The 72,089-nt window shown below is 40.1% G+C and overlaps 1 protein-coding gene across 13 annotated transcripts; it reads right to left on the bottom strand.

Annotated features, from left to right (window-relative positions):
* Nucleotides 1–45,529: 45,529 nt before the first annotated feature.
* On the bottom strand, nt 45,530–51,441 carry LOC145796737 (2-oxoglutarate-dependent dioxygenase ecdK-like). 13 transcript variants are annotated; one of them, XM_082881896.1, is made up of 8 exons: nt 51,236–51,441; nt 51,055–51,112; nt 49,827–50,019; nt 47,305–47,385; nt 47,069–47,120; nt 46,376–46,639; nt 45,899–45,965; nt 45,530–45,588 (listed from the first exon to the last, which is right to left on the bottom strand). In XM_082881896.1, the coding sequence occupies exons 3-6, from the start codon at nt 49,903–49,905 to the stop codon at nt 46,606–46,608; spliced, it is 246 nt and encodes an 81-aa protein (XP_082738022.1). In that variant the 5' UTR covers nt 49,906–50,019; nt 51,055–51,112; nt 51,236–51,441; the 3' UTR covers nt 45,530–45,588; nt 45,899–45,965; nt 46,376–46,605. The 13 variants fall into 13 exon arrangements, 1 of the variants encoding a protein (XP_082738022.1); XR_014337233.1 differs by having other exon boundaries at nt 46,376–47,130; XR_014337243.1 differs by lacking the exon at nt 47,069–47,120.
* Between the last annotated feature and the right edge of the window lie 20,648 nt (nt 51,442–72,089).

Here is a 72,089-nt window from a genome sequence, read left to right as displayed (position 1 = left end):
AATGAGAGAATAAAGAATAGAGAGGTGTAAGTTGAGAGAAAAAGCGAGCCCGAAGGTTTTGAGAGAAAAACCGAGCTTGAGTGCCAGAGTGATGTGAGAATCACAAATCAGAAAGGGTCGGAAACAGTACCCAGAGAAACTGGCTCCTCAGGATCTGAGGTCCCCCATCGTCGTTTAACGCGCCTGTGTGTCGTGTCTTTTGTTATTTACCTCAACCTTTGTTTTAGGTCTCTTCCGAGCGTGTCTCGTTGTGTTTAGGTCGTGTACCCTTTCGTTTGAGTCCTCCCTGCTGTGTTTAGTTGTAGGCTCGATACCCCGGTTTGAAAAACCCTTATTTAATTTCAAAAATTGTTTATGCTCAGAATGTTGTGCCATTCTCTATATTCGATTGTGTTTCAACCCTAGCCGGTTTCACCTTTGAAGGCCGTCTTGTCAGATTGAGCTGTTTTGTTTGAAGTTTGCCGTGTGCAGAATGAAACGAATGCTGTGTTACGGGCTGTATGCAGATTAATCCCCAACAGAGTATGCGCTGTGTGTCCAGAATCAGGCGGTGGGTTGCTTGGGTTATTTTGCTATTGGCTATTCAGTTATCTGATTATTACAGTGCAAATGTTCAATTTTCAGACAACCAATCAATTCCATTTACATTGCGGTGTAATATGGTGTGATGCGATGCAAAGTTTGAAATGTAAAGACATATGTAAATGTAAACCCTTTTTCAGATAAAAAGTCTGTTTCATTTCATTATCTTTTCAAATGTACAAGTTTTGGAAACAAAAATCTGCCTGCGGCAGTACAAGGTAATCTAACTACCTACCAAAAGGAAAAGTACAAGAAAGAGAAAAATAAGCAAAAATCTGCATCCATGTCGAGCACTCCGAGAGGGGGGCCATCAGTCCGTCCTAGTCCTCTTCCTGGACGAGGGTCCAGGAGCATCATCAGCGTCGTCGCCAGAGCCCGAGCTAGTGCCGCCTCCGGTCTCCTCCTCTGATGACTCTGACTCCACCTCTGCCTCCGCCTCTGACTCCTCGTCATCATCATCATCATCCGGGACTGGAGCTCGCGAGCTGCTCCCGACATGAGCGTGCCCCGCCTTGGAGCGGGGGAATACTCAGCCCTCCTCATCTCTCCCTCGAGCCGGGACAGAAGGTCCGGCTGGAGCGCCGTCTGCCATGGGGATCTGGAAAGGAGGCTGAAAAAGTACACAAAAGGGAAATGCATCAGTATGCCGTGAACAGTTTAATAGTGCAGAATCCAGTGTCTGAGTACAGTGTAAGATTGCCGTGAGCAGTTTATCAGTGCAGAATGCAGTGTATGAGTACAGTGAGAGAATGCCATGAGTAGTTTATCAGTGCAGAATGCAGTGTATGAGTACAGTGTGTAAATGCCGTGAGCAGTTTACCAGTGTGGAGTACAGTGCAGAATGCAGTGTATGCAGTGTATCAGATGCTGTGAGATCAGTGTATCAAGTGTTGTGCCGTGCATCAGATTACGTGAATCAGTGTATGAATGGTTTGAGGCCAGTATCAGAAGAACGTACCGGGATGCTGTAGAGGGCCAGGAGGTCAAGTGTCCGCTGAAGCATCCCCATCATCGAGGCATTCATCGCCAACGACTGACGGGTGTACTCAGAAGAGGCCTGCAAAAGTATTAGACGCATCAATATTCTGTGGAATATCAAATAAACTGAAAGAAAATGACTGTACAAAATGCAGTAATACATACCGGAGGTAAATCGGGGACGTCGATGAACTCGTGACCAGCTGGTGGAGGGGCGAAGGGGATCTGGTAGGTCGACCCACTCTGCCCTTGGAAAGTCAATGCAGCGGGCAGGGCGGGCCAGCCAGCTCCCCGTCCTCCCTGCACTCCGTCCCTGCCACGGACCCGGGCCCTCCTCGCAGCTCCTGCTCCAACTCCTGCTCCTACTCCAGCCGCTGGCGCCACCGACCTGGATCCCTCTGCTCGACGGCCGCCGCTCAGAGGTCGCATCAGGTATGCCTGCACATACTCCCGGTAGTCGCCGACGCCTCTGAAGCCGGCCTCCTCCCAGCCAACGGTGTAATCGTCCATCTGCTCGATGGTGAGCCTCTCGGTCTCCCTCATATCCGCCAGAGGGTGAGCCGGGACTATCTACTCAGGTAACCCTAGGGTTTGGCGTAGGAAACGCTCGCCCAGGTACCAAGCCCGACAGACCGGGCCCTCCAGCAAGATCCGGAAACGCGAGGTCTCCTCCGCACCAGCAAACTGATCCCCGTCACCGCCGGTAAGGGAGCCCACGGCCGCCATGTGATCTGAAAGTAACAGACAGTTCGTTATCTACTATTGTTGAAATATGCTGTGGAAAAGCGAAGCTTAAATGAACTGCAAGTAAAACATACCTCGGCGGGGGTAATGGTGTCGAAATATCGGCGGAAGAAGCCGAATGTCTCTCGTGGCCGCCGGGTGCATCTCCCGTCAAAGCGGCGCGAGAATGGCACGACCAGAGGAGTCTCTGCGACAGGCACGGGAGCAAGCCTAGGAAAGTAGGTGTAAACCCACAACTGCAAGATAAATACCAGTGCATTTATCAGGTAAAGCAGAATACAGAATAAAGCAGAAATGGCAGAGCCGTGTGTTGTGCAGTGTATTGTGTGCTGTGTACAGTGTGAGTAGTGTGCAGTCAGTGTAAAGCAGAATGTATGTGTGTGCCGTGTGTACAGTATACAGCGAGTATGAAGCAGACTACAGTGTGTGCAGTGTACAGAATACAGAAAATATAGAGCAGAAATGTAAAAAGCGGAGAAGAAGTGTACCTCCCAAGCCCACCAGTAGCCTCCGAGTAGCTGGCCGCTGCCGCGAGAAGCCGAGCTCATGTACCCATAGAGGGTGGCCAGAGAGGCGCCACCCCAATCATAGTGCAGAATGTCCTGGATGTCCACTAGTGCGCTGAGAAGACAGAGAGGCACGGTGTTCGCCCGGTCGGCGAAGATGGTCGTCCCGAACAGGAACATGAGGAAGCCGCGAGCATACCTCTCCACGTCCTCCTGGGTCATCTGCGCCTCTTCCTCCAACACGGGCTGGACTCGAAACTGCACCTCAAACCAGGAGTATCGGACGAAACCTGGGCGAGCTAGAGGTGGGGCCTCACCTAGCAGATGGACCTTAGCGGCGGTCCACTCATCCATGTCGATATCAAATGGGATCGGATCCCCCCCTACCCCGATGCCAGTGAGCATCGAGAAATCATAAGGGGTCATCGTCATGTCCCCTGCAGTGGAAAAGTGAAAAGAATCCGTGGTGTCCTACCACCTCTCCGCCAGAGCAGCGAGAAGAGGTCTGCATGTGGAGAGCCTGGAGAGTCCTCGGCAGAAGGCGCCGAAACCCGCTCGATCCACGATGCGCCGGACTGCATCAGGGAGCTCGCCGTACCACTCCCGAGCGTCAGTGTTCCCATACCCGCGGATGGTATGGGAATCCTCCTGTAAACAGAAAATAACAAATTGCAAGACAACGTTCAAAATGCAGTTTGGGGAAGCATACAGATATGGCATGCGTGCAAGTTAGACAGATTTGAACAAAAACCGGATGCCGGTGTGCTTATAGTGAACTACAGCGTGTGATGTGTCAGCATGTTCGGGTGGTTCAGTACGATATAGCATGTGTGCAAATTTAACAGATTCAGACAAATACCGGGTATCGGTGTGTTTGCAGTGAAATACAGTGTGCGCCGTGTGTTTGAGTGATTCGGGGTTAGTGTAGTGTGTGTGCATGTGCCAGTCTCAAGCAGATATCAGTTGTATGTATGATTACAGTCAACTACGGTGTATAGCATGCCAGACTAAAGCAGTTAAAGAGTACAACTAGCTATGACAGTTTTTGTATCCTACATTGCGGAAAGTAAAACAGAAGAAAGAAAGTTACCTCGGAAGCGCCGAAAGAAAGGTGGGAGGTAGGCTCGCGCAGCAATAGCTCGGGCGCCACGTGCCTCTCAAAGCTCCGGAACTGGCGCAGGCCGTCGGGGGGCAGAACATTGATCGCCGGTCGGTAGGTCGCCGGGTCGAACGGGCGCTCGCTCAGCGGTAGGAGCTCGACCCCGGGATCCATCTCGTGGTCCGGGGGAGTCCTGCCACGTGGAATGTCGTCCGCCATATCGAAAATGATGAGAAAATAGCCGGAGGAAGGAAAACCGAGCCGGAATACGAAGGGTCAACCGAAAAGTCAACTCCCGAGAGGGTCAAAAATGGCCGGGAAGGCCGGAATGTGAAAAGACACGGGAATGAAGAGGAAAACGAGGGGAACAAACCCCGAAAAGGCGGGAACGCCAAACGAGGCACCGAAACAAAGATGTGATCGGTTGAAAATGTCCGAAACGCGAAGAAAATCGCGAATCCGACGACGAAACGGGCATAGAACGCGAAGAAACAGAGAAATGGGGAAGAAAAAACGCTCTAGAGAGAGGAAGTGAAGGTTTTCGGCGGTGAAGGATGTAAGGATTATGGTTTGGGAACCCTATTTTATAACACCCGTGGTGAATTGTCAAAACTGCCCCGACTCAGCAACTTTTTGCCGGTCGGCAATGTTTTGTGCCGACCGGCACTTTTTTGTGCCGATGGACTTGTTTTGCAGCCGGTGGACGGCCGGTGGCCTCCCCTTCCGGCCGGTGGTGTTCCCACAGCCTTGTTTAGGCCATATGAGGAGTTTTTGGTCTTCATAGCTCAAGAAAGTGCAAGAAAGTGTGTCTCCGATGCTCAACCAGCCTCCGTTTTGACTTCGGACTGCGTCTTCAGTGCGTAGCACTCCAACTCATGCAAGGTTGTATCCTTTGGTATCCTTTTTGCCTCTTACAAGGTCCAGAAAGTTGCCCCATGTGCGTTGCACGCGTTCATCGCACTATTTTGGGGCATTACATCGCGCTGTTACGCGCCTCACAGTTGCATTGTTATGCACATACACTACATGCGTTGTAACACGCACCCCTCGCATTGTCATGCACATCTCTCATGCATTGTCATTGCATTTTTATTCCATGCATTGTCATGCATTCCGAAACACGTGCGTTGTTACGCATTTGAGTCCATCTACATTCCGTGTGGCATACGTGTCACACTGAGCATCATTTTGCATCTCGCGAGGCATGCGTGTCTCATATTATATCATTTGGCATCCTTTGGGGCATACGTGTTTCATTTTGTGTCATTCTCATCGGCTTGTGCGCCTCATTTGCATAGAGCATGCATATTCTCGCACTGTTTTGTGCATTTCAAACCTCGCGTTGTTTTGTGCATCGCACTGTTTTGTGCATTTCAAACCTCGCACTGTTTTGCGCATCGCACTGTTTTGTGCATTTCAAATCTCGCGCTATTTTGCGCATCGCACTGTTTTGTGCATTTCAAACCTCGCGCTGTTCTGCGCATCGCACTGTTTTGTGCATTTCAAACCTCGCGCTGTTCTGCGCATCGCACTATTTTGTGCATTTCAAACCTCGCGCTGTTTTGCGCATCGCACTGTTTTGTGCATTTCAAATCTCGCGCTGTTTTGCGCATCGCACTGTTTTGTGCATTTCAAATCTCGCGCTGTTTTGCGCATCGCACTGTTTTGTGCATTTCAAACCTCGCGCTGTTCTGCGCATCGCACTGTTTTGTGCATTTCAAATCTCGCGCTGTTTTGCGCATCGCACTGTTTTGTGCATTTCAAACCTCGCGCTGTTTTGCGCATCGCACTGTTTTGTGCATTTCAAACCTCGCGCTGTTCTGCGTATCGCACTGTTTTGTGCATTTCAAATCTCGCGCTGTTTTGCGCATCGCACTGTTTTGTGCATTTCAAATCTCGCACTGTTTTGTACAAATTCGAATCATCGCACTGTTTTGTGTATTTCAAACCGTCACGCTGTTTTGTGCATTGCATTCCGTTGCGCGGTTTCGCGCATCTCATTGCATTTTTTCCTGCGTAGACCGCATGCTCCACTTACATGTTCGTATTTTCACAGCATTGTTATGCTCCCCACTTGCTTTGCGCTGTCACGCATTTCGAGTACACTACTATGCATATTACTAACAATATTGTACCTGTATAGTTTGTTTTCTTTGCAGGCACGATATTGTATGTACGGTTCATTTGAAGCTGGTGCAACCAGACGAGCCGGACAGGTATTACACGGTCTAGGAGACCTTAAATCCTTGGAAGGTGTAAGACCTTTGGCACATTGATGTGCACAGTTTGCTTGCGTTGTTATGTGTATCAAAAGCCGCGCGTTGTCGCGCACTTCAAACCTTTGCATTTCATAACAAAAAATATATAGTTGCATTGTCATGCGTCATTATGGTATAATGCAGCCATTGCATTGTAGTTTGCATGCATTCATTGCATCACCTTCCATCTATGGCTTGCGCCTTTCCAGGTTGAGCTTGGTCTGGTATGTGCCCTTACTGTTCATGTTAAAACACAGTTCTGCATGTGTATCGCGCCGATTCCACGCTGGTATGTTGGTTTGAGGGTTGCGGAACCTTTTCTGTGTTACACATGGCTTGTATGCGTACATGCCTTTCCTAGGCAAGATTTGGTTTGGCCCGCGTGCCATATCTATTGCATTGTAGCTTGCATGCATTCATTGCATCACCCTCCATCTACGGCTTGTGCCTTTCCATGTCGAGCTTGGTCGGGTATGTGCCCATACTTCTCGTGTCGAAGCATAGTTCAGTAGACCGTTCTATGTTAAACATGGCCTGTATGCGTACATGCCTCTCCTAGGCAAGACTTGGTTTGGCCCGCGTGCCATATCCATCGCCATCGTCCTAGCATATCTATATTACATTGTAGTGTAATTTTTGCATCCGGCATTAGGATCGTAGTCCTTTCTCCAGCTGGTCGTTTCCCCACTTGTGTCAATTCCACCCAATACTTGTTATTGCGTCTGTCTACAATGCTCATAGTTCAGTTGACCGTTCTATGGTAGACAGACTTGTTACCTCCATCAATCTATTTGACAGAGGTGTGGTTTCGAACCACTCGTGATTGGATCACGATTCAATTGCTTTGCATCTAGCTTGCGTTGTTTCAATTACATTGCATCTTCATTTGCATTGTTTATACATTGTTTTGTATATATTGCATATCGTTTTGCATCCATCTTGCATTGTCATGCATGTTGCTAACAATATTGTACCTGTTAAGTTTGTTTTCTTTGCAGGCCCGATATTGTATGTACGGTTCATTTGAGGTTGGTGCAACCAGACGGGCCGCACAGGTATTGTATCCTCCGAGTGAGACGTATCGAGAATTGCATAATTCTCTTACATCCTTTCTGCATTGTAGTGTAGTTTGGTGTATGCTAGCTTAAAATTGTCGCATGTATGCTTCATTACAGCTTTCTTTGCATGATCACAAGTTATGCTCGGCTTCGTGCATTGTCTTGCATTTTGCCCCTGCCTTCGGGCGCATACCTTGTTTTGCCTTGCATGCTTGTCTAAGTCTTCGGCCTTGTCAAAAATGGGTCGTCTTTGGGCTTTGACATTCACTCCCGTCATTGTTATGACTTTCGAGTTCTGTCAAAGAGGGGCAACTGTAGACACCCCATTTTTGACCGTCCTCAAGACTTGGACGTCACCGTTTGAACACTCGGTGATCATCCATGTTTGTGTTCGTTTGGAGTTCCCGGAGGTCTCGGCTACGCGCCTTGTCTCAAGATCTCCGAACTCGACCGTTTAGTGTCTGGTTTTGCACCAAACACTTGTGTTTTGCCTTGGAAGGGCAGGGTAGGGCTTGTGGACCATCCCCACCCACCACCGGCAGTGGCTAGAGGCCACCGGCTGGTTTTTGCTGCCACCGGCAATGTATGTTGCCGGCCGGCACATTTTGTTGCCGGTCAGCACTTTTTAGTGCCGGTCGGCACTCTTTTTGGCCAAGATGGCATTTTTGGCCGGCCGACTACTGTGCATCTGCTTTTGCAGATATTTTAAGACAGCTGTCTTGCTTTTGCTCCCCTCCATACACGTGTATGGAGGGATCTCCCTCTTATGAAGCTTGTCTTGTAAGCTTTACAAGACAAGAAGCTTCTATATAGAGAGGGGCTCTCTCTTAGTTGGAGAGGTTAGAGACTTGAGATATTTTGAGAGCTTAGATAGCCATTGTTAAGCTCTGGTTTTAGGGTTAGGGTTAGATACACATCCTATCTCTCTTTCCCTCTCTTTTGTGCTCTAGGTGCTTTGTGTCTTACTATTGCACACAAACACCTAGTGTTTCACCTTTGTCTAGCTACTGAGGTTCTAAGGGACTGAGTTTGAAGTTTTGGTGTTGGATTCAAGCCAAAGAAGGCCATTGGAGCACCATTGTTGAAGGGGTCATCAAGGGTAAGGAACTAACACCTTTATTCTCTATTTTTGCATTGATTTTCTACCTATCTTAGAGTTGTTTTCGTGCTTATTGTATAACACAAAAAGTTCTGTTTTTAGGCCCTCTTGGTTGTTTGTTAGGAGTGTTTTGTGGTTTGAGTAAGTTTGAACACCCTTAGGCCTTGAAAGGCCTCTTTTTGTGCTATTTTGTGCAAGTTTCGAGAATTTGGTGTTTGGGCCTCTTCACCACTGAAATCTTGAGGGATTTCAGTGGGGAAGATGGTGCCTTGAAGTCTCTAGAAGGAGAAGGCCACCCCCTCTCCTTGTTGTCCTTGAAAAGGGCATGTTTTGGTCTCTAAAGGGAGCCTATGTTTGAGTGTGTGTTGAACATGTATAGGCTGTTTTTCATGCTTATATATCCATAATATAACATGATTTTAAATTGGTTTTGGTACCCAATGCATGCTTAGCATACCTACCATGTAATGCCATGATATTGCCTCAATGTGCTTTAGGTTGTTAGCCCTTGTTAGAGCATGTTTTAGGCTTAGATTTGTGAAGGTTTTGTGCCTATCTTGACATGTTTTAGGTCTGTCCATAAGTGTTTGGGTTGATTTTGGCATGCTTAGTATAGCTCCTTTGCATTCCGGCTTGTTGGCCTTGAGTATGTGCATGTGTAGCATGACATCTTTGCATCGATTTGGTGATTTGGGGCCACCCTACATGTCATTTAAGTCCCATTTCCATGCTTGTTTGATTGCCTTGCATGCCTCTTTAATGCTTTGGAAGCATGTGTTGCATGCTCCATGTTTTGGCCATAGTGCATGCCTTTGAATTGAGCCACTTAGATGCCATCTAGGGGGCCTCCTTTGCATGATCTAGGGCTGCCTTGAACCTATTTTAGGTCCTCTCGGCCTTGTGAGGCTTGGTTGGCTTGGTTATGCTTCAAGCCTATTTGATTTGCTCCAAGCACTTAGACCATTTGTTGCATGTTTAACTTGACTTGTTGCTTGGTTTGGCGCCTTGTATTAACATGAATTTCAGAGCTTATAATGCATGCTATTTTGTCCATGATTGCCCCTTTCAAGTGTGTTTGAGAGTTGTTCAATTTGCGCCTAAGTGTTGGCCTTTCAACATATGTATGTGTGCATGTGTTTTAGTCCCTTGTTTTGGTTATTATGGCTACTGTTTTAGGCCCATTTAGAGTTGCCTAATTCATGTTTAAGACCATCTTTTCATCCATTAGCATTGCCTCGTGTTTGCTTGTATGCTTGCATAAGAGTATTGCCATGCCATGTTGTATCCTTAGCTTGCATGCCTAGGTTGCATTGCATCTTGCATGCATGCCTTGTTCCTTGAATTGGTGATAGGAATTGAGCCTTAATTTGTTTGATTGGTTTGCATTTCATTTGACATGAAAGTTGCATACTTGGTTCTTTGGGCCATCATGCGTGGAAATACGTGATTGGTGGTCCGAGAATCGAGGCACATGCCCCTTTGAGTCACTACCATGATAAGGGACATGATTGTTGCATACATGCCTTGAATTGTGCTGCCATGCTTTGCCTTGCCCTCTGTTGCTGTCATTTGCAGATTCTGCAGGAACACTCTGCCGACCAGCAGTGTAAAGTGCCGGCCGGCAATAATTTCTCTGCCGACAGCTTCATTTTGTGCCGATGGCCACATACCACTGCCGGTGGAAATTCCACTCAGCCGGTGGCACTCCCCAATGTCCAGGGATGCAGTCCTGAGGTTTTGGCAGCCTCCAGGGGAGTGAAGGAAGGAAAACAGAGGCAGCCTATGCATGGCGGCGCGTTTCCCAAGGCGATTTTCCGGTCTTCTTAGCTTAAGTTATTTTGCTTAGTTGATTAGGCAATTTGTAATATTTAATTAGCTCGCGTAGTTAATTAATTTGTAATATTTATTTGGGCCCCCCTCCGAGCGAGGGCAAACTTGTAATAAGTGTGGGTGAGTGTGTGTATGTCTTCCAATCCCCACTTCTTTCTTCGCTTTTATTTACCTGCTTATGATGGTAGATTAGGGCACGTTTAATTTAGCATACCTTATGCTATGCATGCGTGCATTCATGCATTTGTATTACATGCATTAGGCTCGGTACATCACGCTAACTGCATTTGTATTTCAATCCAAAAATTGAATATGTGATAATTGATTGCATTTCATATGCCATGCTTAGGTTAGCCGAGCCTACTTCGATTGCACCCCGTATGCGTTGCATTAGGCAATTTAACATGAACTAGGACATGCATATTTGCTAACTAGTTTATTGTTTTGGCACGAAGTACGATGTAAGTATTTCCGCTTTAGCATATCGCATGAGTGTGAATGTTGCCATGATGGCATGCTTAACATGTGGCTAGATGCTTATGTGTTATAAACTGCTTGAATGCCTGTGGGTGGAGGTTGGGTTGTTTGAGTTGGAAAAACTCATTGAAATCCGTGTTTTAAGCCTACTTGCGAGTAGCAAATTCCAAAGCGTTTTGCAAAAACAAACGGATATGCAATGCTTATTTCCAAATTAGGCAATCTAGTCTATACTTGTTTGCTGCGCGCACAACATAAGTAATTCTAGGCTAATAATTGGTTTAAGAACACATAACGTTTTCAAAAACGGATATCATGGTTAGTAGAGGCCGGTCTTCGAACCGGGCAAAAGGGGGTGCTCATAGCTGACCTTCCCCGATCGTACCCAAGCTCCCGAGCCGAGACAACTCCGGTGATGACGGACATGTGGCCTTCGGCACCGAGTCAGGGTTTCCTAAATTCTCCCATTTTAAAATATTTAGGTGGCGACTCTGTATCTGGCAAAGCAGTCCATGTTTGGCACTACTTTTTCAAAAATCTGTTTCTCAAAATGATTTGTCAGATTTGGACTCTTTGGTTCAGATTTAGAACCGTGACACAAATCGAGGGTCCGAACTGTAGCATGAGGTCCCCCTTCGCGGACGTGTTACAGCTAGGCTTGGGTGCGGGTGCATGGTGTGAGGTTGGGCTTGTTCTGCCCAATACTAATCTTTTTGGGCAAAAAATATTTAAATTTAATTTAATTTTTTATAAAATAAAATTCATAATTCAAATTAAACCGGAAATAAACTGGTTTGGTTTTACTATACATCCAAACAGGGCCCTTCTCGAAATAAACTAGTCTGGTTTTTAACGTACATCCAAACAAGGCCCTTCCCAGTTTTGAATCTGTTTAAATCATGAACCCAACAGATTCAAATTTGTTTGAATTCAAAACCAACAGGTTTCATACCTGTTCAATTCAAAACCAGCTGCCACCTTTACATTTATAAATAGACTAGCCTCCCATTTGGATTTTACTCCAATTTTTCGTACTCCATCCTCTGCTATAAATCTCTGCATTTTGCTGTATTTAATTTCTGAAAGAAAGAGTGTAAACACTTAGTGTGTTCGTAAGGCAAACAATTTGTAGTTATGTTATTGTTTGTAGTAGATCATTTCATCGTGAGTGATAGACGTCCAAATTCTGAAAGCACCGTGGAGAGGACGAATCTGTCTTAAGGACACAATGTCAAACACTGGACTTGATCAGATTATAATTCGAACAAATTAAATCAAGTAAGTTATTTAATTTATTTTCAGTGTTATTATTATTTATTTAAATCAGATTTTAATTTTGTTTTTTGTAATAAAATAAAATCTATTTTTATTTATTTTTTTTTTATTTCGAGTTTGATTTTTGTAATCAAACATATTCTCTCATTTCCTTTATTTCTTTATATTCTGGTTGTTGTTTAATATACAACAGAATTTAATTTATTTAAATACAGTGAAGATTGTCCATCACCAACTACTACAACAGAGGAGAGGTGAAGAAGGATGAAGAAGAAGAAAGAAGCATCTCTCAACAAGAAGAGTTGTAATTTTATTAGTACAAAAAAATGAATACATGTATACATACATATAGTACTTGAAAGTAAAAACATCATCAGGAGGATAAATATATAGAACAAAGAAATATACTTGAAAGTTGTGTCAAAAGGTATCGAACTTATTCATTGTAGTAGTACCTAAACCATTAGGAGATCTCAACACATCCTGTAAACAATAGTCCTCAAACCCATCAAGCAGTCCTTCAAAAAAACCCAATGTCAGCAAATCGGAACGAACTAAAAAAGTAACCGGGTAAATGGATTATTGGTTCAACCGTGGATGAATCGAAATTGAATCGTGATATCATAATTATGTAATAAATATATTAAAATTTATAAGTATAAAAAATATAGATATTAAAATTACAAAAATTAATAAATAATAAACATTTACAAAAAAAAAAATATTTCTTAAAATTTATTTTACGTTTTTTATACATTGATTTTTAGTAAAAATAATTAAAATAATATTGAATATATAGTATATATACTTACAATTCTGCTACATAGCTCGAATTGTGTTGGGCTCGAATGGCTCGATTCCTCTCTCCCCCTCTGTTCATCTCTCTTTCTCTTCCCCTGTTCATCTCCGTCACTTCCTCTATGTTTATCTCTCTTTCTCTCACTCTGTTCACCTCTCTCACTCCATTTGTTCATCTCCTCATTTGCATCATCTCCTTCAAGATTTGCATCTCCTTCCCCAAACTCAACAATCCAACAAAAACATAAAAATAAAAATGATCAATAAACAAGTTGACATTTTTATACATGTTAGAGTGTGCCTCAAAATTCAACTCAGTTTGAGTTGATTCCAAAGATTATAATTACTTGAAATGGAGAATTCGGGAAAAAACAATTATAGAAACATTTCGAAGAAAAAAAGTCACAAAATTCTCAAAAAAATGGAGCTCCAAGCTACAAAATTCTCAAAAAAGAAAAAAAAAATAGAAACGGGGAGAGAGAGAGAGAGTAGCAGCATCACTAATATGAAGAATTTTGCTGTAAATCTACATTTTTACTCAGAGCAATATATTAAAAGTAGAGCTCAAATCACAATATGCAGACACAAAAATCAATACAAAACTTCACATTCAACTTGAATCAGAGCTGCGTAATAGAAAATCTATACAAATACACATTTAGTCCATGAGAATCAAACCAAATTTCATCAACAAACAGAAAAAAAAATAGCAAATAAATATATACACTAAAATGTCGGTGATTAACTAGTGTTAGAAGCAGACTAGCTTAGAGCTCAACGTCAGATTGATCAGTGTCGCCATTGATGGAGCTCGGTCCAAACACTAGAATGCTGACAACTAGCACCACCGCTACCGCCATCACCGTCACAAACCCCTCCACTCACCGCCGCCACCATCACCGTCGCAAACCCATCACGACCTTCCTCTGTATATGTGACAACCCTCACTACTGTTTACTGATAACACCACTGATTACTGCTAAACTGAGACTGATCATGATAAGTAATTGAATTGATTGAAATTCTGAGCGAATTGATTGAGTGCGTTAGTTTAAACGCATGTCTATCTGTTTGACTGTTAAGTTATCTGTTTGTGTTTTATGTTTTAAACTGCAAATTGAAGGCCTTATCGGCGGCCGAATCTGAAATTGATTAGTATTTTATGCTAATTAGAATTAATGTGGTTTTATGATATATTTAGTTGAAATTTGATTTGGTATGTTTAAATTGGATTATATAATGCTAATTTACAAGAGTTGGACTTATTTATGAGTATGCTACTTAGTGGACTTTCATGAGCCTTTTATTTGATCTCTATATGCTAGCATTACAACACTTCATTAGCCCATTTCCTTATACACAACCGATTAGAGAGAGAGGGACTTAGGAGATAATTGTTTTCATCTTGTTTTGCTTGGAAACTTAAAGAAATTGAAGGAGTCTTGCATAATTGAGCTTTTACACTTGTAATTCAAGGTCTAAAGTAGGAGAACCATCTTCTTGAGCTTGCATTTGAGTTATATCTTGCATGATTCATAAAAGTTTAGTGAGTTGAGTTTAGAATTGGCTTAAATTGTTGAATTGAAGCTTGAATTATGCATGCATGTGCATATCTTGAAGTTTAGAGTTATTTTCATGGAAATTATTGCATGCATGCCCATATTTGGGTTATAGTCCATGAATTCATCATGTTTGGGAGTGAATTAACTCATTTGGTCATGCTTTGGAAGTTTTGAAGTTGATTAAATTCATGCATGTTGCATGTTCATCATGTTCTTGATGTTTTATTTGAAAATGGTGTCTAATTGACTCACCCTTGGGCTTTGATTTTACAAATTGACCTTCAAAACATGTTATATTATGGGGTTAAAGTGTTTTTCCTGAAAATGGGCCCAAGGGATTGAGTTTTGATGCATTAAAGTTGAGTTTTGAGCTTGAGGTTCAAATCTGGAAATTCCAGATTTTGGACCCACGCTCGAGCGTAGGACTTCACGCTCGAGCGAGCACTCTGAGTTCATGCAGTCCGCTCGAGTGGGAAAAGTCACGCTCGAGCGTGAAATGCATGTATCCAGTACTTTGCATGTGTTTACAGTCCACTCGAGCGACGGAATGCACGCTCGAGCGAGGACTTGTGTTTCACGCTCGAGCGTGTATCGAGCGTCCGTCGAGCGTGATTTTTATGCATCCAGTATTTTTACTGTAGCTTACAGTCCGCTCGAGCGACGGAAGTCACGCTCGAGCGGAGATCCTTTGTCTGCATGTCCACTCAAGCGTAGAAAGCCACGCTCGAGCGAGACCCCTATTTTCTGAAAATTTTGAAAAGTGTTTTAAAGTACATCTTTGCATCCTCTTTCCATCCTAGGCATTCCTAGGCCATGTTTAAGGCATCTTAATGAGGATATTGATGTAGAACCACACCGAGGCAAATTAGGGATTACGTTATTATTTCCCAATTGTGTAGCTTAGTGTGTGTTCGTTCTATAACTGTGTAGGGTTGGCATCCGAGGACGCGTACTAGCTTATCTGTAGCCCAGAACTCTGTAAGTAACAATGTTGTAAAGATATGTTCAATTGAGATTATTTTCTAAACAAATGACTGTACTGCTTTATGAAATGACACTGTTTACTGAATGAATGTTTGTCCTATTTGTGAACTATATTCGTGGCATCCATAGTAATTTACTGTTACTGAACTGTTACTGCTACTGTTACAGAGATCTCTGTCGGTTCCCATGTTTGGAACCACTACTGTTTACTGATATGATGTCCATCATTGATTGCTCGGTTTGTTAAGACCTACTGTATTGTTTTGCTATTGGATGTACCACTTATGACTATTATAGTTTCTGAATGACTGTTATGGCATGAACTATGAGCCACAAACTAAATGACTAATATACTGATAAATGATTGTTTTCAATACTGAAAGAACATTCATTCTTAACCTCTTTACGCATATGTTATTCACTGGGCTTTAGCTTACTGTTTATATATATATATATATATATGTAGGTGTTCAGGCATCGGACCAGAGTTAAGAGCGTCGGATTAGCTCTTGTTTTGTCAAGCCAACCATCATGCCTCACATTGAGGTTCCAAGTGCTGCCAAGCTAAGGCTGCTTCGGGGTGTTTTAGATTTTCCCCTTTCTCTATCTGTTTTGTATAGACTGTATAGACCTGTACTGTACTGTTATGGTAGGGACTTGGTCCCTAACCTGAATGTTTGTATATGTATATACAGTATCTGAATGTGAATATGTTTTAAAAAAAAAAGTCTTTTTGCATACAGACTGTCACAGCTCATTGGACATCTTTTAATTACTGTTTTGGCTTCCGCCAGCCCCTGTACTCTGTATTACTGTTTTACTGTTAAGCAGGCCTTCGGTAATCTCGGATTACTGGCAGGTTATGGTGCTAAACCCATAGGAGCGGGTTTGGGTCGTGACAGTATATATACACAGACTTGTCTTCTCCTCTCTTCTTCTTTCTCATTCTCTCATTTCTCCTCCTGTCTATTTCAGAGAGAGAACAAGAAGAAGAAAAAAAAAAACTACCTAAAATGACGTCGTTTTGGATATTTGAGCCATTCGGGCCGCTGTATTTCGAGCTACAAAACATTATTCATATACTTATTACATTGTCAACAATTGTATTGATGGCTTAATGATTTGAGTGTTTACTTTTTATACACTTGGTTCCATGTTTAAACCACACAACATATTTTTGGAAGAAATTTCAATTCTTCAAACCCGACCGGTTCTTATGTTAACCAAAACCTGTTGAATCGGTGGTTTTTCTGATTTTCAAATTCTAAGCTGGTTTTGAGTATAGTCTGCGTTTAGAGAGTCATTCGGACCGGAACTAGGTCTTGTCACCGGTCTGACCGGCCGGTCCGGTTCGGTTTGAAAACATTACTCCATACAATCTTCATCTTCCTCATCGACCATTATGATCGGCATATGGCCCTCGAAGAGGGCCGTGTGGCTGAACAACTTGTCCTTACGAGAAAAGGTGGTACTGCAAGAGCTTCTTGGTGTTGTTAGAAAGTTTCGAATTTTGTTGGAATGGTGGGAGTGGGAGAGAGGGGTGGTGGTGATGAGTGCAAGGACCTTAAGTTATAGAAAATAATACTGTAGATCTCTCTCATTATCAAAATTTGGAGAAAGACATTAGAGTAAATATCCCAAAAAACTATTGAATTTATCGATTGGTAGAATATAAATTCCCGAAATTAATAGGTTGTTGGGCTTTCTTCTCTAGGTCCTACTGGATTGTCCAGTCCAACTAGTGGGATCATCATGGGCCTTATTTTGATTATTCCATCCATTGATCTTTGTAGTCTGTATACGTAGATTATTCATTAAAAATAGAGTAAATTACAAATATATCTATTGAGATTTATTTAAAATACAGTTTGCTCGTTGTAATTCTAAAAATTACAGTTTCTAATCGCATAACAAAAGACTTTTTTTTTTATTAATAATCAATTTAATTAATAGTTTTTAATGATATCTTGAATATATTTCAATCAAAAATTCAAGTAATTTTATTATTGTATAAAATAGTAGTTAGAAATTTTATTTTTCTGTTAATTCTGTTAGATAAAAAATTCTGACAATGGAGTATTTGTAATTTTCATAACCACAAGAAATAATCTATATTTTAAGTAAATATCAAGGGGTATATTTATAATTTAACCTTAAAAAAAATCAAATTAATACAATAATTGTAATCATATAATTTTATTATAATTTTTTTTAAATTTTTTTAAAAAGATGGATTATTTTTATAATCACATTTATCGTTTATGGTGCTATTGTTTGCACACTAAAATATTATATCTAAACCCAAGTAATAACTACTATTCTGAAGTATAGCGGTTAAAATCAGGTGTCGATCCTTAGGGACTAATCGAGTTGTGTTGATATAAAAATAATAATTAAAGTAATTAAAAAAATTAGATTTTGAAAATATTAAAATTAAAACTAATTAAGATAATAAAACATAAAATAAAATAAAATAAGAAATATCTCATGGTTTTGAATCTATCACTAACCTTATAATTAGTGGTTATTGAATTAGTTTTCAGAAAATCATTAATTTGGATAAAATTATGTAAATTGATCAGAAATACATCATCAAGAGGATTTGTATATTAAAACCAAAAAGTGACGAATTATCTCTGCTTAGTACAGATCGTCACCACTAAACTAAACTAAACTATGGTTGATGCACGACCCGTCTTACTAAGTATAACTTGTCTAACAATTTTAATACACGGATCGTCACCACTAAACTAAACTAAACTAAACTATAGTTGATGCACGACCCGTCTCATTAGGTATGACTCGTTTAAAAATTTTAATACACAGCAGTGAAAGCAATTATATAACATGATTTAAATAAAACATTTATTGCTCAAAAAGATTTAAAAGTTATACAATTTATTCAAATCAAATCAAGACTAACAATATTAAATACAACTCACCCCTATTGCTTGGTCAGAATTTCGTCTCCATCCTAAGATAAGAATATTAGTTCATAACACATATATAACTACCATACTCTAATATATACAAATTACACTCTCCCACTTTTCCTTTCGTTCTTTTATTCTCTTTCTCTTCCGTTGGGCCAAAGCCCTGTGATTCCTTCTCGTTTTTCTTTTCATCTCTTCTTCTTCTTTTATAACCTTCAACTTGCCAAAGAAAACAAAACAAAATATAATATAATGCAATAATATAATATTTTATTATTATATCTATAACATATATAAAAAGAAGGTAAGAATGGTGTAACGGTGTAACACTGGTTTCTTCTTTGTTTGCAAAGCAAATTTGGATTGGCTACGTGGCCTTCAAATTAGCCACACACATGAGAGTAGAAACAAACAAATTCCATCATTCGTCTGTACAAATGCCAACTTCCTTTCGGTTGCTGCTTCATTTCCAATACGATTCCTCATAGAAATTCCCCAAAACGGTGGTCTTCAGTTTGCCTATTTCCCAAAGCTCCTCCCTGCCATATGTTGTTGCAGATTTGGTGTTACCCACGTGGAATGCAGATTAGCGACGCCAACAATGAAGAAGACAACAAATTTTACCACTTCGAACATTGGGTTTACAAGAGATATACATACATACATATATATATATATATATCTTGTGGGTGGAGCTTCTGTCATCCTCTTTTTACCATCATTGTCAGTGTTCATGCTGCCGTAACGTTGAGAAAATTGGGCATCCAAAGCTGTGGTCCTGCCATTGCAAATCCTGGTACGTACATCTGTAATTTGATGCCTACTATTTACAAGTGTGTTACACAAGATTTAACCACACTGTTTTTCAACCCTACCCACATGTTAAACAGATGCACACCATGTGTTTGTTAATATGTCTCAATAAATAAAGAGTTCAGATTTTCTAAATAAAAAATAAGCTCCATTCAATTTTCTAAGTTGAAAATCGAAATCCAAGCAATAGAAATATATGATATATTAGTTGAAAATATAAAACAAATAAGTAATCTGTGTAGATATTTGTCAAGGAAAGAATTCAGTAGGAAAAATTTTCAGCTATACATGAACTATCAATATGAATTCCATCGACCTCCCTAATCACCCATTCAAATATTCTAAAAGGTTGATTTAAGTGTAGATGTTTCATTTTTAGCCAAAAAAAAAAATATTAATAACCTGTAAAGGAGTGTTCCTTTTGGTATTTTAATTGAAATGATTCCCAAATGGACAATCGAAAGAGCACAGCTTTAACATAAAACATAAAACATAAAACATATATATATATATAAAAAAAATAGAAAGAGAAACCAAAAAAGCCTAATAAAAATGGTCAAAAGCTTCATCTCTTTCTCTCTATGTTATTTGACCAACCAATAACTATGCATCATAATTCTTTAGCAAATTGGGATTACTCTCCAATGCGTGGCCATCCAAAGTGGTTTTGGTTTTGGTGTGGACTTTGATATCTATATGTTTTGAATTTGGATTTGGGTTTGGGTTATTGTCTTTGGTGTGAATTTGTCTTTGGTGTGGAGTTTGGTATCTATTTGTTCTGTTTTTTTTTCTTTCCCTTTTCCCATTGTGGATAGAAGTGTAGTGCCTGAAACTTAAAAAAAAAAACCTGTAGACACCCTATTTTTGACCGCCCTCAAGACTTGGGCGTTACTGATGGTTTACTTGGTGGAGAAAGGTATGCAGGGGAAATGTTTAGTTTCTTCGGCAAGGAGAGAGACTAATCTCAACTTCACACCCCATTTTGGACCAAAGCTATTTTGGATAGTTTTTAGACCTTAAAACCCTTTCTTTCAAAACATTTTTGAAATAAAGTTTCTACAATGTTCTGAGGCTCACATTTTGTCAAATGATGCACTTTTCGATAAACCAAGCAAAGACAAAGTGGAAATGAATGAAAGAGAGATGAAATCTTTGAAAAATCTTTCAAAACACCTTGTTTAGGGGTTTAGAGCTGAAGAAAAGAGGAGAAGAGAGAAGAAACCTAGCTGAGGAAGAAGTTGGGTATGAATCGCTAAGGGAGAGTCGAGCGGTCCTTGCCAAATCAGATTTATCTGTCTGTGCACTTGCATTTAAGCTATGAGGCCACTATCATTGGAAAGAAGACTTCTGGGGCTTCATTTTTCACTCAAGAATCTCCTCAGGCTGAGTCCGGGTGGGGGAGATATGATTGGTTGAAGTTGGGCATCATCCCGGTTGGACCGAAACTAAGAAACCTTCAACAAAACAAGTATAAATTTTTTCACAGTTGGAATTTTGATGCAAGGCTGATTCCATTGGATAGCTTACTTTCGGGGCTTCAATTTGGACACAAGAATGACCTGAAAAGGAGTTTACATGAAGGAGTTATGCCCGTTTGAAGTTGGACCTGCAGAGCAGATTTTTCCTGCCGACCGACCAGAACAGATGGCCGACCGACCAAATAGATGACCGACCGACCAAATAGATGGCCGACCGACCAGTTAAAGTAACCGGCCGACCAATTTTGCTAGCCGACGACCTTCCGGTGTATTCTACAGATTGAATGGATGCCAGCTGTGCCAGCTGGAGGGCACAGACTGGATCCTCCATACATATGGAGGATCTTTGTTCTTGGTTTGAAGCTTCTAAGAGAAGATTTAGTCCCTTGGCTCTATAAAGGAAGGCTCCCCTCTCCTTTTCCAGGGTTCTGAAAATTCCAGAGGCTTACAACTCTCTCTCTTTCTATATCTCTACACTTGAGCCTCCAAACCCTAGTTTTCTTGGACCATTTGCACTGCAACCCTTAGCACCACACCTCCACCATCCATTCCAGCACTTTGGGATTGATTTTCAAGGGTTGAAGGTTCACCAATTTGGTCCAAAAGCTCCAGCTTTGTTGCTCTCTAAGGGTAAGCACCTATTTCCCTTAAACTTGCATTTTTTTGCTCCATTGATTAGCCTTACTTGAAAGTATTTATGGGCTTCGACATAAACTGTAAAGTGTCTTATTTTGAGCTCATTTTAAAGTTTGATTAAGGACACTTTTCTGTTTGAGGTCATCTACCTCCTTGTATCTTCCATCTCTCTTTTAGGGCTAATTTTGCATCCAAGATTAGCCTTACTTGAAAGCATTTTCGAGATTTTCCATGAACTAAAAAAAGTCTTATTTTGAGCCCCTCTTGAAGTTTGATTAAGGGTATTTTTCTGTTTGGGCTCATATTCCCCTTTGCATGCTTCATTTCCTCATGATTAGGGCTATGCATTAGAGCATTTGCATTGGCCTTGGCCTTGGTTTGGCCTCTTAGCCACTGAAATCTAGTGGATTTTCAGTGTCTTAGGTGTATTCTTGAGCCATAAAATCAGAGGGGGGTGACCCCCTCTCTCCTTGTCTTGTTTGGTGGCCTTTTGGGCCTTCCAAAGGACCCCCTATTTGCAAGCTTCCAAGCTTTGTTTCTATCATTTTTCAGTATGTTTTAGGACCCCCATAACTCATTTTCAGAGTTGGTTTTACTATGCTAAGGATCCTTGATGCATATGTAGAGTAACCCCTCTTGTAGCTTATCAAAGGAGCTCATCGTTCTTGCATGTGTAGACCTCAATTCAGTGGGTATTTGGGCATATTTGGACATGTTTTGTTCATTGTTTTTGGCTGGTTTGGTGAGATTTCATATGCTTCACATAGGTGTGGTATAAACCATGCTTACTAGCCAATCTTGCATATTGTTTTAGCCCTACATGTTAGCACTTTTTGGCCATGCTTTAAACTAGTATTGTGCATATTTTGGGACTGCCTTGGCTCTGTCTTCATGCTTCATGGTCAAATAATGCTTGCTTTGCATAGTTATAGTTCAATACATGTGCCTAGTTTTGAGTTTCGAGGGCTATTTCATGCATTGGGTGGCATATTTGCATGTTTCGGGACCATTGAGCATCATACTTCAGTGCTGGAACATATGTCATTGTATGCCATAATTCATCCTTTCAATGCCTTTGTGGAGTTGTGTTTTGTGCCTTAGACTCGGGGGCATTGCATTGTGCATGTTTGCATGCATCTTGGTTGTCTCATTTTCATCACATGGCCACTGATTTTGGCATGCTTGCGAGCTATCCATGTTAGTTTAAGTCCATCATTGCATGTTGTTGTATGCCATGTTTGTTTACATGTTTAGGTTGCGTGCCTAGTATACATTGCTCATTTGCATGTTCATGTTGCACACTTAGCCTCCATGCCTAGGTTGCATTTCATTGAGCATGCATCCCTTGCCTCTTGATCAATCATGATAGGGGTTGGGGCCCTTTGATGTGTTTTGTGCTTGCATTTCATTTGATATCGAAGTTACACGCTTGGCTTTTGGGCCATCATCATTGAAATGCGCAATTGATGGCCCGAGGGTCGAGGGCCATGCTCCCTTGAGTCCATTGCATGATAGGGAGTGTGGCCATGCCCACATTTGGTTAAAAATTCCATGCCATACACTGCTTGCCCTTTGCTGCTGTCAATTGCAGGATTCTGCAGGAAGAAATGGCCGACCGGCCACCTACAGTATCGACCGACCATCGGTGGCTGGCCGGTGGTACAACAGTTAGCCGATAAGCCCATCCCCATGGCCGGTGGTGCTTTGAATTGGCCGGTGATATTCCAGAGTGATCAGGAATCAGTTCAGAGGTGCCCCAAGAATTTTCACAGTCCTCAGAGGAACAGGGCAGTGTTAACGGAGGCAACAATGCTATGGCAGCGAGTTTCCGGGCTAGACGAGTCAAGCATGCATCATTCACGCATCCCGAGGCAAGGCTGTGGCCGCCTTCTTTCTACATTTAATTTGTTAATTAATTAGAAATTCTGTAATAATTAATTTAGTATTATTTATTCGGACTGTAATATTTATTCGGACTCTCCGAGCGAGGGCAATTGTGTAATAAGTGTGCGTGAGTGTGTGCATGTCTTCCAACCCCACGTCTTTCTTCTTTTTTATTTACTAGCTTTCGATGGTTAATCTAGGGCATGTTTCAATTAGCATACAGTATGATAGCATGTTTGCATCCATTCATTCGTTTTGCATGCACCGGGCTCGGCGCATCATTTTAACTGCATTTGTACTTGAATTCCAAATTGAATACGTGTTAGTTGTAGCATCTCACATGTCATTGTAGATTAGCCGAGCCTATCTTAGTTGCATTTTGCATGTGTTGCATTAGCCATCTTAACATGAACTAGGATTATGCACATGATTACTAACTGGTTTCTGTTTTGGCTTGGAGTACTAGGTAAGCTTTTATGCTTTAGCATGCCACATGTGTGTGAATGTTGCCATGATAGCATAATTACCATGAAGCTAGCTGCTTATGTGATATAACTGCCTAAATGCCTATGGGTGAAGGTTGGGTTATTTGAATTGGAACAATGCATTGAATGCGAGTTCTAAGCCCACTTGGAAGTGGTAAAAGCATATTTTCTAAGCCCACTTGAGGGTGGCAAAATTCATGTCTTAGCCTACTTGCGGGTAGCATCATTAAACCATTTTCAAACAAACAAACATGAAATGTTTTGTTCCAATTCAGGCAACCCGGTCTATACTTGTTTGCTGTGCGCATAACATAGTAAATCTAGGCTAATAACCGGAATAAGAACGCATAATGTTTTCAAAACTAGATATCACGGTTAGTAGAGGCCGATCTTTGATCGGGCGAGACGGGGTGCTCATAGCTGACCTTCCCCAATCGTACCCAAGTTCCCGAGCCGAGGCAACTTTGGTGATGATGGACATGTGGCCTTTGGCACCGAGTTAGGATTTCCTAAATTTCCCCAAAATAAAATATTTAGGTGGCGACTCTGTATCTGGCGAAGCAGTCCATGTTTGGCACTTCTTTTTAAAACATCTGTTTTTCAAAACGATTTGCCGGATTTGGACTCTTTGGTTCAGATTAAGAACAGTGACAATTCGAGTCCGAACTGTAGCGTGGGGCCCACGGGCGCGTCTACAAAACCCAGCTGCAAATGATGAACTATGAGCCATGAAAAACCTAAGTGATTTGTGATTAGATTAAGATGTAATTATTTCAATTCCTAATCAAATAAAACTCACAATCTAAATCATCAAGCACTTACAAAAGTGATTTAGATTGTTGTTTTCGAAAAACAATAAATCGACACAAACGATTTTTACGTGAAAAAATCACAATTAAAGCACCTTCAATTGTGATAAAAAAATCACGGGCGAAACGCCATTAATCAATCCACTACAGAAGAAAGAAAGATTCCAAAGATAACAAACAAATTACCCAAATGCTTCCAATTTGTCTTCAAATCTTTTGTATCTCTTTCACTGTAACCTTCGTCTCGGAATTGATTAGATTGAAGTTGAATCCACAACTTGTATTGTCGAATCAACGACCACGCACAGTATCTAACTCCTTTGATACTCCATGCTTGAATCTCCGGATTCCACCGAAGAAGAACACTCTTGAATATGAACAATCAACCTCCTTGATGTGTGCTTATCAAAACATAAGTTTAATACTCCATCAAATCATCAAGGAAAACTAGTAAACAACCCCAAAAGAAAACCCTAAAAACCTTAAAGTGGATCTTAAAAACATAACCCTAGGTTAGGACTTAAACAAGTATTTATAGAAAATAGAGACTGCGAAGCTCGCTCGAGCGAAGACTCTCTCGCTCGAGCGAGGAACCAAAAATGTGTGTTTTCCTCAAGTGTCGTCGCTCGAGCCAAGCTTCCTTCGCTCGAGCGTACAATCTTCCTTCTCAGGTTTTAGGCATACAGACACAGCTTCTGAAAACATGACTTCTTCGCTCGAGCGAGGACTCCTTCGCTTGAGCAAGCAAGACAAAACAACTAGGAACTTTACAACTCGATAACACAAGTTTGTTCGTGGGATTGACAAGACTAAACTAAATATAAACTTGAAACAAATAAGCCAAAAACCAAGAATAAGTCAATACACATTTAGGAGCCATTGTGAAATAAGCCATAAGTTTAGAATCATAAATAAGGCAACCAACCCAAAAACAGAGCAACCAAATTGGATTCCCCAATTCATTTCATTCTCTCTATTTTATATGACCAATCAATAATTATGTATCATAATTCTTTGGCAAATTGGGGTTATTCTGAAATGAATTGTCATCTAAAGTTGTTTTCGTATATAGTCTTTGTCACAACCCAAACCCACCCCTAAAGGTTTAGCATCGTAACCGGCCAGTAATCCTTGGATTACCGAAGGCCTCTTAATAGATAGACTTATAATTAGGGGCTGCAGAAGCAATATACAGAAATATACATAGTTCATCAACCTGTGCAGACATACATAGGACAGACAATCTTAAATTTATAAGCACACAAATGACGTCATAAGGGTATCGTAGATATACGTCAACCCATGTACATATGAACAGAAACTTTGTTTGTAAACCAAAGGAATCAAAATCTTAAATATTCACACAAGACACGGCCACGAGACTTGACTTAGTTCGGAACCTCCTCGGGAGGTGCAAAAGGTGGCTGACAAACACAAAATCCTTCAGGCATCATCTTAAGCCTGGTCACGAGCCTGCTCACCTACATACATAAATAAATAGTGAGCTGGAGCCCAGTGAATAATAACAGAGTAAAATGTTAAATGAATGATGTCCCATAACTAATTCAGAAACTAGAGTTTATATCGAAACAGATTCACATTCCTATTCTTGTTCTGAGCATATACAAAAATCAGAGTTCATGCTAATCTTACATGGCTTATCCATTAGTGCTAATAGGTCTCATACAGAACAACAAAGGTCATACTTATCAGTTCCATAAGGAACCTTCGGTCCGGGTACAAATAGCATACTTGAATCACAGATTTAATGTCACAAATATTTGTCAGAATTGGACAATCATTCATAGTACAAAACATAACATTTCGTAAAACAACTCTTGTTCCACATACAGAAAATAATTTAACTTAAACAGAGCTTTCCTAAGTTATTACTCACAGATAATGAATGGCTCTAAGTAAACGGACAGAGTAGGCAATTCAGATATCTTCTGCCTCGTGACCTACGCAAATACAAAATGAATACGTACTAAATTACACACTTAGAATCATTAACTTGGTTCTTTCTTGTCTTGGTGTTTTCTACTTCTTATTCCCATTATTGTATCTTAATATTGGCCTAGGCTTAGGAATGCTTAGGATGTAATGAGGATGCTAAAATGTACTTGAAAACACTTAACAAAACTTACTGAAAGCAGGGTCTTCACTCGAGCGCAACTTCCTTCTCTCGAGCGGACATGCAAAATGTGAGTGGTCGTGTAGACACCCCATTTTTGACCGTCGTCAAGACTTGGACGTCATCGTTTGAACACTCGATGAACATCCATGTTCGTGTTCGTTTTGAGTTCCCGGAGGTCTCGGCCGCGCGCTCTAACGTCCTCAGAATAATAACATTAAACCCATCAATATAAACATACATTTATAAACAAAAGATCCACATTCTTCAATTCATCAGAGTACTTCATTACAAAAGTATTACATGTTGACAACAAAAGAAATGCCCTACGGGCTTACAGCTTTCCAAGTTAACACTTGGTTACAAAAGAGAGTACTAACTCAATTACACATTAAGCCATTGGCTTGAATTTACATGTAATACATCAAAAGGAAATAAGAAAACAAAAGTCTGTCCGCCTCTAGTCTCCCAAGCTATGTCCTTGGAGGTGGCATGCTACCTGTACCTGAAAATGATGTTCCCATATAGGGTGAGCCACAGCCCAGTAGAAATATACTAAACCAACTATGAACAATGACTAAAAGATTAGCAATTGATAGATGGCCAACACTAATACATCCACATCTGTCACATCACAATTTCTTAACATACATTTCTATGTCACTTTTCATTCCCCACCTTTATTTAATAGATAAGCATATTAGCTATATTAACACATCAACAGATAAGCATATTACACATCAACAGATAAGCATATTAGCTGTATCCACACTTCACTAGACAAGCATATGAGCTGTATCTTCACTTCTCTAGACAAGCATATGAGCTGTATCTACGGAGTTCATCCCCCATCTCCTTCCAATCCTATCCGGTTTAGAGGTACATCCCTCATATTCCCTTAAACCGCGGAGTACATCCCCTATCTCCTCTTCTACACACAATGCATATAAACACAAAGGTTCTATACACAATCAATCAATACATAAAATTAATGTATTCTATTCGCCGTCATTCTCTATGACGCATTCAATCGATTAGTTTTAATTTGCCTAATCATCATGCATTGTCTACAACAATCAAGACTATCCTCCACCGATAGCTCAAAGCAGTTATTTCTACACAGAAAATAAATGCACAAAATGGATATTAAATCAACATTTCAATTAGGTGAGCGATAAATGATCCAACTACGCCCTCTGATCCCTTCCCTTTCCAATTTCCACATTTTCAATTCAATTCCTCATTTCCAACAATTAATTGTACAAATTAATCAATCAATGTAATTAGGGCATTTTCCAAAATTAACATTTCAACCCTTTACGGTTTCATTTTCATCAATGTTTCAACATTTACTTCATTCCTTCATGCCAAACATGCATTTAGGTTTTATATAATTAAAACCCCAACTTTTGAAAAATTACACAAAGGCCCAAATTCTCTCAAAATTACCCAACAACCCCCAACATATCGAAATGCTAAAATTTAAAGACAAAACTCATAAAGAGGAGTAGGATATCCCTACCTCGAAGTTAGAGCTCGGATGGAGAAGAGACCAAAACCAAAGTGCTCCAAAAGCCAAGATTTTCGAATCAAAACTACGCTCTCGACGATCAACACAACTTTTGTGAAGACCAAAGGTGAGGAGACAACTCTTACTAGATCAATACCTAGAGAGAAGGCAAGGTTTTAGAGAGAGAAGCTCTCAAATGGCTTTTTCAGAAAAGTTAGAGAGAGAAAGAATGATAAAAAATGATTTAAAACTACCCAGCTACCAACTGATATAAGACATTCCCGCTCGAGCGGAGAACACAACGCTCGAGCATCAAGAACAAAAATCTGGACACGCTCGAGCGCAATAAGGCCCGCTCGAGCGCCAAGACACAAGAATAAAGCACTTCCGCTCGAGCGCGAAAACCAGTCCGCTCAAGCGTAGATTTCCCCCTCCCAGAACTTATACCCAGAAAGTACTATCCGCTCGAGCGCCAACAAACCCGCTCGAGCGCTACCGCTCGAGTGTAAAGAAACCCGCTCAAGCGTAAAAATCACATCTGCAGAAGTTTTGCAGGAACACGAAATGCTGGAGGTGTGCAATCCCCGCTCGAGCGCAAGAAGACCCGCTCGAGCGGACCGCCTAAAAACTGGGCAACAAGGAATTGAAACCAAGGCCTAACCAACCTGTAACAACCCTGCCCAAAACATCCTAAAACTCACTCAAGCGGAATTGAAGGACGACAACAAGATAGATATAACTACCAACTTCACGGAACCGAGTCCGGAATACAACAGAACAGTAAAGGGACAACCGGGATCGCTATAACCTCCCCCCCTTAAAGAATTTCGTCCCCGAAATTAAACACAAGTTTTTCAAAAACAGGTTTTCTCCATTCTCAACAATATTACAACATAATATTAAACCACCCGACCCATTACCGATCAAACCCATCTCTTTTTAAGAGGCATTTCACATTTTTTTTTTTTGATCAGCAAAGAAAAATTTCATTAATCAATATGAAATTAAAGGTACAGGAAGATGAAATGCACTGAGAGAGATTCGGAAGGTACAAAATACCCCTACTACTGCTACTCGCAACCATACAACCAACCCCTTGGCCTCACGATTTTTTTTTTTTTAAACATAAAAGTTAAGAAGGACTTAACAGAAATTAAAATACATGATTCCCCACAAAATCAACCCACCTCTAAACAACAAACTAAAAAAACTTTTCTAACAGCCAAGTTGCACTCCCAAGGCCAACCACCCACGCCTATGAAACTGAATATTTTATTCGCCTAAGTTCAATAGCCCAAGACCTACGCTGCTACACTGCTTCACACCCATGCTACTACACACCTGCTACACTGCTACACGCCCATGCTACACAGCTACAACACTACTACACTCCAGACAACACTGTTACACTCCCATGCTGTTACACACCTGCTGCTGCACTCCCTACACCCACGCCTATGATGCTGCACTCCCAAGGCCATCCACCCACCTGAACACAGCTCATACACCACGCCAAGACAGCTCATACACAATGCTGCTGACCAACGCCAATGCTGCTGTCCACCCCACCGGAAAAACTCCATAGCCAACGACCAATGACCAAGGCCACACCACCGGAATCAACCAAGGCCACACCTCCATTGATTAACCCAAACTCACCCACGCCTCCTTGTCCAACCCCTTGCTGGCCAACTACTCCGAAATGTCCACCTCTGTGCCGACTCCTCCCTTCACACAACCGTTACAAAACTCGTAAGATGACGACCCAAACACCGATCAACCGTTGAGACACCTCCAAACATCTGGACGAAGATCACCCCTCAAACTCCCACTCGAAGAGGAGCGCTCGAATGAACACCAGACAGAACTATGGTAGAAGCAGAATGACACCTATGATACCCCAAACAAAGCATCGATACTACTACATAATTCTGAACCATAGTTCACCCCTCAAGCTCCGACTCGCGAAAGAGCGCACGAATGAAGATCCTAACCACATTTGGACGTCCTCGAGCCAGTCCAAACCAACCTCCTCCTCTATAATGACCCTTAATCCAGGCATTCCTTGATGATAACAACACACCACAACTCCGCAGCAGCCCACAAAGCATACCAAGGTGGGAAAATAATGGGGGAAATCAAGTTTATTAAAGGAAATTAACAAACAAACACAAGAAAGAACTGGGCCAGCCAACCACCATAGCCGAAGGCGGCGGCCGGCCGGCCCAAAATGAGGCCCGGGGAGGAGGTTTTCAGAGAGAGAAAGAGAGGTTTTTAGAAAGTTGAAAAATGACCGCACATTCTTAGCAGGTATTTGGGAGGAGGCATTTCACATTATATGTAACAACTTGCATTATCAACATGCATTCCTTTGAAATCTACCAATTTCAACCTGTTTCTCACGATTTCTTAACACATGCAACATTAATATTATGCTTGCATTTCCACAATATACTTAACATACACAATGTTAAAACAAACTTCCATTAACCAAAACATTCACAATGTTTTACAACTTAAGATATATACAATGCTCTTAAAGTTCAACAATATTATAGAATTTCATTACAAAATTACACGTCAACAAACAAGTTCGGATAATTCTCACGGACATCCGCCTCACGTTCCCAAGTGGCTTCCTCCACTCCGTGATGCTTCCACACAACCTTCACCAAAGGAATGGTCTTGCCACGCAGAACTTGATCCCGCCTATCCAAGACCCGAATCGGTCTCTCCTCGTACGAGGCATCCTCATTTACCTCTAAGTCGGTCCAATCTAACACGTGGGACGAATCCGGCTCATACTTCCGAAGCATACTCACATGAAACACGTCATGCACTCCGGACAACTGCGGCGGTAAAGCTAAACGATAAGCAACCTCGCCTACCCTCTTAAGGATTTCAAAGGGACCAATAAACCGAGGGGATAACTTCCCACTCTTCCCGAACCTCATCAAGCCTCGCCTAGGTGATATTTTTAAGAAGACATGATCACCTACCTCAAACGCCAAAGGTCTCCTCCTACGGTCGGCATAACTCTTTTGGCGACTCTGGGCTGTAACAAGCCTCCTATGGATAAGCTCAACTTTCTCCGTCGTCTCCCTAACCAACTCCGGACCCAACAAAGGTGCATCACCCACCTCGGCCCAACAAACTGGAGACCTACACGGTCGGCCGTACAAGGCCTCAAACGGTGCCATACCGATACTAGACTGAAAGCTGTTATTGTAGGCAAACTCTACCAATGGCAAGTGCCTCTCCCACGTCCCACTGAAGTCTAGGACACAACCTCGAAGCATATCCTTAAGGATCTGAATAGTACGCTCGGACTGCCTGTCAGTCTGAGGATGATAGGCCGTACTAAAGGTCAACTTAGTGCCCAAGGCACTCTGCAAACTCTGCCACAACCTAGCAGTAAAATGAGGATCTCTATCTGAGACGATCGTCATTGGGACCCCGTGCAATCTCACTATGTCCCGAATATACAAGTCGGCGAGGTGATCCATCGAATCTCTCACGCGCATAGGAATGAAGTGCGCTGACTTAGTCAATCGGTCTACAACCACTCAAATGGCATCACTACCCCGCTGAGTCTTCGGAAGACCTACAACGAAGTCCATAGTGACATGCTCCCACTTCCACTCGACAATAGGCAAGGGTTGCAACAAACCCGCTGGCCTCTGATGCTCGGCCTTCACTTGCTGGCAAGTAAGGCACTTAGACACAAAAATAGCCATATCTCTCTTCATACCCCGCCACCAAAACTGGCGACCCAAATCCCGATACATCTTAGTGCCTCCCGAATGCACCGCAAGGCGTGAATGATGGAATTCTCAGAGTACTTCCTCTCGGCAAGACTCCGGCATAAACAAACGGTCTCGGTATCTCACACTCTGGTTGGGATACACCGTCAAACCCTTCTCAGCTTTCCCACTGGAGATCTTCTCTCGGAAGGACTCCACCTCAAGGTCACCTCCCTGTGCCTCTAACACTCGAATCACAAGTGTAGGCTGCGCAACCACAGAAAACAAGGCCGCAGCCTTAACAGATTCGCCCAGATGCAAATCAAACTCGCCAAGTGCCCCCAACATCTCCCATTCCCGGATGGCTATACAAGCTACATCACTAATGGATTTCCTACTAAGGGCATCGGCCACAACATTGGCCTTTCCCGGGTGGTAGTGTAACTCAAAATCATAGTCCTCCATGAACTCCATCCACCTCCTCTGCCTCAAATTCAAGTCTCTCTGTGTAAACAGGTACTTCAAACTCGTGTGGTCCGAGAACACCTCGAACCTCTCACCATAAAGGTAGTGCCTCCGAATCTTCAAGGCAAAGATCACTGATGCTAACTCTAAGTCGTGTGTAGGGTTATTCTTCTCGTGTATTTTTAACTGACGTGAGCCATAAGCTACCACTTTCCTCTCTTGCATCAACACACAACCTAAACCCTCTCGTGAGGCATCACAATACACCGCGTAACCCGACCCTCTCTCCGGAATAATCAAAACTGGAGCGGTGGTCAACCTAACCTTCAACTCTTGGAACGACTTTTCACAAGTCTCACTCCATACAAACTTGACCCCTTTCCGCGTCAATCTAGTCAACGGCGAAGCTAGCCTGGAGAAATCTTTCACAAACCGACGGTAATACCCAGCTAATCCCAGAAAACTGCGGATCTCAAACACACTCTTAGGTTGTGCCCAATCTTGCACTGCCTCAACCTTGGATGCATCAACAGACACCCCTTCCCCGGATACCACATGGCCTAGGAATTTGACCTCTCCTAGCCAGAACTCACACTTCCCAAACTTGGCATAAAGCCTATGGGCTCTAAGCAACTCGAGCACCACTCTCAAGTGTTCCTCGTGCTCCTCCTCTGAAGGCGAGTAGATAAGAATGTCGTCCACGAAAACGACTACAAAATGGTCTAAGAATTCCTGGAATATCCGGTTCATCAAATCCATAAAGACTGCCAGTGCATTGGTAAGCCCGAATGGCATCACCAAAAACTCATAATGGCCATACCGCGTATGGAATGCCATCTTAGGAATATCCTCCTCCCTAACCCTCAGCTGGTGGTAACCCGATCTTAAGTCTATCTTAGAGAAACAACGGGAACCCTTCAACTGGTCAAACAGATCATCTATATGGGGCATAGGGTACTTATTCTTGACCGTAGCCCGATTCAACTTTCGGTAGTCTATACACAATCTCAAAGCACCATCTTTCTTTTTAGCAAAGAGGGCCGGTGCTCCCCACGGCGAAACACTAGGGCGAACAAAACCTTTATCTAACAATTCCTGGAGCTGAATCTTCAACTCACTCAACTCGGCTGGGGCAAAACGATAGGGTGCCATAGAAATCGGCGCCGTGCCGGGCACTAGATCAATAGAGAACTAAATCTCTCGGTGAGGTGGCAAACTAACAAGATCCTCGGGAAAAACATCCGAATACTCACAAACCACCCTCGGCAATAGAATCTGGGTCTCATCACACTCACTATTGATAAAGCTAGCAAGTAGACCACTAAGCTCTCCCCGCCCTCGCGGGTCATACACCGGTGGCAACACACTACCAACCCGGTCTCCCAAGAAATGGAAACACTCCCCGCTCAAGGTACATATGGTGACCCTCTGGCGGTAGCAGTCAATCACAGCTCGGTATGACGATAGCCAGTCCATACCCAAAATAACATCAAAACCCTTCATAGGCATGACAACAAAAGGAAAAGGAAGCCTATGGTCGGCGATCTCTATATCACAACCCCTAACACCTTGTTTCAAGATCAACTCACCACCAATAGGCGATACTACACGTACAGGAGATGCTAACTGTGCCAACTCCAATTCCAAAATAGATGCAAATGCAGCAGACACAAAAGAATGAGATGTACCCGTATCAATCAACACACTAGCAACCGAGTTGCAAAACAGAAAAGTACCTCTCACTACTGATAGAGCTGGTACTAGGTCCTGCGCGGTAACAGCATACACGCGCCCTGTAAGCCCCTGATCCACCTGCTCACCTCTAGGAGCAAAGGACTGCTGCACTGACTGGGATGATGAAGCTCCCGGATTGGCCCTCGAGGCCTGCGCAGACTGAGCTGGCTGAAAACTCTGCGTCTGCCTAGAACCAGACGCTCCCGAAGTGGCACTCAACTGCGGGCAAAACCTCTTCAGGTGCTCGAGCTGACCACACTGATAGCAAGACAAGGATTGGCCCCTGCTCTGACTCTGGCCCTGAGGTCTAGCTGATGAAGAAGCAGCTCGTTGACCCCCTCCCTTCTACGGGCAAACCGAAACCTTGTGATCCAGCTGGCCACACTTGTAACAGGTGAAATCCCCCTAACTACCTCTCCCGGAGCCTGCAATCGGCACTGGAAAGGTCGACCTAGCCAAACCACCCTGAGACTGCTGAGGGTTAGGACCCCTCTGTCTCCTATTATCACCCTGACCATCTTGGCTCCTCTTGGAGCCTCTCTGCCCCTCGTCTTCCTCCTGCATCATAATCTCCATATGAGCTGCAGCATCCACCAAACGCCTATACTCTTAGATGAAAGATCCACCAACCCTCAACTTAAGGCCTCGCCTCAACTTCCGCTCAAACTCAAGGCAACGGCGTTCCTTGGACGCCACCAGTTCAGGTGCAAACCTGGACAGACTAGTAAAAGTAGCCTCAAACTCAGCCACTGACAACCCCTGCTGTTTAAGCTGGCAAAACTGTTCCCTCAGCTTCTCCCTTGTAGCTGAAGATAAAAACTTCTCCTGGAAGGTATTTACAAACGCCTCCCATGCACCACCAACATTGCCCTTCTCGTACTTCCACCATTGACCCGCATCTCCCTTCAGCTGGAAGGATGCCAGGGTCACCTTCAAAGCCCCGTCCTCGATGCCAAGCATCTCGAACGTCTTCTCCATTTGTTCCAACCACTCGTCAGCCTTAAGTGGCTCTTTCGGATCCCCAACAAACTCGTCTGGGTTAGACCGGAAGAATTCCCTTTTTAGGAAAGAAGGCCCTGCCTCAGCAACTTGATTCTCAGCTCTGAGAATACCCAAAGCTCCTGCTATCTCTCGGGCCAAAGCACCCATAGTCTACTGACCCGCTGGCTCGGCCACGTTGGCCTGGCCAACTCCCTCCTGCACTGCCGGAACGTCATCCGGTAAAGGCATCTCCTGCTTACCACGCCTACAACGTCCTCGTCCTGACATCCTAATAAAGGTAACCAAGACTATTAGCACATTCACAAATGTGCCGAAGCTATAACACTCGCGTCCTAATGCATGGACAACTGTAATTCATTCCACGTAAGCACATAAACACGTAAGCACTTACGAATTTCATTTCCGGATAATGATAGTCCCGAGGCGTTACTAAAGTTCCGGTTAGAAACAGCATTGATCAAGTGCCTTTCCAACAAGACTCGCAGAAACTGAAGGATCCAATCAACATCCTAGAAACTAAATCCCATACCCATATAGTCACATAAGCATGTTATCAATTAAGCACATAGCATATGACACTACATCTAAGTCTCTATCAAGCGAGACAAACCCATTATGATCCTAATCACTTCCCACATACCCAAAGTATTCGAACCCGGTACGCTCTGATACCAAATTGTAACGCCCTCAGAATAATAACATTAAACCCATCAATATAAACATACATTTATAAACAAAAGATCCACATTCTTCAATTCATCAGAGTACTTCATTACAAAAGTATTACATGTTAATAACAAAAGCAATGCCCTACAGGCTTACAGCTTTCCAAGTTAACACTTGGTTACAAAAGAGAGTACTAACTCAATTACACATTAAGCCCTTGGCTTGAATTTACATGTAATACATCAAAAGGAAATAAGACAACAAAAGTCTATCTGCCTCTAGCCTCCCAAGCTGTCCTTGGAGGTGGCATGATACCTGTACCTGAAAATGATGTTCCCATATAGGGTGAGCCACAGCCCAGCAGAAATATACTAAACCAACTACGAACAATGACTAAAAGATTAGCAATTGACAGATGGCCAACACTAATACATCCACATCTGTCACATCACAATTTCTTAACATACATGTCTATGTCACTTTTCATTCCCCACCTTTATTTAATAGATAAGCATATTAGCTATATTAACACATCAACAGATAAGCATATTACACATCAACAGATAAGCATATTAGCTGTATCCACACTTCACTAGACAAGCATATGAGCTGTATCTACACTTCTCAAGATAAGCCTATGAGCAGTATCTTCACTTCTCTAGACAAGCATATGAGCTGTATCTACGGAGTTCATCCCCCATCTCCTCCCAATCCTATCCGGTTTAGAGGTACATCCCCCATCTTTCCTTAAACCGCGGAGTACATCCCCCATCTCCTCCTCTACACACAATGCATATAAACACAAAGGTTCTATACACAATCAATCAATACATAAAATTAATGTATTCTATTCGCCGTCATTCTCTATGACGCATTCAATCGATTAGTTTTAATTTGCCTAATCATCATGCATTGTCTACAACAATCAAGACTATCCTCCACCGATAGCCCAAAGTAGTTATTTCTACACAGAAAATAAATGCACAAAATGGATATTAAATCAACATTTCAATTAGGTGAGCGATAAATGATCCAACTACGCCCTCTAATCCCTTCCCTTTCCAATTTCCACATTCTCAATTCAATTCCTCATTTCCAACAATTAATTCTACAAATTAATCAATCAATGTAATTAGGGCATTTTCCAAAATTAACATTTCAACCCTTTACGGTTTCATTTTCATCAATGTTTCAACATTTACTTCATTCCTTCATGCCAAACATGCATTTAGGTTTTATATAATTAAAACCCCAACTTTTGAAAAATTACACAAAGGCCCAAACTCTCTCAAAATTACCCAACAACCCCCAACATATCGAAATGCTAAAATTTAAAGACAAAACTCATAAAGAGGAGTAGGATATCCCTACCTCGAAGTTAGAGCTCGGATGGAGAAGAGACCAAAACCAAAGTGCTCCAAACGCCAAGATTTTCGGATCAAAACTACGCCCTCGACGATCAACACAACTTTTGTGAAGACCAAAGGTGAGGAGACAACTCTTACTAGATCAATACCTAAAGAGAAGGCAAGGTTCTAGAGAGATAAGCTCTCAAATGGCTTTAAAACTGCCCAGCTGCCAACTGATATACGACATTCCCGCTCGAGCGGAGAACACAAAGCTCGAGCGTCAAGAACAAAAATCTGGACACGCTCGAGCGCAATAAGGCCCGCTCGAGCGCCAAGACACAAGAATAAAGCACTTCCGCTCGAGCGCGAAAACCAGTCCGCTCGAGCGTAGATTTCCCCCTCCCAGAAAGTACTATCCGCTTGAGCGCCAACAAACCCGCTCGAGCGCTACCGCTAGAGCGTAAAGAAACCCGCTCGAGCGTAAAAATCACATCTGCAGAAGTTTTGCAGGACCACGAAATGCTGGAGGTGTGCAATCCCCGCTTGAGTGCAAGAAGACCCGCTCGAGCGGACCGCCTAAAAACTGGGCAACAAGGAATTGAAACCAAGGCCTAACCAACCTGTAACAACCCTGCCCAAAACATCCTAAAACTCACTCAAGCGGAATTGAAGGACGACAACAAGATAGATACAACTACCAACTTCACGGAACCGAGTCCGGAATACAATAGAACAGTAAAGGGACAACTGGGATCGCTATACGCGCCTTGCCTCAAGATCTCTTAACTTGTCTGTTTTGTGCTTGGTTGTGGATCAAGCACTTGTGTTTTTGCTTCTAAGGGAAGAGGGTGGCTTGTTTGCCATACCCTCAACCCACCGGACAAGGCTTGAATTCATCGGCCCTGTTTTCTTGCAATCGGCCAAAAGTATTGGCCGATCGACACTATATTTGGTCGGCCAGCACTTATGTTGGTCGATCGGCCATTTTTGGTGGCCGAACCTTGTTCATTTGCTTTATGCAGATATTTTATGCCAGTTGGCACAACTGGCATCCACAGTTTACCCCCTCCATACACGTGTATGGAGGGATTTGCCCTTTGCATAGCTTCTCCAAGAAGCTTTGCAAATTGAATTTCTATAAGAGGGAAGGCCCTCACCCCTTCTCAAAGGTTCTAAAATTAGGGTTAGAAAAAGTTGTATCTCTCTATCTCTATATCTCCCTCTCTCTATCATTTGTGTGTGTATTTGTGACCTAAAGTGATTTTTGTTCACACTATTGCACCAAAACACCTAGCATTACACCATCCTTGGTTGCTGAGGTTCTAAGGAGTTGTTGTTAGGGTTCTTGAGCTATTTTTGATCAGAGAAAGGTGCTGGTGTTGTGTTCTTGAAGGTGTTCTTCAAGGGTGAGCATTCTTGCTTTAGATATCCCTTTCTTGCTTAAGCTTTTAGCCCTTCTTGCTTATTGTTTTAAGCTTAGCTATTAACTGATAAAAGTTCTATTTTTACTTGCTTTAGAACTTTGTTTAAGGTCATTTTGAGGTTTGGGGTTGTTTACCCCCTCCAAGGCCTTGTTAGGCCTTGTTTTAGGCCATTCGTTTTAGCCCTTGCTTTTAGCTTTGCATGGCCTCTCTAACATTGAAATCCATAGGATTTTCAGTGGTGGAGAGATGGTTTTGGTGTCTTAAATACGAGAGGGTCATCCACTCTCCTTGTCATCTTGAATGCTTGCATAAATGGCTTATGTTGGTGGCTTGTATGCCTAGCTTGTTTTAGCTTCATTTCAGCAAGTATTTGGTGTTGTTTTGCCATGATTTACCTCTGTTTAAAGTTGGTTTAGTGGTCCCTTGCATGCACCATGCCTTGCAATCCCCTCATTTGCCTTAACATATATCTAGCATTTAGACTACCATGCTTCAATGTTTTGGCTTAACTCCATGAATCTTTTAGCCTTGTTTTACCATGCTAAAGCTCTGTTTTTCATTGTTTTGGTCATGCTTGCATTGTTTTGTATAGCTACCATGCAATCTAGCTTGTTAGCTTTGTGTATTGAATCCCCTAGCATGCATTACTTGACTTATTTCAGTGATTTGGCATCACTTGTTATGTTATTTCAGCTCACATAGTATGCTTATATATTTTCATTTGTCACTCCTTTAATGTTTTAAAGAGTTGATGTTTTATGCCTTTTGAATGGATCATTGTGTATGCCTCCATGTTTAGGCCTCTAGGATGCCATTTCAATGTGTTTTTGGTCTCATTTTAACATGCCATAACTCTGATTTTGGTTGCTTAAGTCATGCCATGTTTGGTTGTGTTAGGTGTAGGATAACACCTCTTTTGTGGCCTTGCATGCCCCATGTTTTGGCATTATGTTCTAGCTTGTGTTGGCTAGTGTTGAGCTCACTTTTGGTCTTGTTTAGACCTGCCTTGGGACTGTTTTAGGTCCCCTTAGTCCTTTGGGGCTTGCTTCATGTAGCCTTGGTTTGAGTCCCTTGGCTAGTTTCAAGTTTTGGGCTTTATTTCATGCCTTAATTGCATGGTTTGGTTGCTTTGGCATCATCCCTTGCATGATTTCAGGGCTTAACATGTTTGCCTAATATCCATGTTTGTCTCCCTTTAAGTGTTCTTAAAAGTTGCTCTACAATGCTTAAAGTAATGGACCATTAGCATGCATGTTTGTATATGTATTTCATGCCTTTGTCGCATCATTTTGGCCACTGATTTGGACCTATTTGAGAGCTGTCCATTTTGGTTTAAGACCATTATCGCATGTTGTTGCATGCTTGCCTTGCATGTTGTTGCATACTTGGCCTATTGCATGTTGTTGCATGCTTGAGTTATATTGCATTTGGCATGCCCCTTTTGTTAAGTTGCTTTGCATGTTTGCATGTATTGCCCCTTGCATGTTGTTGCGTGCTTGCCCCACCTATTGTTACATGCTTGCCTATCCTTGAATGTTGTCACATGCCTTGCATGTTTGTATGCTTGTCTAGGTTGCATTGCATTTGGCATGCTTATACCATTAGCCTTGTATGGCATTGTCCTTAACATGCTCATGTTACATTAGTTTTGCTTGCATGATTACATCCCTTGCCTCTTGATCAACCATGATAGAGGTTGGCCTCCCCACCCCCCTATGTATTGTGTGTATTTCATTTGATATAAATTGCACATTTGGCTCCTTTGGCTATCATGCACCGAAATGCGTGATTGGTGGCCCGAGGGTCGAGAACCATACTTCCTTGAGTTCATGGCATGATAGGGAGTGTGGTTGTGCATACATTGTCTTGTAAATATATTGCCATGCTCTATTTGTCCTTTGCTGCAGCAAAATAACATTCTGCAGGAAGAAATGGTCAGTCGGCAATCTTCAGTGCCGGTCGGCTAAACATTGTTGGCCGATAGCCTTAGATATGGTCAATGACCACTATCCCTTGGCCGATGGCCATATCTCTTGGCCGGTGACCTCCGACAACACTCAGGGAGTGGTTCAGAAGCATCCTTAAGACTTGTGCAGTTTTCAGAGGCCCAGAGCAGTGCAAACAGAGGCAACATGTAGCATGGCGATGGATTTCCGAGTGAAGCCGACCAAGTGAAGCCGATCAAGCATGCATTTGTCCCTCTTCCCGAGGCTGCTTTACCTATTTTCGTAGCTTAACTAATTTGTTAATTGTTTAAGTGTTGTAATAATTAGTTGTAGCTAATTATTCATTTGGTTTTGTAATTAATTAATTAGCTTGTTAGTTAGTTAATTAGTTCATTTGTATTATTCTTTCGGTCCCTCCGTCAAGAGGGCGCAATTGTGTAATAAGCGTGCGTGTGTGTGGTACATGTCTTCCAACCTCCACTTCTTTCTCCCTTTTACTTAACCGCTTACGATGGTTAGTTCTAGGGCACGTTTCAATCAGCATCCTTATGCTATGAATGTTTGCATCATCCATTTGTATTGCATGCACCGGGCTCGGCGCATCATACTAACTGCATTGTACTTCAATTCCAAGTTGAATACGTGTATCGAATTGTCGTATCTCACATGCCATTTTAGATTAGCCGATCCTATTCTAATTGCACTTTGCATGTGTTGCATTAGCCATCTTGATATGAACTAGGATTATACATGATTTCTAACTAGTTTCTTGTTTTGGCTCGGAGTACACTGTAAGTGTTTATGCTTTAGCATCTTGCATGCATGTGAATGTTAACATGACAGCATGCTTGCCATGAGGCTAATTGCTTATATGATATAACTGCTTGAATGCCTGTGGGTGAAGGTTGGATTACTTGAATTGGGTCAATTCATTGAAATCCGTGTTTTAGCCTACTTGCGAGTAGCAAACTTCAAACAATTTCTAAATAAACGGATATGCGATGCTTTGTTCCAAATTAGGCGATCTAGTCTATGCTTGTGTGTTGTGCGCATCACATAGTAATTCTAGCTAATTAATCGGAATAAGAACACATATGTTTTCAAAACAAAATATCTTGCTTAGTACAGGCCGATCTTCGGATTGGGCGAGCGGGGGTGCTCATAGATGACCTTCCCCAATCGTACCCAAGTTCCCGAGCCGAGGCAACTTTGGTGATGACGGACACGTGGCCTTAGGCAATGAGTCAGGGTTTCCTAAATTCTCTCAAAATAAAATATTTAGGTGGCGACTCTGTATCTGGCAAAGCATTCCATGTTTGGCACTTCTTTTTTAAAAATTAGTTTTCCAAAACGATTTGCCGGATTTGGACTCTTTGGTGATTTATCGGTCTTGCATTGCACTTTGCAAGATTAGATTCAGAACCGTGACATTGAGTCCGAACTGTAGAAGCAAAGCCCTCGGGGTGCGTCTACAGGTCGCTCGAGCACAAATTCTGTCACTTGAGAAGTCTGTAAACTTTTGCAAAAGTGGTGGTTACTTTATTTTTTCGCTCGATGCTCGTTCGAGCGTGAGACTCATACCCTCGCTCAAGCGGTCTACAAAACACGCAAACTTTTGGGAACATGCATTTTACACTTGAGCCAACTTTTGGTCACTCGAGCGAAAGTGTGAAAATGAATAGGTGGTCGCTCGAGTGTAGGATCTGCCACTCGAGCGTGGAAGAAGAATCCTAGGATTTCCAGATTTGTTTCTAAGCTTCAAATTCAACCTCAAAGCTGCAAATTATGGTTTGTTAGGCCAAAAACTTGAGGAAACTCTTGTAAACTTGGAAAACATGGTGAATTCAAAATCAATTGCACAAAATCAAGGTTTAAAAGCATGTGATGTATGCAAAACCAAACCCAATTCTTTGAAATCATAACTATATACATTATGCATGTAAAGATGCAAGTTCCAAGCTTCCAAAACATAATCCAATGAGGTGTCTAACTTAAAAATATGTTGAATTCTCAAACCAAGGTCAAAACAAGGACATGCAAGAGGGAATTCTCTGAAAACAACTTCAAATTATGATGAAATGAGCATGCATGCATGATATGGTTCATTTCTCTTTAATTCTAACTCAATTTCAACTTAATTCTCTTGTCTTCATGAACTTACCAATTCAAAAGCAAGACTAAAGGCTTGAATTCTTACCTTAAACTTTGATTTCACAAGTGTAGAGGATTAAACTTCAAAATTCTCGTCAATTCCTAACAATCCTAGCAATTCTCCTCATTCCCTTGTTGATCTCACTTGTTTTCTTGGTCTCTCTCTCTCTCTCTCTCTCTCTCTCACACACACACACACACACACACACACACACACACACACACACACACGTTTGGAGTCTCAAAATGGGGAAAATGAGAGTGTGTAGTTGAGTGGCTTGACTCATATAAGCCTTGTTTAGGCTTGTTCAATGAAGCTTAATTAACTTTGGCTTATTCTAACCAAATGAGTATTAATTAGAATAATTTAATTCGTTCCGAATCGACTTTCAATTGAACCTACCTTAAATTCCTAAAAATTCCAAATAACTCATATATCAGGTCAATTTCATAATTGAATGCCGATAATGCCTTCAGTTTTCAAAATAAGACAGAAACATAAATAGATCTTCCCACAAGAGACAGATAAAAACACAAATAATGCAACACTTATGCAATTAATTCGGAATTTTCATCTTAATAACTTATTAGGCATATTACATCATTGATTAACGTTAATCAGAGGTCGGGGTTGTTACAGTCTTATATCTATATGTCTTGAATTTGGATTTGGATTTGGGTTGTTTTCCTTGGTGTGAATTTTTTATTTTTTTATTTTTGGGGCAGAAGTGTAGTGCTTCAAACTTAAAAGAAATCCAACTTCAAATCATGAATCATGCGCCTACTAACTCAAAAGCAAAAAAGAGAAGAATCCCACGTAACTGATTCCAGGTTATGTGTGAAAGCAATAAAAAGAAGCCAAAATTCCAATCCACTCCATTAAACATGTGACAGCCCCAATATTTACTTCAAAAACAAAGAGAAGAGAAACTAAATATCATTGAAACAATTGAATGGTGAATGAGTGTCAAAAAAAAAAAGAAAAGAAAAGAAAAAAACAAGAGAGGCGTTTTGATCACCACCCCAATTTGATTGTTGGATGGAAATGGTTCATGATAACCACAAAACCTACCATGATGATAAAGTGAAATGCTTATGGACCACAAGCCTGACATGTTCTCATTTGGAAAAAAATTAAAAAAAAATTGGGTTTACATGTTCTCAAGGATAAGCGCAAGATTACTTTTGTTGTACTTGTTTCTTTTGAAAGTCCTGGAGCCAATTCGTCGATGTGCTTAAGGGAAACTGAAATTTTGGTATCATTATATTCACATTTAAATCATTGCCAACCCATGTTTTATTGTTGTTCTCTCTCCCTCTCTCTATCTCTCTCTCTCTCTTGCTCGCTCTATATATATATATATATATTTATGTGAGCAAGTCCTTCATATGCTCCATAATATACATTTCATCTATCATGTATATTTCTATCTTTCGAGAACCATTGGTGGCAATTTTTAGACATTTAAATCATGAACATGTTACAATAATTAATGTACATTATACTTCAAGTTTTCTTTACTAATCTTTGAACTTGTGTAATTGCATTGCCTTAAGTTTATATTTAGTAGGCTCGTGATTCATGATTTGAAGTTGGATTTCTTTTAAGTTTGAGGCACTACCCTTCTACCCAAAAAATCAAAACTTCAAAAATTCACACCAAGGAAAACAACCCAAATCCAAATCCTAATTCAAGACATATAGATATAAGACTACACATCAAAACAACTTTAGATGAAAATTCATTTCAGAATAACTCCAATTTGCCAAAGAATTATTGATTGGTCATATAAAATAGAGAGAAGGAAATGAATGGGGGAATCCAATTTAATTGCTCTATTTTTGGGTTGGTTGCCTTTTTTAGGATTCCAAACTTGTACACTTTGAATTGTCTTTGTGGAAATCATTTCAATTTAAATACCAGAAGGAAAAAAGCTTTTAGACTTCGTTTTTTTTTTTTTTTTGTGGGGAGGGGGGGCTGAAAATGATACATACACACTTAACTCAACCCTTTAGAATATTTGAATAGGTGATTAGCAGGGTAGATTGAATTAATATTGTTGTTCCTAAATGATATAAACTTGAAGATTAATGTGCACTTTATTTTTCTTTTCATGGGCTTTAAATGTGTATTGAATTAAGCATGACAATGGCTCCTAAATGTGTATTGAATTATTCCTAGTTTCTGGCTTATTTGTTTCAAGTTTATATTTAGCAGGCTCATGGTTCATCATTTGCAGCTGGGTTTCTTTTAAGTTTGAGGCACTACACTTCTACCCACAATGGGGAAAGGGGGGGAAAAAATGATACCAAACTCCACACCAGAACCAGAACTGCTTTGGATGAGAACTCATTTTTTATTTTTTATGTTAAACCTGTGCTCTTTGGATTGTCAGAATAATTTCAATTAAAATATCAGAACAAACACTCCTTTACAAGTTATTTTATTTTATTTTTTTGGCTGAAAATGAAACATACACTACAAGAAAACTGGGTATATGAGACGGAACTATTTGCGACGGCACACTTGCCGTCTCAAAAAGTCACTTTTTGAGACGGCAGAAAATGCCGTCTCAAAAAAGCAGAGTATTTGCGACGGCACCATTTGCCGTCTCAAAAAAGCAGAGCATTTGCGACGGCACTATTTGCCGTCTCAAAAAATGAGAGTATTAGCGACGGTATTTTCTGCCTAGTCGAAGATGTTTACCTTAAGACGGACGATGAATTAAAAAATGTAGAGAGGGATTTTAATAAACTTAAACTTCAACATAGGTGATCTTGGGCGAAAGAGATCAACTATTTGAGATGGTAAAGAATTGATAAAAAAAATTCTTTGATAAATCAATTATGTATTTAAAAAAAAAGAAAAGAACATAATTGAACAGACATCTGCCAAATGCATTTTTTTCTTCTAAAGAAGGCCACACTAAGCTCGCACAGTGCTGTATGTCAAAGACACAAGCACAAGCTCAAGCTCAGCCTATTGGATACATACAACTGCCACATTAACAGAAAATAAGTGTGCTAATAACATGATGAAAAAAGAACAAGAGGTACCTTAAATATGTACATTGATTGAATGATCATCGGCCTCTTGTAGTCTGAGGATAAGAGTGAGCTTGATAGTTTCTCCGAGCAAGAGAATTTTTTGAAGACTGGATCAATCTCATGCAGCGCTACACAAAACATACAATATGAGTGGCAATACAATGTATTCACCCAAAAAGAGTGGCAATATAATGCCAACCAAAAAGGCATAACAAATGTCAGTGTACCATCCACTCATATCCTCTTTTCGATCATTTGGATTGTCATAGCAATTCATTTACTAACTTTATTAGAATCCAAATAAGATTATTGAAATTTAAAGATATAAATGAAAACATTCAAAGTAATTATTGAATTTAAGGGGATGACAGAGATGATATGAATTCTCCACATACATACATCCAAGAAGGAAGAAGAAGAATAGTATTCCCCACATACCATGTCCAACTTTGTTAATTGAGAGTTGCTTCGGTTGCTTTACGTTACCATCTTCATCAAATGCTTTCTGTGTCCAACAATACCAAATGTCAACATGGCCATGTAGCCAACATTCTACAAGGGCTACAACTAAAAAAGTCACTGAAATTAAAAAAAATAAAATTTTAAATGGAAAAAAGGTGGGGGGAAATTAAAATACTGCTTGATTAGAATTCTAGAAGTGAACCTGTTTCACAGCACAGCAGCAATCAAAGAATTTTTAACTCTTTAAAAAGAGTACAATAGAAATACTATCTACACCGTATGTAAAAGTTAAAACAAACAATGATTTTTATCTAGCTAATAGATTAAAAGAATCAAATCAAACGTAGAACCATGATCTCATAAAAATAAAATTAAAAAATTAAAACAAAACAAAAAAAAAATATTATAAACAAAACAAAAAAAAAACTAAGCCATCTTTCATAGTACTACTACCTATAGAAACATGACTGCAAAGCCCATATCCATTTGCCTTGCACCTGGTGGAGGCATTGTCTGCCTTGCACCTGGTGGAGGCATCTCCATTTGCTCAACAATCCTTCGAATCTGGGGCTCAAAGCCCATATCCAACATTCGATCAGCCTCATCCAAAGCCAAATACTTGATCATCCGAAGAGAAACTCTTGCCCTCTCTATCATATCTACTAAGCGCCCCGGTGTGGCAACTAATATGTCCACACCCCTTTCCAGATTACGGAGCTGCATAAGCACAGGTTTGCCCATTTACCCACAAAAACAGAAACAAAAAAAGTTAAGTGCATGGAATGTGTTGGACACAAGTAAAAAAATCAAAGAAATCATTGATATTTCACATTTCACAACCCTCAATCTGGTCTTCTACATATTAGAATTCTTGCAACACTCCAACTTCAATTGCACAAGAAAGAAATCCAAAACGTCAAATCCAAGGGAAGGAAATACAAATTAGCACTATAAACTAGTCAAAGAAATCATGTATTGGATGCATGAGCAAAACTTCTGATTTTGTATAAAGAAATTAACGTTGATTGAAGGAAATGAACTTACTAGGCAGACACAGTTTAAGTGAATAGATCTACTATGATTTTTGATAACTTTCTACTCTCTTTTCAGAGTGTGACACAGGAATAAACAATGGGGAAAACTTACAGGACTCTTTCATAGTAAGATTCAATAGTAGGTCTCCAAGATGGAAAAACTTCTGGAATTTCCTAGCCAGACAACACCAGAAATAATGTTTTCACCTTAGGAATCATGTACCCATTGTACAAAATGTATGCTAAATGACAGATCACAAAATCAAAATGCAGGAGAAATGAAATTCTTATATGAGGGCACATTAAGAGAACATAAACAAATGAAAGCACACGAAATTATTAAAATACCTTCTGAAGGCCATTGATTCAGATTACTATGACTTGAAATGCTTTCCAGGGGACCAATATAGAAACTTTCTTTTGAGTCACCTGTACTCCAATCAGTAGAAGACAGTCAACCTATAGCGACCCCGGTCTTCTCCCATTTGATTATTGTATCCGGACTTAGGTTCCGTAGATTCTGTCATTGTATAACGGTTGTTGTTGTCCCTTATTTCTCATTTGGAATTATAGGATGTGTTGGGCAGGTTTGTTTCAGGTTGGTTGGGTTTAGAAATCAAGTGTTGCTGTCCAGTATTTTGGATCTTCGCTCGAGCGAGGAGTTTGTCGCTCGAGCGAGCTGTTGTTTTTGGTTCTTCGCTCGAGCCGGGGTTTGGTAGCTCGAGCGAGTGTTTGTTTCTGGTTTGGACCTGTAGCTTTGCATTCTTGGCTCAAGCGAGCTTTTATTCGCTCGAGCGAGTTAGTTCGTTCTTCGCTCGAACAACCGTTCCTTCGCTCGAGCGTGTGTCTGGTTACAGGCCTGAGGGTTTGAGTTCTTCGCTCGATCGAGCTTTCTTTCGCTCGAGCGAGCTTTTGGCTTGTTGGCTCGAGCAAGGCTTCCTTGGCTCGAGCGTAGTTTCTCTGTGTCTGGTCGCTCGAGCGACCAAGTCTTCGCTCGAGCGAGCCTGTCCAGTTTATATACGCAACAGCAGGTTTTGATCAGTCTTTTTCATATTCTTTTTGATTCCAAACCCTAGGTCCGACTTCTCTCTCTCCCTATTCACCTTCTCTCTTAGATTTGATCCACTTAGGGTGTGTTTCTACCCTAGATCCTTCATTAGAAAGATAGAGGACGGCTTGGGCTTCATTCTAATCTGAACATTTGGTGATTTGGAGCACATTGGAATTTGGGCATTTATCTCTATCTTCTCCATTCGGGTTATTTTCTTTGAGGTAGGGATTTCCTACTCCATTTTATAGGTTTTGTTCTAAGCTTTGGTAATTTGATATGTTGGAGATACTTTGGTAATTTTGGGAAAAACCCTAGTTGTATTATTGAATTAATTTGTATAAGTAATTCATGGAATTGGGGAATTTATTGATTAAATGGCATAATTGGGTAATTGGTATCATTTGTCTATTGAATTGTTGACATGGTTATTTTCAGTTTAGAAATAACTGTTTTGGGCTATCGGTGGAGGATAGTCGTGATTGTTGTAGACATTGCATGTGGATTAGGAATAACTGAAACTAATCACATTGGTTAAGTCATTAATTTTGACTATTGCATTGATACAGAAAATACGTGTATTGATTGAGCATTGCATTTGCATATATTGTTTTGTGTGGGAGGAGATAGGGGATGTACTCCACGGTTTAGGGGAAGATAGGGGATGGACCTCTAAACCGGATTTTGTTTGGGAGGAGATAGGGGATGGACTCCATTAGCATCACTTTTATGTGTGCTTATTTATATAGAAGTGTTTTATTGATACAGCACTAAAATGTGTATCAATCTGGAAGTATGAAGTGTTTGATATGAGCTTGAGTCTCATTTGTTGTTGATAATGGAAGGATGTGAATATGATATATGTGATTCACTGTTGTAAGTTTGGCCAGGTTCTGAGCCATATGAATAAAATTGGAAAGTAAAACGTATCTTTGGCAATAGTGTCATGAGACTGTAAAATGAAGTAATTGATTATTTTGGTTGACCATCTGTTAGATGCTATTGCTTTATTCATTGCTTATATGTGGTTTAGTATATCTCTACTGGGCTGTGGCTCACCCTTTATGGGAACATCATTTTCAGGTTCAGGCGATAAACTACCTCCAAGGACTTAGCTTGGGAGGGTTTGGCATCTGGAATGAAGAAGACTATCTTTAGTTAATAGTTGATATTTATTTGTACATGTAAACATTCAAGCCTAGGGCTTTTCTTGTATTGAGATTAGAACTCATATTTTTGAATCCAAGTGTTGGCTTGGAAAGATGTAAGCCTGTAGGGCATTTTATTCGATGTTACATGTAATGCTTTATTGAGTAATACTCTGATGAATGAATTAATTAATTGTCTTCTTTAAATAATGCATGTTTATGATATATATAATGGGTTAATTTTGAGGGCGTTACACAACCCCAAGTTCTTTTCTCCATTACACCAATGAAATATGTATTAATGAGAAAAGAACCGATTAGAGTTTCTCCATCTAATATCAATCATACCATCAATCAATGAGTTTCAACCCTGGCTTTAAATTCATGAATTGGAAAAAAGTATCTTTAAGACCACATCCTGTTTAGACTGAATCACAAAATCTTTGTAAAATCATTGCCAAACTTGCTATTATTTGTCAATTTATGCTTCCACCAAAATTTGAGAGCATTCATTCAAATTTTCAGCATATTCAATCTCGATACTATACTGATACACTTTTCTGAATTTTTTTTTTTTATAATCTGAAAATTTCAACTTACATCGGCACATTTCCCACTTTATATACAATTTGAAAGCATCACAAAATTTGTTAAAAGTGAGAGAACAGTAAAACCTTTAGAACTTGAAGAAGGGTTGAGATTCTCGGCATACAGTGGCGTATAACCTCTATTTCCTTTGTGAAGCAATTTCATCTTCTCTTCAGGGGGGAGTGAGAAGAATCTTTTGCTCTCATCAAACACTTGCTTAAGCAGTTCTTGCTCTACCCCATAGTTTATGACGTAAAAGAAACCACATTCTATGCATGCCTACACCACACATCCGAATACTAATGAATTTGGGAACATGATGAGTCATTATAAAAAACAAATCAAATTAATATCATCATTGTGACAGCTTCATACACATTACTGGCCCATTTCTAACAGTTTATAAGCTTTCTAGTTAATTGGCTTACCTTAACAATTAACAACCATATGCTTATCACAAAGAATTCTTTAGGCTGTGTTTGTGGAGAAAAAATAAAAAAGGAAAGAAAATGTAGAGGGAAAAAATAAAATAAAAAAAGAAGCTTAATTCAAATTTCCCTTCCCTTTTCCTTTCCCCATGTTACAAAATAAGTTGTTTGGATAACCCAAGAAATTTAATAATATCACTGCACCATTCATAGCTTTTAACATCATAAACTGACATTGCATAATTAATGAGTTTATCTATTCTATTATATAATGCGAGCGCCCAAGTTGGCGTGAACACTGTCGCCCATTTTACCATTCCCAAACTGCCCTTATACAATTACCTCAGTTTATTTTCAATACACACCGTCTAGTTAAGCAAATGACTTCCCAAATGACACTATATCACTTGTCCACTATAACACTGCTGCTTTTCTAAGCTGAAATATAACTAAGTATGTAAACATTCAAGTCCAATGGGATGTCCAAACACGCCCTAAATGCACAAACATGTAACTTGATTTTAATTTCTGGGTACTTTTGTCTTGATTTGCATATATAATATACCAAATCTGAAAAAAAAAAAATTAAATTAATTAAAAACAAAAACACACAGATTCATATTTCAGATTCAGATTTAGATTTCAGAATTAATAAAATTAACATACAGATTTCAGATTTCACAACTAAGATCAACATTATACAGTGTGAGACACAACTAAGATCAGATTTCAGATTACACAGTGTGATCAACTAAGATCAACATTTCAGATTCAGATTAACATACAGACATTACAGACATCACAGAATGAGGGAGACATTACACACACAGATTCGATCGGTGCAGTGTAGAGATGAGAGATCAGGGAGAGAGAGAGAGAGACTTACCTGTGAGACAATGTGAGTCTATCGGGGCGAGAGAGAGAGAGACAGAGATGAGACTGATCTGATGAGATGAGAGAGTGAGGGAGACAGATTAGATCAGAGATATATCTGATATATATATATATATAAAACAACCATCGGGCCGAGAGAGAGAGAGAGACAGAGATTGAGAGAAAGAGTTTACCTGTGAGTAGATCGGCGGTGCGATGATCGGTGCGAATCGATGAGATGAACAACGAGAGAATGAGAGAGTGATCGGTGCAGAGATGAACGAGATCGGTGCAGAGATGAACGAGAGGGTGAGAGAGAGAGAGAGGCGACTGAGAGAGTGATGTAAGGGAGACGATTAGATTTAGGGTTTTTTTGGTTCTAAGAAGTGGGGGGGTTTTTTATGGTTCTAAGAATTGGGGATTTTGGTGTTGGGGGGGAGGCGGGAGGCGGGAATGGAAAAAATGGGTTTTTTTTTTTAATATTTTTAAAAAAATATTATTTAAAAAATAATATTTAAATAATAAAAATATTATTTTCATTTTTTTATTTTGTAATAGAAAAAAAAAATTTAAAAAAAATTCATCATAAATGAATATTTAAATAATAAAAATAAATAAATAATAATTTTTATTTTTTTTTTTCGTTATTAAGGTTGAAAATTTATTTGTTTCATATATATTTTAATGAAAAATATTTTTCACTAAAATAAAAATGAGGGGGGATGAGAAAAAAAAAAAAAAAAAAATTTCATCATAAATGAATATTTAAATAATAAAAATAAATAAATAATAATTTTCATTTTCTTTTCGTTATTAAGGTTGAAAATTTATTTGTTTCATATATATTTTAATGAAAAATATTTTCCACTAAAATAAAAATTAATTTTCTGTAGTCAATGAAAAATATTTTTCTGCGGCCTACTTGTTTTTATTACTAAAAATCATGAACTAATTTTTTATGGTAGAGGAAAAAGAACGGCAGCAGTAGTGAAGGTGGTGGACAAGAGATGATGGTGGTGGTGGTGGTGATGGTGATGGCGAAAGAGATTAGTGGTGAAGTTGTGGTAGTGGTAGTGTAAATGGAGTGGCAGGGGTGAAAGAGAGGTAATGGTAGTAGTAATGGCAGTAGTGGCTGTGGTGGTAGTGGAGTGGTAGCGATAGTAGTAGTAATGGTAGTCGTAGAGGTGAAATGGCGACAGTAAAAGTAATGGTGGTAGTGGAATGGCGTTTTGCAGTAGTGGTGAAGGTCGTAAAAGAGATGGGTGGTGAGAGAGAGAGAGATGAGTGAGAGACAGATAGAGAAGAGAAAGAGAGAGACAGAGACAAAGACAGAGTGATGAGCGAGAGAGAGAAAAACTGTTAATCACGGTTTAAATTTTAAAATTTATAATCCGTCAACCGAAATGCTCAGCTCCGTTATAGTTAATACATATATATATTCTAATTTCCAATGAAATATCAATGTAAAAATGAGTGTGAGAGAGATTAAGATATGAAATTTATTACAAATTAATGGTTATATATATGAAACATATTATGTAAAATTACTTTGTGTTATATATCTAAAAAATATTATACAAATCAGTGTTATATATTATACAAATGTATGATAATTAGTTGAATATTCTTCAATCCGCCAATCTGTTAAAAATCACCCAAACCGCAACTTGTCAATCCGCTAATCTATTAACCCGTCAGTCGATTTATAATTTTACTTTCAAATCGTCCGAACCGCACCGTGCATACCCGTAATAGTTGGATGACCTTGAAGCAAGGAATTAATATTATAGTGGCCATTGAAACACATACAATTTTATTATATATATACTGCGAATACTAAAAAAGAAGAGGTATGTTTTTGTGTCTTGTTTGGGAAGTGTTGATAAGTCAATTTAATAATGTTTTGATTTATTTGAATTATCTCATCTTCTATGTTTTGCACCTTTTTTTATAATAAATAAAAAAAATTAATTTATTTAGCCCGAATAAATTGAGAAGAAAGGAAACAGATGGTGAATCTCCCAAAATTCTTAACTTTGCCATTAGGGCCGCAAACGAGCCGAGCCGAACCGAGCTTTAGTATATTTGGGTTTGTTTATTAAGATTTTTAACGAGCTCGAGCTCGAGCTGAATAAAAATTTAACGAACCGAGCTCGAGCCGAGTTGGCTTAGGCTCGACTCGAACTCGAGCCTGTTCACAAGCCTTAATGAGCCAAAAAATTTATAAATTCATACTTGCATGCGAGACTAAAATTATAATTAAAACTTTGATTATATAATTATATATACAATATATATAAACATACTAAAAAAAATTCCATATTTTACTACAATAATAATATCTACTACCACTATTATATAAATGTACTATCTATAGTTAACTATTATTTACATTTATATTTTTAAAATATATAAATAGCATATTTCTCTTATTTTTTATACATATTTTTATATTATTTAATATATAAATAATAAATATTATACGAGCCGGCTAACGAGCCGAGCTTTAGAATGTTTGGGCTTATTTATTAAAAATTTAACGAGCTCGAGCTCGAATGCAAAAAAAAATTAACGAATCGAGTTCGAACGAGCTCTTACCGAGCCGAGCTCGAGCCTGTTCACAAACGGTTCTATTCATTTGCAGCCCTATTTATCATGGAGAGCTTCACTTTTAGAACATGTCTCTTTTAGAAACTCAACTTACAGGACCATCTGAAAGGGGTTTAGATTTTTTCCCCCCTAGTGAGCCTTAGCTACTTTTTACTGAGTAATTTTTATATTTTTTTGAGAATGCTAAATTACAGTTTCTCTTATATTAATTTAGTATTTATAATTTTAATTGTATCAATTTTATTGTGGAATTTTTTACTTCAGGTCAATTCAGTATAATTAATAAGAATTATTAAAAAATTAGACTGAAATCAAATAACAAATTAATTTATTTTCTGTTTGAAATGATTCATCTCTCTTAAATGAATCAGTTTGCCTTTAATCTTTATCTAACTAAATTGACAAAACATAAAAAATTAATAAAAAAACATCTATATAACAATGGAAGGGTGAGTTTGAATTTAAGAGCTGAAAATATATATGTGTCAAAATTTAGACAATTAGATTGTTTCAATCCAAGGGTTGAAAATGTCTTACTCTCATTTGTCCTATTTGGACAATTCAATGATTGAGATCAATTACCATCAACATCTAATGGTCCAAAATGTCTCTCACCTCAGCTCAAGATCTAATGTGCCTGAAAATCTCTCTCATACGTACTTCTCTCTGCTCAAAATCTCTCTCTTTCAATTTTCAAATTTTGAACACACCTCTCTCTCTCTCTCTACCTCCATCGAAGCCCATTCCCTTGCCGGAGACCCAACCCTGAACCCCTTATTACTCTCTTCATCTTCTCTTTTCCTCCTTCTCTGTCTCTGCCATCCCAATCTTCGTCAACAGTGGCAGCCCCAAACGCCCTTCAATATTGATGACGATCGAATAGAGCCACTTCAAAAGGAAGAATCTAAAGGAAGAATCTGTTTAGGTGAGCAAACCAATCTTATTTGTTATCTTCTGAGAGTATCTAAGCAAAGGGGAAAATAGAAATGTTAATAAGCTATAAAATTGGCTTGTTCTCACTGAAAAATTAATGATTTGTGTTTCCTCACTCTGTCATTACATATTGATTTAGATGATTCTTGAGAGTTTTCTTTTTGCAACTATTACTGTCAACTCTTAAAAAGTTGTCAAAAGCTTAATAATAGGCTAGAGGAACTACCTAAATATGGAGACTGTTTGGTGCCAGAACTTGCTACCCACCCACCCACCTACTCACACACCAATATTTTTACTCAGTAAGGTTTCTGCTCTCTACCTAACTACCCATTTTATGTCTTCAGAATGAAAGCAGTGGACTTTACACAGGAGATGGTTCAATGAACATTAAGGGGGAACCCGTGTTGAAGAGCAACACTAGGAATTGAAGAGCATGCCCCTTCATTCTTGGTAGTTACTACTTCAACAATGTCTACAATTCTTAATGTTTTTGATATTCCATCTTTTTTCTTCTAACTTCGTTGAATATAAAAAAACAGGTACTGAATGCTGTGCACGCTTAGCTTATTATGGGATTGCTACAAATCTTGTCACCTATCGCACCACAAAATTACACGAAGGAAATGTCTTTGTTGCAAGAAATGTTACCACTTGGTCAGGCACTTGCTACCTAACACCCCTTATTGGAGCAGTCTTGGCAGATGCATATTGGGGAAGATATTGGACAATTGCTGCCTTCTCTACAATTTATTTCATTGTAAGTATGAAATGAAGTTGTCATTGTGCTCAAATCTTAGTGCCTTCATGAATAATTGGATGATAATGGATGAACAACCTCAGTTTTTTCACACTAGCTTGAACCTTCTTTGTATTGGACATGTAGTGGATCATCTTACAATTTTCTACTCAAACCATGTTTGTAGTTTGAATGATCTTTAGCTTTCAATTACGTATTACCTACAACATTCTGTTGAACAATCTCTTCCTACTATTGGTCATGGTTCTATTATAGAGGTGAGTGACTTACTAATTATTGGGTGGTAATGAGGTTATTTTGGGGCATTTCCATTTAGGATATTTTAGTATTCCAGAAATTTACAACTTGTGACCATCTCTATTCAAGGTAATGGTTTGTAGGAGTTTGATATATTTTTTTATTTTTTTCCAATTCAGTAAGAAAAAATGTCAATTAAAAATTTATAATCATAGCTATTTCCTAGATTTACCTCTTACTGTCAGTTAATGATTGAGCTAGAACCATTAAGTTTGATCTTACTTGAATCATGCGTCACTATGTTAGTGGATTTTTAAGTAGAATGTGTTAGCATTTAGCATCTTACAACATGGTGCAAGGACAATAGACCTATATATGTCACATAAACTAGGGATCTAACTATAAGACAAAAAGAATCTGGACATTTCATTAATACCACCAACAAGGTGAAGGAACGGGAGATGAGTAGTATGTGAATTTAGAGGCAATGTTTTACACTACTTTCTTTTTCGAAGAACCCTCAGTTATAGTATTTTTTTCCCCATTTCTTAAATGCTTAATATAAAAACAGGAACAGAACTTAGAACTAAATTTCTGGATAAATTAATGTTCTCAAACAGAAACTTTCCCCATCTCCGGTGTTGTAAAATATAATTTGGATAACATGGCAGTTTTGGATAATTGACGAGGCCTTTTTTTTAGAGAAAGAAATAGAGCTTTAATTTCTATGTTGTTTAATTTGTATATAGATATTCACTCAATATGTCATCTTGCCATGCATAGGACACACAACAATATTCACTCAGTTTAATTTAATATTCACTTAGTTTGTTATCCTTTCTATTGTTATGCTTTTCTTAATGCTGACATTGATACATGTTTAGGAATGTAGGATTAGGTGTAATCTGAGTTACGCCATAGACTACGAGATTTGTCAAGTCATCAAAAAATAAGATTTTTTTTACCAAATTTGTCATGGTCATCAGTTTAGGCATGGACTACTAGATTTGTTCCTGTATGTGGGAGAGTTTTTATTTTTCCTGCATGTGGATAAGTGGATGTTGACCCAAGGGCACAACAAGATGGATGATTTGATGCTCATGGATTTTCTTTGTTATGTTTATTTTTTTATTTTTTATTTGTACATTTTGTCTTAGTTAAATCTAAACCACATTTCATTTTTCTATTTCAACGAATAGGCTCTTAACAAAATTATAGAATTCATGAGTTAATTTTTTAAATTAATTGATGGGACTTAAGGCTTGGTTTGGTTTGGTAATTGATTTTTAAATTCATGAGTTAATTGGTTTGAATTTGTATTATCATACTGTTCAAGCTTTAATTAATCTCATTAGCAAAAGTCTTTATATTTGCTTAGAATTCTCTGATTAGTTGTTGAGAGTTTCATTGTTCTAGGTTAGTTTAACTGGATATCTTTATGCATTCAGATTCAAATTATTATTTACTAAATTTGATATTTTAAATTGAAGTGGGTAATAATTGATAGATTTTATTGCGAGAGACAATAAATTTGACGAAAATGGGTTAGACAGAGATGAAAATTGATGAACCATTATGAGATATAGAGAGGTTAGTTTTTAATTGTTGAACCAATTGATGAGGCCTTTTTTGAAGAGAAAGAAATAGAGCTTTAATTTCTATGTTGTTTAATTTGTATATAAATATTCACTCAGTATGTTATCCTGCCATGTATAGGACACAAAACAATATTCACTCAGTTTAATTTAATAGTCACTTAGTTTGTTATCCTTTCTATTGAGTTGATTTTTGGATTCTATGATTTTATCAAAGATCATTTACTCCACTTAGTAACCCAATAGATGCCAAGTGGGTAGATCAAGCACTACTAGGAGCACATCCTCCTTATTGCTCTTTTGCCAGGAGGAAATGTAGCATCACCCGTAAACTGAGACAACTCTTCGTAAAAGCTGGTTAATGTTTTAAACTTGGTCCCTAAACATAATGATAGTCTCTTTGTTCTTGGGTTGTTTATTCTAATTTTATATTTCTATTATGCTTTCAATATATTAGTCTTTGCAGGATATAACATTAGAACAATATTTTCTAATTTTATATTTCTATTATGGTTTCAACATTATGGTTTCAGGACATAGCATTAGAACAATCAATCCTAGCCTCATAATTAAATTATATTGCCAATGGGTTTAGTGGCAGAACCAATATTTTGGCTTGGGGGTAACATTAAGCAAAAACGTAAGTTTATATTGCCAATGGGTAGAGTGGCAGAAATAATATTTTGGCTTGACAAAGTTTTGCCCAGTTTCACAGGCTTATTACTCACTCAGTTGTGTAGTTATGAATTATAATTAAAAAAAATCACATATCTATCTTTACGGTTAATTTTACATTTGATCAATTAACTGGTTTAAGGATTTCCAGTGGCAGAAAATATATTAGGGGAACTGCGTACGTATCAATTTGCTTACTAATTGATAGTTGTAAAGAGTATGCATTTGTCTATTCTCTCTCTCAAATTGGTCCCTCTATAAAACATGTATTGGTACCATTTCGTCAACAAAAATAATTTTGCTTATGTATGTAAGGTTATGTTTGAATCATAATAACTTTATATTTCCCTCGTTTTTTCTTTTTCCTTTTTAAATTCCTATCTAAATTTAAAATCATATTCTCGTAGGGGAATACAGTGAGGGTGGTGGTTGTGCAATACAGTTTACGTCTAGATCAATTTAGTTTGCGGTTGACATTCAATTTCTATGGTCACTAGCATAAGGCACGAAGTAACCTCATCTTCATGTTATTTTTTTTTTCCCAGAACGCAGCTTCTCTGTTTGATACTCAGTGTATAATTGGAGCAATTATTATGTTTTTCTCACATAAATACATTTTTTAGGTGTTGGTATTATTTTATTTGATAAATTGTTCATATTTTACTCTTTCATGATAACGAAACTGCATTGAGTTTTTATCTTGCTAAACATCTTAAAATTAGATTGATCATGACTATGAAAAAACTTCAATCCAAATTTAAACACCTTAAGCTTCAATTCAAAGAGCTACTTTTGTTTGAAGTATATTAGTTGGTCTACTTTTGAAAATGCATTTTCATGGCATTGGTATGCCATGGGTGAGAGAGAACTTAAACAAAAAGCAGAGAAAGGGTTTGGTGTGCAATGAGGCTGTGGGATGTCGGGAAATGGAGGTATAGGGAGAAAAAAAGTGCAAACAAATGAATTAAACAGTGAGGGAAAGATATGGAGGATACGACAGTGGGAAATGGTCTTTAATTAAATTAATGGATTTGATTTAGTTTAAAAGAGGAGATATAAGTTAAAATGATTACAAATGTACGTTGGCAAAAATATCAGTATGAACTGGATAGTTAATATTTGTAACGTCCTCAAAATAATAACAATAAACCCATCAGATAAGACATGCATTTACATTTAAACTAACTGCATTCCTTTCATTCATTAGAATTCCAAGACGTAAGTATTACATGTTAACCTCATAACAAAATGCCCTACGGGCTTACAGCTTTCCAAGTTAACACTTGGTTACAACAAAGAGTTCTAACTCGTTTACACATTAAGCCCTTGGCTTGAAATTACATGTAATACATCAAAAGTAAAACGACAAAACTATGCCCGCCACTAGCCTCCCAGCTATGTCCTTGGAGGTGGCATGCTTCCTGTACCTGAAAATGATATTCCCATATAGGGTGAGCCACAGCCCAGTAGAAATACACTAAACCAACCATGGACAATGACTAAAACATTAGCAATTGATAGTTGGTCAACACTGATACAATCACATAAATTACATATTTATGTCAACGACTTACAAATCCCAATTACTTTTCATTTTCCCTTTTTCAACAGATAAGCATGCTAGCTCTATCATCATTTCCATAGATATGTATAAAAACTATATCTCACATTCAGATAAGCATAGAAGCTATATCCACATTCTCAACAGATATGTATATCAACAATATCCACAGATAAGCATACAAGCTGTATCCACATTCTACAACAGATATGTATATCAACAATATCCACAGATAAGCATACAAGCTGTATCCACACTTCACAAAGATAAGCATATGAGCTCTATCTTCACTTCTCTAGACAAGCATATGAGCTCTGTCTACGGAGTTCATCCCCTATCTCCTCCCAATACCTATCCGGTTTAGAGGTACATCCCCTATCTTCCCCTAAACCGCGGAGTACATCCCCTATCTCCTCCTCTACACATAACGTATATAAACACATTGGTTCTATATACAATCACACAATACACACAATTAATGTATTCTATCAACCGTCAAGTTCCATGACACATTCTATTGATTAGTTTCCGTTTACCTAATCATCATGCATTGTCTACAACAATCTCGACTATCCTTCACCGATAGCCCAAAGCAGTTATTTCTAAAACAGAAAATAAATGCACAAATGGATATTCAATCAACATTTCATTCCCTCATTTCTCACCAATTAATTATCCCAATTAATTAAACAATGTAATTAGGCCATTTTCCATAATTACCATTTCAACCCTTAGGTCCCATTTTCATCAATGATTCAACAATCATTCCATTTTTCCATGCCAAACATGCATCTAGGTTTATTATGAATAAAACCCCAACCTTTGTAAAATTACACAAAAGCCCCAAACTTTCACAAAATTACCAAACCAAGCCCAACATCTTAAAATACCAAAATTTAAAAACAAAACCCATAGAGAGGAGTAGGTTATCCCTACCTCAAATTCGGAGTCCCAAAGGAGAAGACGACAAAACCCAACGTGCTCGAAAACCCGTGATTTTCAGATTAAAATGTAGCCCTCGACGATCAACAACTTTTTTGTAAAGGCCAAAGGTGAGTAAATCACTCCTACTAGATCAAAACCTAGAGAGAAGGTAGAGTCTAGAGTGAGAGGCTCAACAATGGTGATTTTGGAAAAGTAAGAGAGAGAAGAGAAAGTGAAAAAGTGATTTAAAGAGTCACAAATTCGGAACTTTAACCCAGGTCTCCGCTCGAGCGTAAAACACCCCGCTCGAGCGGCCACTCACAGACTTCCGCTCGAGCGGCCAACCTCCCGCTCGAGCTCAGAATGCACTCGCCCAGCACTTTTGCAGAACCAGGCCTCCGCTCGAGCTCCCAACCCTACGCTCGAGCTCACAACACTGCACAACAAGATACTGGATGGATGTATTCCCCGCTCGAGCGCCAACACCTCCGCTCGAGCGGACAGGCCAAAAATCTGGGCAACTAGTTTTGGTTTCCAAACTCAACCAACCGGTAACCAACCCGCCCAACACATCCTATAACTCAAATACAAAGTAAGAAAGGATGTAAACAAGATAATAAACAACTACCAACATCCACGGACACAAGTCCGGATCACTGTACAACAAGGGTAAACCCGAGATCGCTATAACCTCCCCCCCTTAAAGAATTTCGTCCCCGAAATTAAGCACAAGTTTTTCAAAAATAAGTTTTTCTCCAATTTAGACAATGTTACACTTGAACATTCAACAATTCGACCCATTACCGGTCATCCCATCCCTTTAACAAGAGACATATCACAATATGTAAACAACATATGTACTTTCAACATGCATTAACATTATGCACTATCTTTCCAATTTCAACAATATATTCAACACATATAGTGTCACATTCAACTTCCATATGAGGCAAGTTCCAAACATACTTCCAATAATCAAAACATTTTCAATGTTTCACAACTTAAGACATATATAAAAGCTCTTAAGTTCAACAAAATGTAAAATTTAAATACAAGATTACATATCAACATACAAGTCCGGATATTTCTCTCGGACTTCCAACTCACGTTCCCAAGTGGCTTCCTCCACTCCGTGATGTTTCCACAAGACTTTTACCAAAGGAATGGTCTTGCCACGCAGGACCTAGTCCCGCCTATCCAAGACCCGAACCGGTCTCTCCTCATACGAGGCATCCTCATCTACCTCTAAATCGCTCCAATCCAGCACATGTGATGGATCTGGCTCATACTTCCGAAGCATACTCACATGAAACACGTCATGCACTCCGGACAACTGCGGCGGTAAGGCTAACCGATAAGCAACCTCACCAATCCTCTCAAGGATCTCAAAAGGACCAATAAACCGAGGGGATAACTTCCCACTCTTCCCAAACCTCATCAGACCTCGCCTAGGTGATATCTTCAGAAAGACATGATCACCTACCTCAAACGCCAAAGGCCTCCTCCTACGGTCGGCATAACTCTTTTGTCGACTCTGGGCTGTAACAAGCCTCTTACGGATAAGCTCAACTTTTTCCGTTGTCTCCCTAACCAACTCCGGACCCAACAAAGGTGCATCACCCACCTCGGCCCAACACACTGGAGACCTACACGGTCGGCCATACAAGGCCTCAAATGGTGCCATACCAATGCTAGACTGAAAACTGTTGTTGTAGGCAAACTCTACCAATGGCAAGTGCCTCTCCCACGTCCCGCTGAAGTCCAGGACACAACCCCGAAGCATATCCTCGAGGATCTGAATAGTACGCTCGGACTGCCCGTCAGTCTGAGGATGATAAGCCGTACTAAAGGTCAACTTAGTGCCCAAGGCACTCTGCAAACTCTGCCACAACCTAGCAGTAAAACGAGGATCTCTATCTGAGACGATCGTCACTGGGACCCCGTGCAATCTCACTACGTCCCGAATATACAGGTCGGCAAGATGATCTACCGAATCTCTCACGCGCATAGGAATAAAGTGCGCCGACTTAGTCAACCGGTCTACAACCACCCAAATAGCATCACTACCCCGCTGAGTCCTCGGAAGACCCACAACGAAGTCCATAGTGACATGCTCCCACTTCCACTCGGCAATAGGCAAGGGTTGCAACAAACCCGCTGGCCTTTGATGCTCGGCCTTCACTTGCTGGCAAGTAAGGCACCTTGATACGAAAACAGCCACATCTCTTTTCATACCCCGCCACCAAAACTGGCGACCCAAATCCTGATACATCTTAGTACCTCCCGGATGCACCGCAAGGCGTGAATGGTGAAACTCTCGGAGTACTTCCTCTCGGCAAGACTCCGGTACAAACAAACGGTTTCGGTATCTCACACTCAGGTCGGGATACACCGTCAAACCCTTCTCAACTTTCCCACTGGAGATCTTCTCTCGGAGGGATTCTACCTCAAGGTCACCTCTCTGTGCCTCTAACACTCTAATCACAAGTGTAGGCTGCGCAACAACAGATAACAAGGCCGCAGCCTCGACAGATTCGCCCAGTAGCAAATCAAACTCGCCAAGTGCTCCCAACATCTCCCATTCCCGGATGGCTATACTAGCAACATCACTAATGGATTTCCTACTAAGGGCATCGGCCACAACATTGGCCTTTCCCGGATGATAATGTAACTCAAAATCATAGTCTTCGATGAACTCCATCCATCTCCTCTGCCTCAAATTCAAGTCTCTCTGTGTAAACAGATACTTCAAACTCTTATGATCCGAGAATACCTCGAACCTCTCACCATAAAGGTAGTGCCTCCAGATTTTCAAGGCAAAGATCACAGCTGCTAACTCTAGGTCGTGTGTGGGGTAATTCTTCTCGTGTATTTTCAACTGACATGAGCCATAAGCTACCACTTTCCCCTCTTGCATCAACACACAACCCAAACCCTCTCGTGAGGCATCACAATAAACCGCATAACCCAACCCTCTCTCCGGAATAATCAACACCGGAGCGGTGGTCAATCTAACTTTCAGCTCTTGAAACGACTTTTCACAAGTCTCACTCCACACAAACTTGACTCCCTTCCGAGTCAGTCTAGTCAACGGTGACGCTAACCTGGAGAAATCTTTCACAAACCGACGGTAATACCCAGCTAATCCCAGAAAACTGCGGATCTCAAACACACTCTTAGGCTGTGCCCAATCTTGCACTGCCTCAACCTTGGATGTATCAACAGACACCCCTTCTCCGGATACCACGTGGCCTAAGAATTTGACTTCCCTCAGCCAGAACTCACACTTCCCAAACTTGGCGTACAGCCTATGGGCTCTAAGTGACTCAAGCACCACTCTCAAGTGTGCCTCGTGCTCCTCCTCAGAAGACGAATAGATAAGGATATCGTCCACGAAAACAACCACAAATCGGTCTAAGAACTCCCGGAAAATCCGGTTCATCAAGTCCATAAAGACTGCCGGTGCATTGGTAAGCCCGAATGGCATCACCAAAAACTCATAATGGCCATACCGCGTACGGAATGCCGTCTTAGGAATATCTTCCTCCCTGACCCTCAACTGATGGTAACCCGATCTCAAGTCTATCTTAGAGAAACAACGGGAACCCTTCAACTGGTCAAACAAATCATCTATACGGGGCATAGGGTACTTATTTTTAACCGTAGCCCGATTCAACTTCCGGTAGTCTATACACAATCTCAAGGCACCATCTTTCTTTTTAACAAAGAGGGCCGGTGCTCCCCACGGTGAAACACTAGGGCGAACAAAGCCCTTATCTAGCAATTCCTGGAGCTGAGCTTTCAACTCAACCAACTCTGCTGGAGCAAAACGGTAAGGTGCCATAGAAATCGGCGCCGTACCAGGCACTAAATCAATAGAGAACTCTATCTCTCGGTGAGGTGGCAAACTAACAAGATCTTCGGGAAAAACATCCGAATACTCACAAACCACCCTCGGCAACACAATCAGTGTCTCATCACACTTACTACTCTCAAAGCTAGCAAGTAGACCACTAAGCTCACTTCGCCCTCGCGAATCATACCCCGGTGGCAAAACACTACCAACCCGGTCTCCCAAGAAATGGAACCACTCTCCGCTCAAGGTACATAATGTAACCCTCTGGCGGTAGCAATCAATAACAGCCCGGTATGACGATAACCAGTCCATACCCAAAATAACATCAAAACCCTTCATGGGCATGACAACAAACGGAAAAGGAAGCCTATAGTCGGCGACCTCTATATCACATCCTCTAACACCCTGTTTCAGAATCAACTCACCACCCAAAGGCGATACCACACAAATAGGAGATGCTAACTGTGCTAACTCCAATTCCAAAACAGATGCAAATGCAGCAGATACAAAAGAATGAGATGCACCCGTGTCTATCAACACATTAGCAACTGAGTTGCAAAACAGAAAAGTACCTCTCACTGCTGATGGAGCCGGTACTAAATCCTGCGCGGTAACAGCATACACGCGCCCCGTAGGCCCCTGGTCTACCTGCTCACCTCTCGGAGCAAAAGACTGCTGCACAGACTGGGATGACGAAGCTCCCGGATTGGCCCTCGAGGCCTGCACAGACTGAGCTGGCTGAAAACCCTGCGTCTGCCTAGAACCAGACGCTCCCGAAGTGGCACTCAACTGTGGGCAAAACCTCTTCATGTGCCCAGGTTGTCCACACTGATAACAAGTCAAGAGCTGCCCCCTGCCCAAACTCTGACTCTGCGGTCTAGCTGAAGAAGAAGCAGCTTTCTGACCCCCACCCTTCTGCGGGCAAACAGATACCTTGTGACCCAGCTGGCCACACTTGTAACAAGTGAATTCCCCCTGACTGCCTCTCCCCGAGCCTACACTCGGCACTGGAAAGGTCGATCTAGAGACTGCACCCTGAGACTGCTGAGGGTTATAACCCCTCTGCCTCCTACCATCACTCTGACTATCCTGGCTCCTCTTGGAGCCTCTCTGACCCTCATCCTCCTCCTGCATCATAAGCTCCATATGAGCTGCAGCATCTACCAGGTGTCTATACTCTCGAATGTAAGACCCACCAATTCTCAACTTGAGGCCCCGCCTCAACTTCCGCTCAAACTCATAGCAACGGCGTTCCTCAGACGCCACCAGTTCAGGTGCAAACCTAGACAGACTGGTAAAAGTAGCCTCAAACTCGGCCACTGACAAGCCCTGCTGATTAAGCCGGCTAAACTGATCCCTCAGCTTTTCCCTAGCTGCTGCTGATAAAAACCTCTCCTGAAAAGCATTCACAAACGCCTCCCAAGTACCACCAACACGAGCTTTCTCGTACTTCCACCATTGACCCGCATCTCCCTTCAGTTGGAAGGATGCCAAGGTCACTTTCAGTGCTCCGTCCTCGATGCCAAGCATCTCAAACGTCTTCGTTGTCTGTTCGAGCCATTCATCTGCCTTAAGCGGCTCTTTAGGATCCCCGATAAACTCGTCCGGATTACACCGAAAGAACTCCCTCTTCAAGAAGGAAGGCCCTGTCTCAGCTGCCTGATTCCCAGCTCTAAGAATACCTAAAGCTCCTGCTATCTCTCTGGCCAAGGCACCCATAGCCTGCTGACCTACTGGCTCGGCCACATTGGCCTGCCCAACTCCCTCCTGCACTGCCGGAATCTCACCCTGTAACGGTACTTCCTGCCTCGCAGGTCTACCACGCCTAGCACCTCTTCCTCGTCCTGACATCCTAATAAAGGCAACACAGAACGTTAGCACATTCATAGGTGTGCCGAGACTAAACACTCACGTCCTAATGCATGGACAACTGTAATTCACTCCACATAAGCACATAAACACATAAGCACTTACGAACTTCATTTCTGGATAATAATAGTCCCGAGGCGTTACTAGAGTTCCGGTTAGAAACAGCATTGATCAAGTGCTTTTCCAACAAGACTCCCAGAAACTCAAGGATCCAATCAATATCCCAGAAATTAAATCCCATACCCACATAGTCACATAAGCATGTTAGCATTTAAGCACATAGCATATGATACTACATCTAAGTCTCTACCAAGCGAGACAAACCCATTGTGATACTAATCACTTCCCACGTACCCAAAGTATTCGAACCCGGTACGCTCTGATACCAAGTTGTAACGTCCTCAAAATAATAACAATAAACCCATCAGATAAGACATGCATTTACATTTAAACTAACTGCATTCCTTTCATTCATTAGAATTCCAAGACGTAAGTATTACATGTTAACCTCATAACAAAATGCCCTACGGGCTTACAGCTTTCCAAGTTAACACTTGGTTACAACAAAGAGTTCTAACTCGTTTACACATTAAGCCCTTGGCTTGAAATTACATGTAATACATCAAAAGTAAAACGACAAAACTATGCCCGCCACTAGCCTCCCAGCTATGTCCTTGGAGGTGGCATGCTTCCTGTACCTGAAAATGATATTCCCATATAGGGTGAGCCACAGCCCAGTAGAAATACACTAAACCAACCATGGACAATGACTAAAACATTAGCAATTGATAGTTGGTCAACACTGATACAATCACATAAATTACATATTTATGTCAACGACTTACAAATCCCAATTACTTTTCATTTTCCCTTTTTCAACAGATAAGCATGCTAGCTCTATCATCATTTCCATAGATATGTATAAAAACTATATCTCACATTCAGATAAGCATAGAAGCTATATCCACATTCTCAACAGATATGTATATCAACAATATCCACAGATAAGCATACAAGCTGTATCCACATTCTACAACAGATATGTATATCAACAATATCCACAGATAAGCATACAAGCTGTATCCACACTTCACAAAGATAAGCATATGAGCTCTATCTTCACTTCTCTAGACAAGCATATGAGCTCTGTCTACGGAGTTCATCCCCTATCTCCTCCCAATACCTATCCGGTTTAGAGGTACATCCCCTATCTTCCCCTAAACCGCGGAGTACATCCCCTATCTCCTCCTCTACACATAACGTATATAAACACATTGGTTCTATATACAATCACACAATACACACAATTAATGTATTCTATCAACCGTCAAGTTCCATGACACATTCCATTGATTAGTTTCCGTTTACCTAATCATCATGCATTGTCTACAACAATCTCGACTATCCTTCACCGATAGCCCAAAGCAGTTATTTCTAAAACAGAAAATAAATGCACAAATGGATATTCAATCAACATTTCATTCCCTCATTTCTCACCAATTAATTATCCCAATTAATTAAACAATGTAATTAGGCCATTTTCCATAATTACCATTTCAACCCTTAGGTCCCATTTTCATCAATGATTCAACAATCATTCCATTTTTCCATGCCAAACATGCATCTAGGTTTATTATGAATAAAACCCCAACCTTTGTAAAATTACACAAAAGCCCCAAACTTTCACAAAATTACCAAACCAAGCCCAACATCTTAAAATACCAAAATTTAAAGACAAAACCCATAGAGAGGAGTAGGTTATCCCTACCTCAAATTCGGAGTCCCAAAGGAGAAGACGACAAAACCCAACGTGCTCGAAAACCCGTGATTTTTAGATTAAAATGTAGCCCTCGACGATCAACAACTTTTTTGTAAAGGCCAAAGGTGATTAAATCACTCCTACTAGATCAAAACCTAGAGAGAAGGTAGAGTCTAGAGTGAGAGGCTCAACAATGGTGATTTTGGAAAAGTAAGAGAGAGAAGAGAAAGTGAAAAAGTGATTTAAAGAGTCACAAATTCGGAACTTTAACCCAGGTCTCCGCTCGAGCGTAAAACACCCCGCTCGAGCGGCCACTCACAGACTTCCGCTCGAGCGGCCAACCTCCCGCTCGAGCTCAGAATGCACTCGCCCAGCACTTTTGCAGAACCAGGCCTCCGCTCGAGCTCCCAACCCTACGCTCGAGCTCACAACACTGCACAACAAGATACTGGATGGATGTATTCCCCGCTCGAGCGCCAACACCTCCGCTCGAGCGGACAGGCCAAAAATCTGGGCAACTAGTTTTGGTTTCCAAACTCAACCAACCTGTAACCAACCCGCCCAACACATCCTATAACTCAAATACAAAGTAAGAAAGGATGTAAACAAGATAATAAACAACTACCAACATCCACGGACACAAGTCCGGATCACTGTACAACAAGGGTAAACCCGAGATCGCTATAATATTTATGCTACATGCTAAATTTTATGTTCAGGAAATTTTTTATTGGCTGGAAATTAATTAAATTTGCTGGATCAATTTTTCTAAATGTTCTATTAAGTGTTTAGAGGCTAAAAGTTGAACTTTTGAAATCATATTTAAGAGTTAAGAATTAATGTGGTTAGAACCTTAAAGTGAACTTTTTATTTGTGTTTGATGAGTTTTTGCAATTGTTATAAATAGTTGTATATACATACATATACAAATCCCTTTCACTCTCTCACATCTGCATACTCTTCCCCTCCCCACCAGCTCTTGATCCAAAACCCTTTACGATGGCTTCTTTGTTGATGCAATAAAATTTGTTATTGCATAAGAATACTTTCGATGGTTGATTTCAAAGTGGGTTATATATTTCGACAAGCCACAAAACAAAAATGAACCACAAGGGTTTTTGAAAATGTCCTACAATTGTCTTAGAGATACAATTTTTTTTAATGGTTGAGATCAATCCTAATCAACATCTGACGGTTAAAAGTATAAGTTGAACAAAATGTGTGTTGATGCTAGACCTCTAGTTCTCGTTTACCAGTACCTCTGTCTATCACAAATGTCTCTCTTCCCCTTAGACTTGAAGACTAGAAAGAGCTTTACTTAGTTTGAATTCCTAGACTTGAATGAGGAGAAGAGCTCTATTGGTTTTGATGTAAGTGGGATTACCTTAAAAGTTAGTTTCTTTACAACATAATTTGAAGACCAGAAAGAGCTCTACTTAGTTTTACTCTCTCTCTCTCTCTCTCTCTCTCTCACACACACACACACACACACACACACAACCTTTTTGCAAGTGATGATAATGGCAATTTTTTGTGAATTTCATTGAGGGTTTTTGTCTTTGGGATTGTGCTTTGTACATAATTTAGTTGTATTTTGATTGTCCTTTTCTTTATGGTTATGTATAGCTCATTTGCTGTTTCAAGTCTCAGTTTAGGTGTACGGTCAGAAGATTGAATATCTTTATTAACTGGTTTTACTTGCTTTGGTTTTAGCTATGTTATGGTTCACTTTCCCACATTTTATGTTGGTAATTTTTTTTATTCTCTAGATGGGTTTGGGGATGGCTTGAGCCATATAAGAAACTTGAAAACTCTAAATGTTTAGGAAGGAAATTCGTTTTGTAGAAGACAAAATACAAGAAATTAGAAAATGGGAGAATGATTTGATACAGTTGTAATTAGGTGGCATCTTCATTTTGTTTCTATGTAAAACATTTGATTTTATTTGTGAAGTGATGATTGGTCCTATATATCAAAGTAAAAAATTGATTTTGCTTGCGGGATTATTGTTCAGATTCATTTTTTCCTTCCAAATTATTTTTAGTGTTTGTTGTGGCCAATACAAGCTATGCATTTCATATCATCTCTATTTTTTTTTTCCTCAAATAATTTGTCATCATGCAATTTGTCATGTGTTGCTTCATGCATTGTTGGGAATTTAAAATTGTGGCCTCATCATGTCTTTCAAAGATTACAAATATTGTGTTTTATAGTAATGATGACACAAATTTTTGATTTTTTCGTGAATTTTGCAATGAATAGTTTGTGTTTTTTTAGGGCTTTTTAATTTTATTTTTATTATTTGATCTATTTACAGAGCTTAGATAATTGGAAAAATGGCGAGTTCATCAATGCGTGTTCTATGTTTGGAGAGGTTTGTTTAATTCATATTTTTGTTGTTGTTGAAATTTGCTCCCCGGTTCAACTAGGAAGACTTCTATACAAGGGTTATCATTTTATTGATAGGTTTCACTATGTAAAACCTGTGTAAACTTCTCTCTTACATTCATGTTTAGAATCTTTGCTCAATGCCATTTTTCATGTGTGTTTCAGCCAATGATGGGGTCAAAATTATGCTTACCACTAATATATTCAGAGCTATTAGAGAAGTACATGAATTTTGTGCTGAAAGAAAGGGATTAATTACAAAACAAATTGAAAGAAGATTATTTGTTGCTATGACAATGTTCAAACCAAACCAAACCAAATTCAACCAAGCCTTTAGTCCCATTGCTATGACAATGTCATTGCAAAAAATTGTGAAACATACAATTATCACTCTTAAACATGGGTTTGTTGAGTTTTTTTGGTATTGTTCAAATTGAAACCAAAAAATCATCTGATTCAATAATATGATATTCAGCTATTCATGCATTTGTTATTGTTCTTCAAATTATTTTTATTACTGCAATGAGTTCATTTTGTTGTCAAATTAAAGTTGCTTTTAAAGAATCATTTTGTTGATTTCTCATATGTATTTTGATGCGATTTCTCATAGCTAATGGTTTTTTAAAGTGAATTTAAGCAAGTGATTTTGTTCCAGGTGGCTGATCCGTATTAGAAACGTTGGGTTACGTTGCTTCTCTTTATGTGTGTAGTTGGTTGGCTCTCATTCTAAACTGGATGATTAATTATTATTTTTTTTAGTTGGATCGGATGATTACTCTTTTGTACCAAAATATTCGTTCACTTTTTCTTGAAGGTATTGAAATTTGATAAAGTGAAAAGGTTACCAGTTATGATGCTAATTCAGTAATATCCTTTTATTGAATGTTTCCTATACATGTGTCATTTTGACGTGGATTGAATTCTAAAATTTGTTCTTTGGATTTGAATTTTAGCAAAGATTTTTAGATTCTATTCTTTGTTTATGCTACACTGCAATATAAAATTCATTATTTGGACTGTAATTTTGAAGTTTGTTATTTGAAATTCATGAATGTTTTTGCTAGTTTACTATGTAGAAACAATTTCAACTTCTTAGTTGTGAAGTATTAAGCTGGAGTGAAGTATTAAGTGTCATTACAATTGAATTCTGTAGCACGTGTGGTACCAAAAAAATTATTGACCGTGCTTTCAAGCATGGGTTATCCCTAGTATATATATATATATATATGTTTAGGTTGAGTTAAGTCAAGTCTGCCTCTCTCTCCCACTCATTCACTCACTCTCACTTCTCTTCTCTCCTCTCAGCCTCTCCCCCTCTCCCTTTCTCTCTTTCTTTGCTACAGGTGTTTCTCACGGCATCGACGACGCGTAGCGGCTGGGGCTCCTCCGTTGTCCTCTCCTTCTTCTGATCTCGCCGACCTCACCGATCTCCCTCCTCAAGAACATCACGGCGACACCTTTCCCTCCACTGCCAGACTCCGACGCCTTTTCCTTCTGTCAACGTCGATACCTTTCTCTTCACGGCGACACCATCTCTGTCGCTGCCTTTCCTTCGCTGCCAACACCACCTTTTTGATTTATCTTTTTGAGTTGTACTTCTCAGATCTGTTGTGTAAATATAGATCATCTATTGTTGATGTAAGATATTGTTGATCTGTCGAGTTGAACTATTGTTCGATGATGTTGATGATCTGCTCCTGTAATAGGTTTTTTTTTTTTTTTTTTTTTTCCTGTGGATTGGGGAACTTCGGGGTCGGGGAAACCTGATCCCCATTAGGGGACGGGGACGAGGATAGGTTCCCCGTCAGGGATCGAGACCAAGGACGGGGAAAATTTCACCATCGGGGATCGGGAAAGGGGAGTGGGATCCCCGGTCCCGCC

This window comes from Camellia sinensis, chromosome 8 (genome assembly GCF_055761805.1).
Source record: "Camellia sinensis isolate YWXY chromosome 8, ASM5576180v1, whole genome shotgun sequence".
NCBI lineage: Eukaryota > Viridiplantae > Streptophyta > Magnoliopsida > Ericales > Theaceae > Camellia > Camellia sinensis.
The sequence above is the reverse complement of the archived record's forward strand: the minus strand, read 5'-3'. Positions and strand labels throughout refer to the sequence as shown.

Coding starts and splice junctions, on each gene's coding strand:
- LOC145796737 (XM_082881896.1), bottom strand. CDS start 49,905: ATGAAATTGCTTCACAAAGGAAATAGAGGTTATACGCCACTGTATGCC. Junction 47,121..47,304: donor GAATCAATGGCCTTCAGAAG/GTATTTTAATAA, acceptor AGGAAATTCCAG/AAGTTTTTCCATCTTGGAGA. Junction 46,640..47,068: donor TCTTACTATGAAAGAGTCCT/GTAAGTTTTCCC, acceptor GTGCTTATGCAG/CTCCGTAATCTGGAAAGGGG.